Here is a 72,089-nt window from a genome sequence, read left to right as displayed (position 1 = left end):
GGGTAGACTCCTCAAAATTACCAAGGACATGGCAGATGTCTGCCAACCAGGCCCACTCTTCTGAAAGGAATTGAGGAGGCTGACTCCCACTGCGCCGCCCATGTTGGAGTTGGTATTCGACTATAGCTCTACGCTGTTCATAGAGCCTGGCCAACATGTGGAGCGTAGAGTTCCACCGTGTGGGCACGTCGCACAGCAGTCGGTGCACTGGCAGCTTAAAGTGATGTTGCAGGGTGCGCAGGGTGGCAGCGTCCGTGTGGGACTTGCGGAAATGTGCGCAGAGCCGGCGCGCCTTTACGAGCAGGTCTGACAAGCGTGGGTAGCTTTTCAGAAAGCGCTGAACCACCAAATTAAAGACGTGGGCCAGGCATGGCACGTGCGTGAGGCTGCCGAGCTGCAGAGCCGCCACCAGGTTACGGCCGTTGTCACACATGACCATGCCCGGTTGGAGGCTCAGCGGCGCAAGCCAGCGGTCGGTCTGCTGTGTCAGACCCTGCAGCAGTTCGTGGGCCGTGTGCCTCTTATCGCCTAAGCTGAGTAGTTTCAGCACGGCCTGCTGACGCTTGCCCACCGCTGTGCTGCCACACCGCGCGACACCGACTGCTGGCGACATGCTGCTGCTAACACATCTTGATTGCGAGAAAGAGGAGGAGGAGGAGGAGGAGGAGGAGGAGGAGGGTGCTTTAGTGGAGGAAGCATACACCTCCGCAGATACCACCACCGAGCTGGGGCCCGCAATTCTGGGGGTGGGTAGGACGTGAGCGGTCCCAGGCTCTGACTCTGTCCCAGCCTCCACTAAATTCACCCAATGTGCCATCAGGGAGATGTAGTGGCCCTGCCCGCCTGTGCTTGTCCACGTGTCCGTTGTTAACCCCTTAATGACATGGCCTATTTTGAGCTTAAGGACCAAGCCTTATTTTTCAAATCTGACATCTGTCACTTTCTGTGCTAATAACTTTTGAATGCTTTTACTTATCAAGGTGATTCTGAGATTGTTTTTTCGTGACATATTGTACTTTATGTTAGTGTAAAAATTTCATCAATAAATTTTGTCCTTATTTGGAAAAAAAATCCAAATTTACTGAAAATTTGGAAAAATTCACAATTTTCAAACTTTGAATTGTTTTCTTTGTAAGATAGAAAGTCAAACACCACAACATAGTTATTAATTAACATTTCCCATAGGCCTACTTTACACAGCAATCATTTTTTAAGTGTTATTTTACTTTTTGCAGACTCCACAAAGTATATAAATTTAGCAGTAATTTTTCACATTTACTAGCAAATTTCAAAATCTAAATTTTTTAAGGACCAATGCAGTTCAGACATAATTTTGCCGAGCCTGTATATCAGAATCCCCCATGAATTGCCCCATTTTAAAATCAGCACCCTTCAAAGTATTCAAAATGGCATTTAGAAAGTTTATTAACCCTTTAGATGTTTTACAGGAATTAAAGGAAAGTGCATCAAAAATTAGAACAGTTCCTTTTTTCTACTGATTTTCAATATAAAACCTTTTTTTTAATATAAAACAGTAGGAGTTAGCAAAGAAACAAAACTTGGAATGTATGACCCAGATTCCGCAGTTTTTAGAAATGCCCCATATGTGGACGTAGCCTGTTGTATGGGCACATGGTAGGTCTCAGAAGGAAAGGAGCGCTTCTTGTCTTTTTGAATGCAGATTTGGCAGGAATAATTTTCAGACCCCATGTAGTGTTTGCAGTGCCCCTGAGGTAGCAGTACATTTGAAACCCCCAATAACTGACCCCATTTTGGAAACTACACCCCTCAGGGAATTTATTAAGGGGTGTAGTGAGCGGTTTGAACCCACAGGTATTTGAGGAATTTTTTTAACAGTTTGAGTTCAATACAAAAAAATCACATTTTTCACATAATGTTCAGCTTTAGGCCCAGATTTATATTTTTTACCAGTGGCAGAAGGAAAAAACGTACCCCATGATGCGTTACCCAGTTGCTCTCGAACACGGAAATGCCCCATATGTGGACGTAGCCTGTTGTATGGGCACATGGCAGGACTCAGAAGGATAGGAGCGCTTCTTGGCTTTTTGAATGCAGATTTTGCTGGAATAATTTTCAGACACCGTGTAGTGTTTGCAGTGCCCCTGAGGTACCAGTGCATTTGAAACCCCCAACAACTGACCCCATTTTGGAAACTACACCCCTCAGGGAATTTTTTAAGGGGTGTAGTGAGCGGTTTGAACCCACAGGTATTTGAGGAATTTTTTTAACAGTTTGAGTTCAATACAAAAAAATCACATTTTTCACATAATGTTCAGCTTTAGGCCCAGATTTATATTTTTTACCAGTGGCAGAAGGAAAAAACGTACCCCATGATGCGTTACCCAGTTGCTCTCGAACACGGAAATGCCCCATATGTGGACGTAGCCTGTTGTATGGGCACATGGCAGGACTCAGAAGGATAGGAGCGCTTCTTGGCTTTTTGAATGCAGATTTTGCTGGAATAATTTTCAGACCCCATGTAGTGTTTGCAGTGCCCCTGAGGTACCAGTGCGTTTGAAACCCCCAACAACTGACCCCATTTTGGAAACTACACCCCTCAGGGAATTTTTTAAGGGGTGTAGTGAGCGGTTTGAACCCACAGGTATTTGAGGAATTTTTTTAACAGTTTGAGTTGAGAACGAAAAATTCACATTTTTCCAATAATGTTCAGCTTTAGGCCCAGATTTTCATTTTTCACCAGGGGCAGAAGGAGAAAACATAGTCCATAATGCATTACCCAATTACTCTCGAGCACGGAAATGCCCCATATGTGGATGTAAACTGTTGTTTGGGCACATGGCAGGGCTCAGAAAGAAAGGAGCGCTTTTTTTGAATGCAGATTTTGCTGGAATAATTTTCAGACACCGTGTAGTGTTTGCAGTGCCCCTGAGGTACCAGTACATTTGAGACCCCCAACAACTGACCCCATTTTGGAAACTACACCCCTCAGGGAATTGTTTAAGGGGTGTAGTGAGCGGTTTGAACCCACAGGTATTTGAGGAATTTTTTTTAACAGTTTGAGTTGAGAACGAAAAATTCACATTTTTCCAATAATGCTCAGTTTAGGCCCAGATTTTTATTTTTTACCAGGGGCAGAAGGAAAAAACGTAACCCATGATGTTACCCAACAGGGAAATGCCCCATATGTGAATCTAAACTGTTTTTAGGGCGCAGGGCTCAGAAGGGAAGGACTTAGCATGTGGCTTTATGTACAAGCTGTGCGAAGTACATCAGGGTAAAACGTCAGGGCAATAAAAAAATTAAAATTTCAGGGACGTGTGGTAGATCTTAAAACACTCATTTATACAGAGGCCGGGTTGTGTGGGGCACGTTTCACACTGGTATCTGGTGTCTTTTCTTATCCCCTGTTTGTAGCACACTCTGCACCTCTTTTGGGGCCTTCCCTTCGTCGCAGTGGAGGGAATTTCACTGAGAAAATGCTGCCCTGGTACAATTCTTGTGGCCTCGCTTCCAGAAGTACTGGGCCTCTCCCCCACCTCCTGGTCCCCAAATATTAGGTCCTTGATAACTTCCTCTTGAAATTCAAGGAATGTCCCCCTGTGGCCTGCACCTCGGAACAGCACGTAGGCATTATACAGTGCCATCTGTACGAGGTGCACGGCCAGTTTTTTGTACCACACCCGTGTTTTCCGCATGGCTCTATAGGGCTCCAGTACCTGGTCTGATAGATCGACCCCTCCCATGTACTTATTATAGTCGAGGACGCAGTCTGGTTTGGGGGTCTCTGCACTGGTACCTCGTACTGGGCAGGGGGTACTGCTGTGGCCGTGTATTGTCGTCAACATAAGGACATCCCTCTTGTCCTTATATTTAACGCACAATACATTGTCGCTGCATTGGGCCCGGCTCTCACCCCTTCTGAGCAGTTGCCCAAGCAGCGTCTTAGGGAGGCTTTTTTGATTTTTCCGAACAGTGCCACATGCCACTGTTCCTCTGGAAGCGAGGCACTGAAACAGGGGGACACTTGTATAAAAGTTATCCAGGTACAGATGGTAACCCTGGTCTAATAGTGGGTGCACCAGTTCCCACACTATTTTCCCTGTTACTCCCAGCACGGGGGGGCATTCTGGGGGCTCAATTTTAGTGTCCTTCCCCTCGTAAATACGGAACTTGTGGGTGTACCCTGATGTACTTTCGCACAGCTTGTACAACTTCACACCATACCGTGCCCGCTTACTGGGCAGGTACTGGCGGAATTTTAGCCTCCCCTTGAAGTGTACCAGGGACTCGTCTACTGCAATGTTTATCTGTGGGGCATACGCCTGGGCAAACTTGGCGTTAAAATGGTCTATTACGGGCCTGATCTTATACAACCGATCGTAATTGGGGTGATCGCTGGGGGGGCACAGCTGGTTGTCATTGTAGTGCAGAAATTTTAAAATACACTCAAAGCGCGTCCTCGACATCGCCATGCGGAACATTGGGGTGTGGTACAAAATATCGGTAGACCAGTACGCCCTGATTGTTGGCTTCTTTATTAGCCCCATGGTTAGTATAAGCCCCCAAATTTTTTGTATCTCTGGTGCATCCACAGGGGTCCACTTATCGGGTCTGGCATAGCTGGAGGTGGGATTTTGTTGAATAAAATTCTGGGCGTACAAATTAGTCTGGGTAACAATGTGGGCAATGAACTCTTCTGAAAAAAAAAACTTGAAGAAGTCCTTCCCTCTGAGCCCTTCCGGATCAAATTGAATCCCTGGGTTCCCAATAAAATCAGGGATCTGGGGTCTGTAATCTTCCGGGGTACTCCAGTGAGCATCTGATGCATTGGGGTCAGTGGCGGTCCTTGGACGCCTTCTCGGGGGTGCAGGGAGCTCAGACTCGCTGGATGAGGATGAGGATGAGGAGTCGGAGAATGCCAAAAAAGTGGGGTCGTCATCACCACTACCTGAGTCCGAGTCTGATGCAATGATTGCATACAGTTCCTCTGAAGTGTACCTCCTGCGGGCCATATTTATATAAAATGGGGCACACGGGGAAAAAGTTTTATTAGATGGGACACTGCGGGATGGGGTGACCATGGGACGGGGGTCGGAAAGAACGCGGAAACTTATGTGGTGTATTCACGTAAGTGTTTTGTTTTTTTTCTTTTTTTTTTTTTTTACACAGACGAATACACTGACACAACACGGACTAACGACACGCTACACACTAGACGGACTAACGACACGCTACACTAACTAATGACGGGTGACGGGACAGGTAACGAAATGGGAACAACAGGAACTTTTTTTGTTTTTTTGGTTTTTTTTTTACACAGACGAATACACTGACAGTACACGGACTAACGACACGCTACACACTAGCGGACTAACTAAACGCTACACTAACTAATAACGGGTGACGAGACAAGTAACGAAATGGGAACAACAGGAACTTTTTTTGTTTTTTTGGTTTTTTTTTTACACAGACGAATACACTGACACAACACGGACTAACGACACACTACACACTAGACGGACTAACTAAACACTACACTAACTAATAACGGGTGACGGGACAGGTAACGAAATGGGAACAACAGGAACTTTTTTTGTTTTTTTGGTTTTTTTTTTACATAGACGAATACACTGACAGTACACGGACTAACGACACACTACACACTAGACGGACTAACTAAACGCTACACTAACTAATAACGGGTGACGGGACAGGTAACGAAATGGGAACAACAGGAACTTTTTTTTTTTTTTTACACCAAGGGATACACTGACTACACGCTGCGCTACACTACACTGCTGATCGCACGCTACAGCTCACTCACTACACTTCTGATCACACACTACAGATCCCTCACTCACTACACTACACTGCACTTCTGATCACTCACTCCACTCTGCTACACTACACTGCCTGATCAATCACTCACTACACTCACTATACTACACTGCCTGATCAATCACTCACTACACTCACTACACTACACCACACTGATCACTAACACTCACTCCACTACACCACACTGATGACTAACTCCTCTTCACTACACTGATCACTAACTCCACTCTGCTACACTACACTCCACTACACTACACTACACTCCACTCCACTCCACTCCACTACACTACACTACACTACACTCACTCCCTGCCTAATCTACACTCTAATCGCACTTTATATTCAGAAAAAACACAGTAGGTGCTCTCTGTACAAGCACCGGAGACACACTGCGGTGCTTGCACATGGAGCCCCTACTGTAAACAGCGCGAAGTCCGCTGCTGCGCTGTGATTGGTCAGGGAGTTTTTCCCTGACCAATCACAGCGATCGTGGGGGAGGGACCGCTCTGATTGGTCCCCAGCCCGGATGCCTCACTTGTCTGCCGACGATATCAGCCAGGATCGCTGCTGTGTCGCCGCGATTGCCACCGCGGCGACACTTTAATGGCATGACGTACCAGGTACGTCATGTTGCGGGAAGTATCCCGCTACCATGACGTACCAGGTACGTCCAGGAGCGGGAAGGGGTTAAGTGGACCGTGGCAGTAACCGCGTTGGTGAGGGCGCGTACAATGTTGCGGGAGACGTGGTCGTGCAGGGCTGGGACGGCACATCGGGAAAAGTAGTGGCGACTGGGAACTGAGTAGCGCGGGGCCGCCGCCTCCATGATACTTTTGAAGGACTCAGTTTCCACAACCCTATACGGTAGCATCTCAAGGCTGATGAATTTTGCTATGCGGACGGTTAACGTTTGAGCGTGCGGGTGCGTGGCGGCGTACTTGCGCTTGCGCTCCAACAGTTGCGCAAGCGACGGCTGGACGGTGCGCTGAACTACACTGCTGGATGGGGCCGAGGACAGCGGAGATGAGGGTGTGGGTGCAGGCCATGAGGTGGTAGTGCCCGTGTCCTGAGAGGGGGGTTGGATCTCAGTGGCAGGTTGGGGCACAGGGGGAGAGGCAGGGGTGCAAACCGGAGGCGCTGAACGGCCTTCGTCCCACCTTGTGGGGTGCTTGGTCATCATATGTCTGCGCATGGTGGTGGTGGTGAGGCTGTTGGTGTTGGCTCCCCGGCTGAGCTTTGCGCGACAAAGGTTGCACACCACTGTTCGTCGGTCGTCAGGCGTCTCTGTGAAAAACTGCCAGACCTTAGAGCACCTCGGCCTCTGCAGGGTGGCATGGCGCGAGGGGGCGCTTTGGGAAACACTTGGTGGATTATTCGGTCTGGCCCTGCCTCTACCCCTGGCCACCGCACTGCCTCTTGCAACCTGCCCTGCTGATGCCCTTGACTCCCCCTCTGAAGACCTGTCCTCCTGAGTAAGCGTTGCACACCAGGTGGGGTCAGTCACCTCATCGTCCTGCTGCTCTTCCTCCGAATCCTCTGTGCGCTGCTCCCTCGGACTTACTGCCCTTACTACTACCTCACTGCAAGACAACTGTGTCTGATCGTCATCGTCCTCCTCACCCACAGAAAGTTGTTGAGACAGTTGGCGGAAGTCCCCAGCCTCTTCCCCCGGACCCCGGGAACTTTCGAATGGTTGGGCATCAGTGACGATAAACTCCTCTGGTGGGAGAGGAACCGCTGCTGCCCAATCTAAGCAGGGGCCCGAGAACAGTTCCTGGGAGTGTTCCCGCTCCTGAGCAGGTGTCATTGTAGTGGAGTGAGGAGGCTGGGAGGAAGGAGGAGCAGCAGACAGAGGATTCGGATTTGCAGCAGTGGACGGCGCAGAAATGCGGGTTGACGATAGGTTGCTCGAAGCACTTTCTGCCATCCAGGACAGGACCTGCTCACACTGCTCATTTTCTAATAACCGTCTCCCGCGTGGACCCATTAATTGGGCGATGAATGTGGGGACGCCAGAAACGTGCCTCTCTCCTAATCGCGCAGCAGTCGGCTGCGACACACCTGGATCAGGAGCTCGGCCTGTGCCCACACCCTGACTTGGCCCTCCGCGTCCTCGGCCACGTCCTCTAGGCCTACCCCTACCCCTCAGCATGCTGTATTACCAGTGATTTGATTTCACAGGCAGGAAATAAATTGGCGCAAGACTGCAGGCCAAATATAATTTTTTCCCTTTTTTGAAAACGAAAGGCCCCACTGCCTCTAGTGAATGAATAATCTAAGTTTAATAACTGTGCTGTGGCCCTGCTAATGTGTCACAGAACGTGAGGGTAGCAGAGTTATTATAACTCTGGCAGAGCAGGTATTTTTTTTCCCAATTAAGGAAAGCAAATGGCGAAGCCAGCAGTAAACCGTAGCTGGGTGTGTCTGATTTTTAAACGTTGCACACGCAGCCGACACGTGTCCACCGCCCTTAGGACGGACAGAGGCAGGACAAATAGAATTATTTTCAGTTTTTTTCCACCAAAAGGCAGCACTGCGTATATTCAATGAACATGAGAAGTTTAATTTCTGTGCTGTGGCCCTGCTAATGTGTCACAGAACGTGAGGGTAGCAGAGTTATTATAACTCTGGCAGAGCAGGTATTTTTTTTCCCAATTAAGGAAAGCAAATGGCGAAGCCAGCAGTAAACCGTAGCTGGGTGCGTCTGATTTTTAAACGTTGCACACGCAGCCGACACGTGTCCACCGCCCTTAGGACGGACAGAGGCAGGACAAATAGAATTATTTTCACTTGTTTTACAAGCAAAAGGCCGCACTGCGTATATTCAATGAATAATAACTGTGTTGTGGCCCTGCCTACACAATTCTTTCCCTGCAGTATCAATGGAGGGTGCAATGCTCTGCACAGACGATTTTGAGAAGAAAAAAAAAATGCAGCACAGCTAACAGCAGCCAGCACAGTACTGCACAGGTTAAATATGGCCCTAGAAAGGACCGTTGAGGTTCTTGAAGGCTACACTCACTCCTAACACTCTCCCTGCCTATGCAGCACTTCTGTCCCTAATGCCGGGTGCAACGCTCTGCAGAGCCGATTTTGAGAGAAAAAAAATTGCCACTGCTAACAGCAGCCAACACACAGCTATCAGTGGCCCTAATAAGGACCTTTGGGGGTCTTGAAGCCTACACTAACTACCAATTCTTTCCCTACAGCAGCTCCGGTACAAACAGCACTGTCCCTCATCTAACTCACACGGCATCTGAGGCGAGCCGCGGGAGGGGCCGACTTTTATATTAGGCGGACACCTGATCTCCCCAGCCACTCACTGCAGATGGGTGGTATAGGGCTTGAACGACGCAGGGGGAAGTTGTAATGCCTTCCCTGTCTTTCAATTGGCCAGAAAAGCGTGCTAACGTCTCAGGGAAGGAAATGAAAGTAACCCAAACAACGCATGGTGTTCGTTACGAATAACGAACATCCCGAACACCCTAATATCCGCACGGATATCAAGCTCGGACGAACACGTTCGCTCATCTCTACCCTTAACCTCACTTACTGGGACAACGTCCTCAAGAATAAGTACAGACCATAAATGAGGAGTTTTAAAAGCATTTTAAATACTCGCTGTGGTGAGCAGTTCATACTTTAGAGGAAATAAAAGGGTTTGTAATAAGAGAAAACTAATGTGGCTCAATAAGCATGTAAAGCCGGTAATAAACAACAAAAAGAAAGCTTTAACCATTTCCTGCCAAATCTTGCTTTTTTTCCCCCCCTTTAGTTTTTCATCTTCACTTTCAAAAAATCATAAGTTTATTTCTCCAGTAACACAGCTGCATGAGGGCTTGTTTTTTGTGGCACAAGCCAATTGTAACGATAGGTCATCAATAGTATTTGCCAAAGATAAATCCCTTTGGGGCTCATGCCCACGGCCGTGACGGGCTCCACAAGTGGAATACCGCAGTGGAGTCCGTCACGGTGCCTTCCACCCCAAAGACCCCATACTCGCCTCCGGATCTGCTGCGTAGCTCCCGCAATGCACGCCGGCGCGCATGCGCAGTACAGCGCATGATCCGGTGGTCGGGGCGCGTATTCACGCTACAGCAGAAGTATAGCGTGATGGCCGGCTTCCATTGATGACAATGGAAGCTGTCCACACGTATTCCCGCGGCAAATAGGACACGCCGCTGGTTATTTCACGCTGCGGAATTCCGCAGTGGAATTCTGCAGTGTGAGCATTAAGCTATTAAGTTTTAATAGAACCTAGAAGCTGCGGTGAAATGCCATGGATTTCTGCCACGTTTCACGCGGCAAAATCCGGCCGTGTGCATTAGTCCTTAATCGTATTTACTGTGACCTAAAAAATAGTTACAATCACATTTACAAGTTTACAGACATAATATTTTTTTGCAACGGACTTTATAGATGGCTGACAATCCTGGCCATACATGCATTGTTGCACGTCCGGAAGGGGTTAAACTAATCAAACTGGAAGGCAGCGATGAAGTACTAAAGGCTATAAGGAAAACATAAATTATGTAAAAAGCAATTAAAAGCAGCAAATATGGAGACAGGGAGACTCATTGCTAAAGAGAGCAAAATTAACCCTAAACTGTTCAATTAAATAGTAAACCGATTAAAGCTGAAAAAAGGCATTAGGGAAATATTGTGGAGGTTAATGAGGAGAAAGCAAATCTACTAATTTTTTTTCCTCCATCGTATTCACAGAGGAAAATTAAATGTCAGGCGAAATGCAGAGTGGTAAAGTAAACTCTCTGTTAAAGGCTATGTACACCTTTGCACTTATTTTTAATCAATGTGCTTTTGAAAATGAAGAGTTTTTTGTTATTGGTTTTCATTTAAAAAAATTCTGATTGTTGGATTTCTATGCTTCTATTGTTAACAAATTCTGTCAGTCAGAGTAAACTGTGGCAGTGGATTCCAATGCATCAAATCACATTGCCGTATTCCCACAGCGTAAAAGCGCCAGCCTGGCCAATATAGCGCTCTACGCTTTCACGTTAGGCCAAAAAGATAGTCCTGGAACTATCTTTCTGGCTGGAATATGTCAGCCGCTGCATAGGCTCCTATGGGAGCCAATGACAGCGTCCGGAGAAGGGAGCTGGGAGAGAGTTTAGCAGCATGACAGCAAAACTCCCTCCCTCATCTCTCCTCCCCTGCGGCTTTTTGCAATGGGAGGGGCGGGGCTAAGCTCCACCCCCTCCCATTGCTGTCTGCGGGGAACAGGTGGGTTCTTAGCTCCGCCCCCATCCCACCCACTCCCATTGCAAACAGCCAGAGGGAAGCAGAGAGGAGGTGAGCCAGCAAGGGCGAGCGAAGGGGGGAGCAATGGCATTGGCGCACTTAAAAACGACTACAGCCATGTGAAAGAGGCCTCTAAGAGATTAAAATAGAACCCGAAGGTGTATGTGATCAGGACCCAGCAAATTATCTAAGGAAATTGAGTAATGTGAATGACCAATAATGCCTCATGTCCATGGTCGGATTTTTGCTGCGAAATCCAGAGCAGGCATTCGCCTCTGAGTTCTGCAGCAATAACCCTCCATAGCATGCTATGGAAAAATGATTATTTATGTACATGAGCGGAAACCAATTACGGCGACCAGCATATCCGCAGTACAGAAGAAAGAAGACACGAACATGTAGGCAGGGTCGCTGGGCCGCGGGCACAGGCGGATTCCGTGAAGGATCCCCATACGGAATCCAGGCGTGCTCATGGACACGAGTCCTTAAGGACTCCATAGTGACGGAGTCTGTTCCGTGTGAGTGGCGCATAGCAAATGTGCTTCCAATATTCAAAAAGAGTCAAAAAGTGAACCTGGAAACTATAGGCTGGTAAGTTTAACATGTATTGTGGCTTTCCAAGAGAGGCTATCCTGGAGTACCTCAATGAAAATATCTGTATAACTCCATATCAGCATGGGTTTATGAAGAACTGATTCTGTCAAACTAATCTGATCAGCTTCTATGAGGCGGTAAGTTCTAGACTGGACCGGGGAGAGTCATTGGATCTTGATTTTTTCCAATGCGTCTGATACTGCGTGGCATAAAAGGTCTATATATAAAATGTGAATGCTTGGTCTGGGCGAGCATGTGCGTAAGTAACTGGCTCAGTGATAGAAAGCTGAGGGGTGTTATTAATGGTATATACTCAGATTGGGTTACGGTTACTAGTGGGCTACCACAGGGGTCAATATTGGGCCCTACTGTTTTTTAAATATATTTATTATTGTCATTATGGAGGCATTTTACAATAAGATTTCACTATTTATCAATGGTACAAAACTATATAAAGTAATTAACCCAAGACAGAGTGTGGTTGCAAATGGATCTGCATAAGTGGGAGGCTTGAACAGAAAAGTAGCAAATGAGGTTTAACACTGATAAATGTAATGTACATACACGGGCAGAGGAAATACATGTCACCATTATGCGCTAAATGGGAAACCACTGGGCAAAGCGTACAGTGCAATCGACTTGGGGATTTTAGTTAACTATGAACCCAAAGGGGTTTCCTAGGCAGCACCTGCCGGGATAGACTGGGGTTTGTGCGGACGCCGCTGCTCCCTCCCCTGTGGAATAGACGGTGCTTGTAATTACAGGCTGGGGTCCCATTAATTTCTCAGAGAAGTTATCAAACTTGGGGTTATTTACTTTTAGATAAAAGATGGCTGAGGGGCGACCTAATAACTCTGTATAAGGCCAAATGCACACGGCTGGGTCAGATTCCGCATGCGGGATCCCGCAGCCGAATCCGACCCGGTGCCCGGCCAGAGACACCTGCTTACCTGTCCAGATCTGTGCAGCGGATTGTGCTGTGCCGTCGCTAGGTGATGACGTGGATCAAATGGCTTTCACTGACTTCAATGGAAGCTATCCGCGTGGAATTCGCACTCAAATAGAGCATTCTGTGATTTTCCAGCAACGAGTGGAAAATCGAAATTGACTTCCACTCGTGAACATGGAAAAACAATTTTAAATAGCATGCTATGGGCAGTATTTGCTGTGAAATCCAGAGGCGGACGCCAGCTCAGGATTCTGCAATGCAAATACGCCCGTGTGAATTAGGGCTAAATATATCAGGGGACAGTGTAGGGATCTCTCCCATTATCTGTTTATACCTAGGACTGTGACTGTAACAAGGGGGTGCCCTCTAGAAGTGGGTTCTTTACTGTAAGAGCAGTCAGACTATGGAACTCTCTGCCTGAGGAACTGGTGATGGAAAACTCACTAAAATCTTTTCTTCAGTGTAACAATATTATATGTTAGGGCTCCTGCTCATCGGCGTATGTGTAAAATGCTGTGTTTTACCAATTTTGCTGTGATTTATTTCTTTTGTGTATTGATACGCAGTGTCTGCACGCCGGTGTGCATGGATCACTGAAAGTCCATCTACTTTCATTGACTCCATTTACCATGTGTCTGTGCAACGCACACATAATACGTGGTGAAAACACGGTCATGAACATGAGCCCTTATAGTCACTGTTAACTTCAGAAGACTTGTTGATCCAGGGATTATTTTGATTGCCAGATTGGAGTCAGGAAAGATTTTTTCCCCTTATATGAGAAAAATTGGCTTCTACCCTATTGTTTTTCTTTGCCTTCCTCTGGATCAACATTGGGGCTGTGGGGGGGGGGGGGTAATAAGCTGAACTGGATGAACATATGTCTTTTTTCAGTCTAACATACTATGTTACTATGACTGTAACAATGGGGCATCCTCTAAGTCTAGAGGCAAGAAGGTTTCTACACCAACATTAGAAGGGGGTTCTTTACTGTAAGACCAGTGAGACTATTGAACTCTCTGCCTGATGATGGGGTAATAGTGAACTCCCTCAAAGAGTACCAGAGGCGCCTAGACACCTTTCTTGAGTGTAACAATATTACATGTTATAGTCACCGATTGCTCTAGAAGGGTTGTTGATCCAGAGATTATTCTAATTGCCAGATTTGGATTCGGTAAAATAATTTTTTTGGCTTCTACCTCTTTGGGTCGTTTTTTGACTTCCTCTGTATCAACACTGCAGGCTGACCTAGATGGACAATAGAGCCCAACAGTTGGTTTTAGAAAGTATATGTGTGAGAGGAATGGGTTAATCTTGGAATCATTTACTTCAAATACCTATGTATATACCATGTTTCCCTGAAAATAAGACCTACACTGAAAATAAGCCCTACCATGATTTTTGGGGATTTTCAGAAGGCTTGAAATATAAGCCATACCCTGAAAATAAGCCCAGTCTGCATTATATAAAAAGGAAAAAGGAATACATTACCTAGCAGGATCGGTAATGCCACAGCTCAGCCAAAAATCCCCCCTCTATAGCGCGATGGCTCTGATTGGTTCATCAAGCGCTGCATTGACTGGCTTAGCAGCAGTTGAAGAACCAATCAGAGCAATCACTTCCTGGACTCGAGATTTATGACCGTAACCAAAAAGTGATCTTCTGTGGGTGGCCGAGGACTGCAAGAAGCACATCCGGGTCCGGAGAGCAGCTGGAGGGACCTGGACCGAGCCTGCTAGGTAAGTATAAGACATTCCCCGAAAATAAGAGCCTCAAATAGTGCCTCTTTTGGGGCAGATAGTAATAGAAGACAGGGTCTTATTTTCAGGGAAGGAAGGAAGGGCTCAAGAAATCCCCTGCTGCTACAGTATAAGTGAGTGGGGATTTAACAAGCTCCATTTACTTACAATGGAAAATACTTGTGCTGTGAATTTAGCCATAGCTAAAGACTCGTGGGCCCAGATGCAAAAGTTCAGCATGGGGGCCCTCCCACAACTTTCCTTTGCATCACTAGGTCTCTTAAGATGCCCATCAATGCAACACTAGCAGGCAGGGGCATTGCTAGAATTTTAAAATTTAGGAGGAGGCTAAATATAGGGGCCCCCAACCATCCATGTGCCATTTATAGTACTGCTGTTTCTTTATATGATAGAGGGGCTTTTGGGCCCCCCAAGGCTCTAGGTCCCAGTAGTGACTGCTTCCCTATAGCTACGCCCCTGATTTCCGTCACATGAGAAGGCAGCCTTAGTGTGTATCGGTAGTCCAAGACTCTACATGCTGCTCATCTCAGCAGCATTGGCCAATCAAAGCTGTATGTCGTCCTGCACAGAGTTCATCAGTAGTCAGAGAAGTGTGTGGCCATTTTTGTTTCAGGATCGGAGGGTCACTTTAAAGCTGTTAAGAATAACCGCTCCACTCTTGTCCAATGTGTCTGATATTGCAGCTCTTGCCCATTTAAATAGATGCGGTACTACCGGGCACAGGCTATAGAAGAAGTGCTGTTTTTTTTGGAATCTCATGAGTTGTCAAATGCTACAGGCACATACACAGTAAAAATCAGTCCATTTGCAGTTTTTTGGGGTATTTTTTATTGTTATTTATTTTTGTAAATCACAGAAAATGGCAGGAAAACACAAGATAAAAAAAAAATTGACAACCTGACAAAAACTAATGCAAGAGGGGGGTGGAGACACATAACAGACACAAACTGCAAACAATCCTCCACTTATCAGAGGTACCAGGATCCCTCTTGTCACCCTTGCCGCATGGTTTTGGACCTCCCCACCCTCATTTCCCTATCACCCGGCTGACTTCCACCTCTTATTGCCTACTGGATCTTCAGTGCTACCCTCTCTAACTTTATCTGATCGTCTCCATAGCGGTTTGCTATATACGCCCATTTCCCGGACACTATGTGGCTGCGCTGATACTTTCCCCATAACTCAGTTACTGACCAACAACTTATTATCTCCTTACCCAATATATATTGTTCATCTATTGACCAGTGTTACTGCTGTAACGTTTTACTGTCTACTTATTTCGTGCCCCCCTGGTCCTCTTGTCTGCAGCCTTTATCATATTACACATGAAGAATAGGGACAAATACTGTATCTCTCGCACCCTTCAAATACAAGAACATCAGGACATACATTCATCACTCCTTCCTAATACACAGACATCAGGACATGTACCTATCACCCCCTTCTAATACACAGACACCTGGACACGTACCTCTCACCCCCTCCTAATACACAGACAGATACATGTACCTCTCACTCTCATATAGACCGAGTACATCAGATATGGAGGAATAGTAAGTGGGTGGTTGAGTGAAGGGGGTATTATTACACAAATAAGACTTCGATATGAGAGATGCTCTGCAGGTCTCTCTGGAAGTCTTAAGGGGTTAACAGGGACCTAGTAATGCCCCTTAAAACCCTACGGCTGTTCACCAGCCACATCATGAAAATTCATGTGACCACAGTACTGTTGCCCTCGCAAATCCCCAGATTAACCCCAGAGCTGATGAACCAGCACATTACTAGTATACGCAGAGCTGTGTCCGTACGCCTTTGGCAGCATAGAGGTTAATAGGAAGAGAGTTCTATTGCAGCCCCCCCTGTAAAGTTTAATCTCTCTCCCCCCTTCTCTTCCCAAATCACTCTTTGCACTCCTTCAGCACTAGAATAGCCAGCAGTGAAGGGGTTAGCATTGATCGTCATCACCATTTACCTAACCCTCACTTATTTGATACGTTCCCCTCTCGTTCACTTTCTCTGTTACAATCCTCTCTCTCCCCCTCCTTTATAATAGAACATTAAAAAGTAAATAATAAAAAGGAACAAAAAAAAAAAAAAAGAAAAACTGGTTCTATTTATATTTATATATAATATATATATATTTATAATTTTACAGAAAAAAGGGGGGAGAGAAATGAGTTGAAAAAGAACCAAAGTGGAATCTGGAACAGAAGGCTGGGAGGTGGGTTTCACAGCGGACGTTGCATTTCTTGAAATCCTGTGGTGGTGGTTGCTGTTTTTGTTCTTTTTTGGGAGGTTCATTTTGTTTTGTTTTTAAGTTGTTTTTTTTTTCTTTTGTAGGGGGGAGGGGGATTCAGAGGTTGGAAAGGGTCCAGGTCTGGGAGATGCATCTGGGAATTTAATAATAAGACTCTTTTTCTACCCAACCTGTAAAACAAAAATGAATAAAGACACATTAGTATTTACTAAAAGTTAGTGTTCATTTAAATATTTAAAACCCTCCGACAGCCTATGTGTGTATCATCAATCCTGTAATATAGTTGCATTATTTTATTTTTCACGTTTTAAGTAGCTGATAATAGGGGTCTCCCTTCCAGCAATTTTGAAATCCACTGCCTGTGGTTGGGCATTTGGCTTCTCTAGTAATAGGGACATGGGTACACTGCTAGTTACTGCAGACAACAGGATGGGCATTCAGATGCTGCCTTGTGGCTTATTGAAGTTGGGCTATGTAAAGATACCTTTACACGGTACAACTGTCTGGCACATTAGCACCCGACAGCCGTACCAGTGACTATCACTCCTGTGCTTTACAAAAGGAGCAATAGAAAACAGGCATAAATCACTATATAATTAATCCCCCTATGTTTTACTATATACTCGCCTGCCTGTACAACTATGGACCAGTCACACTTATCCCTCTGTATGCTGTCTACACCACGGACAACACACAAGTAAGCTGTGTACATTAAATATACTCAAAATAGCAATGGGGCATAACCCACACCACATAATGATATATATCATAAAGGGTCACCATAGGAGTAATAATAAAGGCTGCACTCAGATACATATACCAAACCCATAAAAAAAGTGCAAAAAGTTCCAATAATAAAAAAAAATTGAATATAATTGTATGGTAAATATTAATATCATAAAATATAATCTCACATAGCAAAAAGAGACACAACGTTCGCTGATAGATGCATTCAACCATTGGCTTTCTTATATCATAGCCTTTTGGGTGTCTCTTTGTACTGTGTGAGATTGTCTATTATGATATTATTTACTATATAATAAAGTTATGTATCATTTTTTGATTACTGGTGTTTATTGCACATTTTTATGGTTTGGGTAAGCTGTGTACATTGTATATAATTTGTCCATAGCGTTGTGAACAAGCACGTCTGTAGCAAAATATATGCTGCCAACGCCAATCAGGTTTAGGGCTCTTTCACATGGGCGCTGTTTGCCCGCAGTGCAGCTGCATGCATGACTCGCGGCTACACTACTCTAAGGATCGTATGGATGGGCTAATTCAAGCTACTTGAAGTAGCCTGTTCACACGATCCGTGGTTTCCAGCTCCCATAGGAGTCTATAGAAAGCACACAGTAAAGATAGGACAGGTCCTATCTTTGCGCGCTCCTCGGAGCTAACATGCGAGTTTGCACTCGCTTGTCCTATCTTTGTTAGATGCGCTGATTCCGTGCGTCTAACAATCGTCCATGTGAAAGCTTCTATAGGGACCCATTGGTTCCTATAAAAGCGTGTTCTGTGGGCACCTCTCATGCAAGAGGACCGCGGCCGTGTGAAAGAGGCCTTAGATGGTGAAAAATTCAATAACACTATACCGTCTTCATTTATATGCTTATATTCCCTGACCCCACACTGCCCACTTACCTCCTGGGTGTCTCCTAAGGATAAGTTTTCGGATCTCATCATATATAAAGATGAGGAAGCTGTATGGGAAGGCACAGAACCACCAGCTGGGTCTATATAAAAAAAAATATATATAGGTGTTCAGTTCATGAGATCTCCAAGTAACTGCAATATTCAATGATATTTTGTGCTTCAGCTACTTTGCTCCTAGACATACATGGTGGGCAAAATGGGAAAGTAAAGTCATTTCCTCTTTAGTTTTGGAGTCACTTCAATCAGACCACCATTGATGAAACATTTATGACACATCCAGGCCACATATCACATACATTTCTAATTAGCGGTCCCCTTTAATTTGTCCTTAACCATTACTGGTGATGGCTACCATACTGACTGCTGCTTCCTGAAACATATTTAACAATGCAGTGAGACTATGCACCTAGAAATCGATCTCAGGCGCCTGCGTTTTGTATTGAGTACTATGACAGTTCCTATCGCGGTGCCACTAGAAAAGCAACCGGACTCCTGGATTGGATTATGTCCATCGCTGCTGTAAGATGTTCCTACTCTCCTGCTTAGGCATTAGAGGACGTCCATCAGATTGCTCTATAACTTACTTTAAAGGGTACATTCTCAGTGCGATGTCCATCCCAGGGCAATAGGACAAGAATGCTGCAAGAGCTGTTTCTTCAAATAGACCAAAAATAAGGATCTTATTCCTAGATTGTTAAGGAGATACAAAGAATACAGCAGCTTTTAGACTTTGGGATTGAATGAGTCTTCATGTCAGCAGTATACGCAGACTAGCCTCTTTATAGGGAAATGAATCATGTTCCCATACATATGTGACAGGATATGTGTGATATCTGAATATTGGACCACCACTGACTTCCATAATGAGAAGGCGCTATAAGGCTGCGAGATGTATTTAGCTGGAGATGTGATAGCATTCTAGATTGATCTGCATGGACCTGAGCTTCAATCTTGAGAATGGGGGTCCCATTTCATTCATTTGAATATTGGTTTGCCTACTTTTGCATTGGGTCACTTACTTCATGCCCTGCTGGAACACAGAGTTTCTTCTGGTTTTGCAGATGATGACATCAGCCCACTGTACAACCACAATACTGACAAAAAAGGCCGTGTGACACGTGAACTCCACAATCTTACGCTGTTCGTATGTCTGAAGTAGAAAGAGAGAATAGAGGTCAATGAAGGCAGAGGCACATGCTTTTTTTTTTTACTGTTTTGGGGGCAAATCACCCCCCTTTTCCCCTGCCAATCCTGCTTTATAAATTACTGTCTGTTATATGTGAGGCATGCTACATTTAACGTGTCTTCAACCACATCTCAAGTGTGATGAGCCAAAGTAGCTGAGACAAGTCTATGCTTCATCAATATCAGTAACATAGTGTTAGGTTGTGCTACTGGTGTTTGTTGTTCTACAGGGTTCCAGGAGCACACCTGCACAGGTAAGGGTTAATTGAGCTGGCTAGGTATGGTTGTTCAGGTGAGCCAATCCCCTGGGTCTGGGGGTAGATATATACCTCAGCCCCTCTGCAATTAGGAAGCTGTATTTCCTCAGTCTTGTCTGCTGTGTGAGTAGTGTTTGGTCAGCTTGCTGTGTGAGTAGTGTCTGGTTAGCTTGCAGCTTGCTGTGTGTGTAGTGTTCTGTGCTGCCTGTTTAGTGTCTTGCTAGAGTAGGGACTGCAAGACACAAGGAGCCTTGTCGGGGCCTTGCAGCTTAAGTTCATTAGCCAATGTACGAACTAATCCTTCACGTTTATATTCTGGTTTACCATCTGCTTTAGTGTGTGAGGTTGAGTGCTAAGTGAGTTTCGGCATTTAATGTGTCAGTTCCGCCTGGTTGCAAGTATCACCCTTTCAGGAAGTGCAGGGCCGAGGTTCCAGCGTGGAGCCGCCTTTATTGAGGCGATCGCTCTGCTTGTAGATAGGGCCAAGTGATCTTCCCTGCAGCACAGTTTCTCCTAACCCGTGTCTTCGGGTCATGTTCGTGTGGGCCCGGTGCTTAGTTGCCCACACGAACGTAACATAATGCTGTGTAGGTGTGCTCCTGGAACCCTGTAGAACAACAAACTCCAGCAGCACAACCTAACACATAGTATGTAAAGTCAAAAAGTCCCTCCAGTTCAGCCTAATACCCCCCCAATGTTGATCCACAGCAATAGGTAGAAAGATAGTGAACAGCACAGTATCTACAGATGATGGTTTTAGAGTTCCGTCATGAAGAAAATGTTTCCCGCTCACCCATTGTTGGCCATAACTGTCTTCCAAGTCATTACATGTTCTATCATCCCAATTTAACCGAATGCCAACCAAGTGTGATGGCAAGAAGCCATTTTCTGCCAGGATGACAAAGTATGAGAAGAAGCCGCCAAGAGCCTGGATCATACCTGAAATGTGAAAGAAATGTGAGAAACATAATAAGGGACTAATAAAAGACAAATTAGGAACATGGAAAACTGGAACCTCGCAGTACATTTGGTTTATTATTTTTATGTCGTTCATGTTCCTGAATAGTTGAGTGACACATGTAATGAGCCGCCAACGATCAGCTGAAATCTGTAGGGAAACCAAGCAGTAAGGCCGCTCTCACAAAGGCGTTTTTACCGTGATTTACACGCGTTTTTCATGCATTACACTGCCCATTGAAATTAATGGAAATCATGAGGAAAGAAGTAAAAACATGGTACAATGCAGAGGGAAAAACAACACAGGAGGTTGTCAGCAGGTCCTTCTCACACAATTTATAGTGCTGACGAAGCAAAGCATAGCTCCAATAAATATATGCTGACATCATCGGCTTGCTTGTCTGTATTTTTACTGCGTGAAAAACACAGTAAAAATGCAGGAGACCGTGCACAAAAGCGCAGCTCTAAACACAATGAAATGTTGCTTTAAAAACAGAACGTTTTTACAAATGCCTGTGTGAGAATAGCCTAAGTGTTCTATTTCCCTACAGTGCCACCACAGGAAAAATTGGGCATTACACAGTGCCCATTCACATCAGTGGGATGTCTGTGTAACAGAACAGGATGGGTCCTCCAGGGTGACAGACGCTCTTTACAACATCGCGCCACTTTGTCCAAGAGAAAAGGATCTTAAAAAGACAACCCCCCCCCCCCCCCCCCCCAATTACCTCACAATCATGAGGTGTTTGTCTAATTTCCAAAAAACATTATGAAATACCATATCACCGAATTGCTAGTATTAGTAAAGTGGAGTCCCCTGTTTAGGACCCTCATTTATTAAACAATGTTGAGAACAGCTACAAAAAGCATCTCCTACTCTAGAGAACCCAACTTGTCCATGCAATACATGGGCGGCCCATTGATTTAAATGGCAATGTTTGATTTTCCACTTTTCCCTTGTGGTTGTGCTGTAAATTCAAACACTTGTGCACATTACAGTTGATCAATGTGGGTCTCTTTAACAGGAGACCCTGTATCCAGTTTTTCATTGATAGTCTAACAAAAAGCGACTATTTCAAATAGGACTACCCTTTTGACAAATCAATGATTGTCCTAGCTGACGTTTTGCAATAATTTTAAATATACCGGATGCGCCTACCAAGATACGGACTAATATTTGCCACGTGCAGTTATATATATGGTTACTATACATATAATCCTGTGGACTCACCAATTTGCCCATACGCCATGCTGATTAATCGTTCATTCACCAGTTTGTCTGTACGGGGATTTCTTGGCTGTCTCTTCATAATGTCACTCTCAGCTGCTTCATAGGCCAGAGAAATGGCGGGAACCTGGAAAATAGTTTTTTTTAAGATATTATAGTCATAGTGAAGGTTCTTTGCCTATTCTATGTTTAGAATGAATCTTTAAAAGTCATACCTGACATTTATTATAATTATTAATATTTGATTAATATGTCACAAACTGCTTATTATCTCATTTTCTGACTTTTAGATTGCTTACTCACCATGTCAGTGCCCAGATCAATGCACAGAATGGTGATGGTGCCCAAAGGCAGAGGGATGTTGGCCATAATAAAGAGCAGGAAAGGGGTGATCTCAGGAATGTTACTGGTCAGGGTGTAGGCAATTGACTTCTTCAGGTTGTCAAAGATAAGGCGACCTGTGGATAGAAAATGTTTCATATATCTCCGAATATCAGTGCTCTAAACGTTGTATGCTGCAACATAATCCCTTTTTACCTTCCTCCACACCAGTGACAATAGAAGCAAAATTATCATCCAGCAAGATCATATCAGCTGCTTGTTTAGAGACATCAGAACCTGCAATTCCCATTGCCACCCCAATATCAGCCTTCTTCAGAGCAGGAGAGTCGTTTACACCATCGCCGGTTACAGCCACAATAGCACCCTGGGAAAAGAACAGAGATGAACCAAGACTAAGTTATTTTGGTTGACCCAGTGCATTTTTGACTGTCACCTGGTTCCAGTTAATTATCCAAATGACTATAATGCTCCTATTCTATAGTAGATGAGGGGTCTTGTGGGTCCTGTAATGGGTTATTGATGAACCCTAGTTCATATGTTGTGTTCCCATGATGTAGATCCATAGGTTTTATACAATGGTCTTCAAAGAGGATGGCATCCCCATAGTAAAAATTAAAATGAGCCCCCCTCCTGGTGCTTGTTCACCTAAGTATATCGACCCCCTTCCCAAAACCTTTCCACTTTCTCATCCCTTGTTCCTTCCCCTCCATTTAGCAATGTGGTACTTGTGTGAAGAAGGGGATGCTTTATTTTCCTGTTCTTCTCTTATCATATTCTCTCCCGTACTCTGGTTAAACTTAGTGGCCATGTCTTCTTTTAGCCACATCATGTCGCTTAATCCTGCCTTTTATGTAGGGGTTTGGGGCCAATCTGAATAGTATAGTCCATATAGCATATAAAATTGGCTGCTTATATGTACCGTATGCACACCATTGGTTTATATCTAGTTGTAGACTCCTTCTGATGTCTTCACAAGGAGTTCTCACATAGCAACAATTTTGGCACTGCAGATGAATTACTACCAACTAAAGTCAATATACAGACTGTTATTTTTCCGTCCCTTAATGTACACTAGGTGGCGCTCACATCAAATTGTTCATAGCCTGCAAGTATTTAATTGTCCATATAGTTTCAATGTGATCTGTGCAATAGCCGGTATGCCAAATACGTTGAATACTGAGCACTAGGCATGATCATTTGTAGCATAAACATTTGCTATGTCCTCACCTGGCGCTGGCAGCCTTCCACGATGATGAGTTTCTGTTGTGGAGATGTGCGGGCAAAGACAATCTCTGTATGGTTCTGCAGGATTTCATCTATCTGTTCACTGCCCATGTCTTTGAGATCTGTACCATGAATGACACAGGCCTTAGCATCCCTATTGAGGCAAAAATTTGCAAGTTAAAAGGACATTAAGGCAACTACTGGTTTCCTATCAAAGTCTACTTACATATTATGTCTTTGGATGCCTTCATCCAAAACATGAAAATTCGGACTTAAACAGAGTTAATAATCTTCCATTGCTCTCAGGAAGGGCAGATCTAAATTGCTGTGAGGGTGGCTATGTGCCTTACATGAAGGTGTACATTTATTTTACTAGCAAAATATTGGTTCAACATGGCTCATTCAGAAAAACTATAAACCTCACTCTGTGTTGGCAGATCTTTAGTATAAGGATACAACAGCAGTATAGATCTCAGCTTCCTGGACCTTCCTTGTAGGATGTTATCCATATACTACAATGTCACATTGGTTTCTTCCTGACCTGGAGTTTAGCTTTACCTGGGATTAACCTGGGAGACAGGGATGTTGAGTCGGGCTGCAATATCTTCCACAGTCTCATTACCCTCTGAGATGATGCCCACACCTTTGGCAATAGCTTTGGCTGTGATTGGATGATCACCAGTCACCATGATTACCTAGAAATAAAAAGAATCTTATTATAACCCAAAGGTAACAAATCAAAGAGCTGGTTATCTTTTTCTTTGATGGAAACCACTCAATAGTGACCTCCTGATACATCATGGAGTTCTGTCAGAAGATCATGTTGATGGAGTCCTCGTATTTCCAAAAACCCTATACCGAATCCAATACCTTTGACAATGCTTAGAAAGTCTAGTCCTATCACTGGAAGTCACAGACAGAAGTATCCAGGGACATAACTAAAGGTTCAGGGGCCCTGGTGCAAAGGTTCAGCTGGGGCCCCCCTCCATCTGTACCTGTACCCATACCCATACCATGCTTCACAGAGGCGTACTTTGAAGCTTCTGGGTCCCAATGCAAAATCTGTAAATATAATGCTTTATTCATAGTACTGAGCTTCCTATATGGAAAAGAGAGGCCTTATGGGCTCCCTAATGCTCCTGGGCCCGGGTGCAACCGCATCCTCTGTATCCCCTATAGTTACGCCCCTGGAACAATCTATATAAGGGCCAATTAAATTGATAGGTTTTTGCATGGTATGCTTTGAACGATACATTCAGAAATGGAAATGTCTAAGCAGTGCCTAAAAGAGTGGTATCCAACTAGAAACTCTCGAGCAGGAAGTTGCTGTTTCACAACAGCTGGAAAGTCATATTTTGGAGACTCTGGTCTAAGGTGTTTAGGCAATTGAGTATTGCAGCCTTTTTGTTCTGGAAACTGGAGGTGATCCACAACTCATGGACTCCATCAATTCTGTAACCGATCATTTTTGGCAAGATTTCATTTTTAATAAGCCCATCTCACCTTGATACCTGCACTTCTGCATTTGCCTACTGCATCTGGTACAGCTGCTCTGGGTGGGTCAATCATGGACATAAGTCCTACAAAGCAAAGGTTCTCAGTACTGAAATTAATGTCCTCTGTATCAAAAGCAAAGCCCTTGGGATGCAGTTCTTCTGGGAAATTGTAATGGCAGAATCCTGGAGAGAGAAATACAATACAAGTACATTACTATATAGGTACTGCATACTGGACAACAGACGACCACAAAGCACTAGATACAATGAAGTGAACGTTGTCATCTGAATATCTCATTAGTGCAGCCTCAGGTCTCAGGCTTGTAACTTGAGGCAGTTATATCTCAGCATATACACAATATGTATGTATATGCTGTTTTCACATTCTAATGCACATTAAAGGGTCTTTATAATGTCTCTGATAGGTCATCTTTAAGCTTGTCATCTGTGTGTATTTATGATTATGCATAATTCTGTAATTATTGTGTTCTCTAACCTCAAACACAGACAACCATTCTTCTCCAAGATGTAAAGCAGGCCAATAATTTATATTTAAGAAGATGTGCTAAATTATTCTCTCTGTACCGTGTTCATCATTTTTGTTTTTGCCTACCCAATACTCTCTCTCCGAGTCCTCCCAACTCTAAGTATGCATTCTGGAAAGCCTCTTTCAGCTCCTCATCCAATGGTTGCTCTTTGCCTTGGATTAAGATGGTGGAGCAGACGTCCAGAATCCTTTCTGGGGCTCCCTTCATTACAAGCAGGAAGCGGTTATCATTAGGGTCTTCGGTCTCATGGATGGACAGCTGAAGAGAAGAACAGGGTGTAAAGAAGGTCAGTTGAGCGCTCCACCTCATTATTTTTTGAGATTCTTATGATAAGTCTTGCTAAATTGCTGCAGACCATTGTATGTCCATCAGTTGCCTAAAATTTATGAGTTACTAATGAACTGAAATTGGGTATGCAGTGAACCACCTGTAGTGGTGGCTGCAGATAGCTGCTATGACAATGTCACAGTAAGCAAGAGAAACTGTTTTATGTACGAGCCCCATAGCAGTCATGTATTATCATTGCTCATGGGCATGGGAACCCATTGGTGTATCCTCCAATTTTCACTTATACTGTTGAGTGTTTTGATAAATCTCGCTTAAGCAAGAAGAGAAGCAATGATAGGTCTATCTCAATGCCATAATGCCTGCACACTATATTTATAGCACGTGCCTTCCTTTCTATGTCCTGCCAATGAGTAGAGATTAGGTTAATGTTGGCACGCAATTTACAATCAGACGTAGCAAGCCAGAGAGGTAGAGTTAAAAAGCTTTTATGTTATTATGAAATGAATGTTAAGAAGGATCAGGATGGGATCCTGCAGCAGCTGGGACTAATCTCTAGAGAGAGGATGACAAAGGTGGCAGAGGAGGGTGCGGGGCACAAAGGAGGCACACGGACAGTCATGGGACTGAGGTATGAGAGAACTGTTTGTGAGCTGTGTTAAAGAGGAATTTCAGTCCAAGTGATCTTGTGATAGGTCATAGATACATGTGAGATGATCATGTTGGGGGTTTAAAGGGGCCTTTTCTCTCAAAACAGTGCCAATCTGTCCATCAGTTGTATTGAAGTGAATGTAGCTGAGCTGCAATACCACACAGAACCTGTGGACAGGTGTGGCACTTTTTTAAAAAGAAATTAGCCATGTTTTTCTAATCCTGGAGAACTAATTGAAGCACTCAGTAAGTCATTTCATTGTAGAAATCAATGGTAGCCTGAGATCCTAGACTCCACCAATGTGATCTTCTCATGTGCATCTAGGACAGACGATTATTCTGATTTCTCCTTTAAAGAGCTATTTTAGGTGTTTTCAAATAATGCAGCCAGAAGTCAGAGTGCGCACAGAAGTCAACGAGTCTCAGAACAATAATCAAAATGGTGTCTCCCACCACATGCCTACATTGGAAACATTGCGTGTACGGGTCTTTTCTTCCTCTCCCTTGAAAGAAAGGTGGTTAATGTGACTATTAGGTCTGTCCCACTGAAGCCCCCACTAAGCCCAAGGTAGCCTCAGCAGCCCTCTCCCAATTTCACTGGAATGATAGTAAAGCAACCAGTCTGTCTATACGGTACATGCACCCTCCGATGCAGTATTGCCTTCTGATAACATGATCACATAAAGTACATTTTAGCTTCTAGGTTTTACTGCATTATTACGTACCAAAGAAGTTGGGAATACAGAATTACAATAGTTCCCTTTTTTTCTTATTAGGTTGCCAATTAATCATTAACAACTGACCTGATATTTGTTTGTGGAGTTGAAAGGAATCTCAGCTACTTTCTTATTCTTCTCCCTCATAGCCTTGACTGAGCCACAAGACAACTCAATGCACTTCAAGAGAGCAGACTCAGAGGCATCACCTGCCACGTCCCTCTATGAAGAAGACAATTATAAGGTTATGTACCAGAAAAACCAACACAGGCTTTTACATTAGCAGACAATGAGCCTGGTATACAGAGACACATACACAGTTACTGAGGCATATGTAAAGACGAGCATCCACACATTGACACAATGATACACAGCTCCAGCCGAGTCACTAAGGTCACACACCTTCAGTACGGGAATGTTGTCATTTCCTGCTTTGAAGACAGCTCGGTTACACAGGGAAGCAATGCGAGCCAAAGCCACCCAGGTGGGAGAACTCTTGTCAAATGAAGCACCTAAGAGAAGGCACAAGTGAAGAAGGAGGAGAAGGTGCTGGTGAGACGATAGCAAGAAGACATGTTGGTGAAAGCTTCTGTATTTGCTTTGCACATGACTCCCACACCTGACTGGTCCTCTGTGGTGTCGGCCTCATGAATCTGGTTGTCAAACCACATATGTGCCACAGTCATACGGTTCTGGGTAAGGGTTCCAGTCTTGTCTGAGCAAATGGTTGATGTAGATCCCAGAGTCTCCACAGCTTCCAAATTCTTCACCAGGCAGTTCTTTCGAGCCATACGCTTGGCGGTCAGAGTTAGACATACCTGCCAACGCAAGACCATGAGTTGAAGTTCATTCATTTTAAATTGATGGCATACTAATTGGAGGGGGTCTAATTAACAGGATCCCAACCAATGCACAGCCTGTTTGGCTTCTTTTTTTTGCAAAAGTTCATAAGCATATATGCTGAAAGTAGGAGGTCTCCATTACTTACAGTGACAGTGGCCAGAAGTCCCTCTGGTACATTAGCCACAATGATTCCGATGAGGAAGATGACAGCCTCTAGCCAGCTGTATCCCAGAATGAGAGAGAGGATGAAGAAGCTAATTCCCAGGAACACTGCCACGCCAGTAATCAGATGGATAAAATGCTCAATTTCCTTGGCAATTGGGGTCTTTCCAACTTCTAGACCAGACGCCAATGTGGCAATACGACCCATCACTGTCCTGTCTCCTGTGGCAATGACTACTCCACGGGCTGTACCTGTAAATTAAGTTAACAATGAGCTTTCATAGGCTTCCCTTCCATTTCCGATGTTGAAGATATTACATATATTGCATCTTCTGATATCCCCATGGTAGGTATTTTACAAAGTGTGCTCAGGGATAATTTGTCCTCTGGGATTCTATCTGATCTTGAGAAAGAGAAGATCCTGTTCCACATTCCCAACATATAGTTGGTCATGTTTATGGTCTAAAATCAATGAATAAGAGTTATGAAATGACAGATAAGAGATAGATCCCTTGTATCAGTAAAGGAAGTCTCTTAATCATGTACTTTTGGTGGCCCATGATCAAACTTAAATGAGGAACATTTTTCGAGAACCTTTTTATGGTTCTTTAACTCCTATTCATTTTTATGGTTGCATAGAGTGATTGGACAGGGACATGTAAGATCTCCATGTACTGTATCATATTGAGTATTTAGTCTCTTATACATAGTAACAAAGTATATTAGACTGAAGGGAGTCAATGTCCATCTAGTTCAGCCTGTTTCCACCCCCCCTTGTTAATCCAGAGAAAGGCAAAAAAAAACAACAATTAGGCAGAAGCCAATTTATCCCATGTGGGAAAAAATTCCTTCCTGACTCCATAATGGCAGTGAGAATAATCCCTGGATCAATGTTTGGAAAGTTCCTACCCGACTCCAACAAGCCCGCTGGTTATTTAATGTCTATATTCTGTAATATCATATCGCTCTATAAAGGCATCTAGTCCCCTCTGAAATTCCTCTATTGATTTTTGCCATCACCATGTCCTCAGGCAGAGAGTTCCACAGTCTGACTACTCTTACAGTAAAGAACCCCCTTCTATGTTGGTGATGAAACCTGCTTTCTTCTAGACGTAGCGGATGCCCTCTTGTTACCGTCGCAGTCCTGGGTATAAACAGATCATGGGAGAGATCCTTGTATTGTCCCCTCATGTATTTATACATAGTTATTTGATCACCCCTTAGCCGTATTTTTTCCAGGGTGAATAATCCCAATTTGGATAGCCTCTCTGGGTATTCCAGTCCTCCCATTCCATTTATTAATTTAGTTGCCCTTCTTTGAACCCCCTCAAGCACTGCAACATCTTTTTGAGCACCGGTGACCAGAACTGTACACAGTATTCCATGTGAGGCCTGACAAGTGCCTTATATAGTGGGAGGATAATGTTCTCGTCCCTCGCCCCTATACCTCTTTTAATATACCACAAAACTTTATGTGCTTTTGCAGCCGCTGACTGGCTACATCCAACCCAAGCCTTCCCCAATTATATAAATTATTTTCTTCTGAGCAAAGTAATATTACCTTCTACACAGTTGGTGGAGAAGAAAGTGACATTACGTGTCTCAAGAGGGTTATCGTGAGTGCAGTCGGGTGACCTAGTCTGGGGCTCAGATTCACCTGTCAGGGAAGAGTTATCTACCTGAAAGAATACAAAGGTGGGAGGAATACAGGAAAAGAAAAGACAAGGAGAAAGGAGGATTGAATAAGGAGTGAAGAAGAAATAGCCATACAAAAACATTGAAAAGTTCATATTTTGGAAAGAGGACTATAGACAACCCAATAACATCTCTTCACAATCACCTCTATTGATGGGTTATAAGATGATTCTATTTGGATCCACTTCTAAAGTATACTTTTATGTATAGAAGATGTGGACTATTGGATTTACCATAAAATAGTGAGTATTTTTGTTGATCACTGTTCTACTACAGTAACTAAAACAAAGATTTCATATCTGTTCCTCAATGTAGTCTGCAGAGGAATGGATACAACCAATGTAAATGGAATTGAAACAAAGAGATTCTCTACAGGGACTATTTTTATTGAAAAGGCATTCTATTACTGTTGATCATTATGTACTGTAACTCACTTTGCAACCGTGGGCAGAAATGATCCTAAGATCAGCTGGTACTCTGTCTCCACCTTTGATCTCCACCAGGTCACCAACCACAACCTCCTCAGCATTCAGCTGCATCTTTTCACCTTCTCTGATAACTAAAGCTTGCTAGGAGAAGAATGCAAATAGACAGTAATCAGCTGCCTAGGTGAGAATGATAAGGAAATCAATGCAGAACAGAAGAAGTAGGGAAGGTTTTGGCAGACATGAGTGGAACACATAGAGATCTGTTTAACTTATGGAACATGATTAAGAATTGAAGAAGTATTGTAGGGAGGTAGTAAGGGAATTGAAGAGCTGAAGAATGACTGAAACCATACTTAGACCCCCATACCCACCTGAGGCACCATGTTCTTGAAGGACTCCATGATCTTTGAACTTTTAGCCTCTTGGTAGTAAGAGAAGCAGCCAGTGATGATCACCACTGCAGCCAATACGATACCTAGGTACAACTAAGAGAAGAGCAAAAACATCTACAGTCAAGAAAGGCATGGTTCATTTTATAAGGCACTTTCACCTAAATTAGGTTATTGTATCACCAACAGAACTCATAAATAATCTCTCTAGGGTTTCAAGTAAGTCTACATAGATGTTCATATTCCAAATTTTCCAACTTAATCCATAGTTTTACCAATAAGCCTCCATTCTTTGATCATCATTGAGTTTGCAGAACCTTGCACTCTAACTCTTTATTTCAGACTCACCATCAGATGTATATGCAACATATATGAAATAGGGTTCTCATCTAACATACATAATAATGTGGATGTCTTATGTGACACAGGGGCCCTCTCTTCTGGTGCTGGTGTAGACCACCAAACCTTTATTCATCTGAAACAGTTTAACCCGTATCTTCTAATGTAGTAGAGCCTCTGGAGAGAGAATCTCTGTACAGAGTTGCACCATCGATTAAAATAAAGAATGAAGCCAAACTGAGTTGACCCACCCCCCTCTCTCCAGTAGCCACATAAGCTGCCATTCTGGTATACCCTCATCAGGGAGACATATCAATGCTACAGTGGTAGGGATAACTGGTCTGCTCACATTGTCACCTGCGGGATCATCCTCCGTAGCCGCTTGGATCCCGTACGCCAGAAAGCAGAGAATAGCTCCAATCCACAGCAGGATGGAGAATCCACCAAATAGCTGACGGCAAAACTTGATCCACTCAGGTGTGGTAGGTGGCGGAGTGAGTGCGTTGGGACCATCCCTGGCCAGGATCTCAGCTGCTTTACTGAGTGTTAACCCCTACAGAAACAAAAGGGAAGCAGTCAATTTAATGAATGTCACAGCTTAAAATTTTTGGTTAAGGCCAGGCTCAAGCGAACGGGTCGGATTCCGTGTGCGGATATCCATAGTGGAAGACCTGTGAATGATCGCGGAAACAAATTGTGTATGGTCATGTATGTGTGCGGTTTTTCGCATGGACGTACAGCGTATTGTCTGTGCTGAAAAAAGATCACAGACAGCGAATGACATCAGAAAGTTGCCCAACCCCCTGGAAACACCATTCAACCGCTCAGGCGACATTCTCTTGTGCTGTCATGGTGAGAGATGCTCTGATAACCTTCAGAACGGGATACTGCTCTTTAGGTTCTGCTGGTTTATACTACTTATTTTGGAAGTAGTATAAACTACTTAAAAAAATTATTCTTGTGGAGGAAAAGCCCAGAAGAACAAGCGGAGGTTGCGGACAGCAGGCTGGATGGGTTGTTGCTCCCCAGACTCTGTCCTATCAGAATATCCTACTTTCACATTCAGATGTGGACGTAATTTACGTGACAGACTAGTAAAAAGCCACCTCCAACCAACACTCCCAGACACGATGTGGCTAGGGCGACATAACTTCATCGGTACGTATCCATACTCTAACTGCATGGCTTGCCCTTTTATACTCAAGAGCTCCTCCTTTAAATGTGTATCAACATCCAAAATATACACAAACTGTGAATTTATCAATTGTAGGAGCACAAACGTTGTATATTTGGCAACCTGCAGTTGCCCACTAAACTACGTCGGCAAGACGGTACAACAATTCCGCCGACGTATTTTGGGGCATATTGGCACGATACGGAGGAAGGAAAATACTCCGGTCGCCAATCACATGTGGGATAAACACCAGGGAGACGAGACTCAACTCAAATTTCAAGGAATTGAAACTATTCGCACCTTTGGTCGTAAAGGTAATATTGATAGACGACTTTTTCAAAAAGGAGCGAGCTGGATTTACAGATTTAATTCAACTCACCCGACTGGACTTAATGAAAACCTGTCATTTAATTGTTTTATTTGAGGAGACCATTCGTAAGGGACCGTCCTTTCCCCAATATAACTTGGGTATCAACTACACTATCGTCATAAACTTGATTTGATACACTACTGTTCTATCTTTGTGGATCATCATGTTTCCATATATAAGCCTCATCTATTATGCTCCATTCTTATATACCACTGATTACAGCATAAGTGAGGGGAAACGGGATGTATTACATGTACTTTTACTAATAGAGCATTAAGAACTGATAGTGCATTACCACCGATGTATACTGCGTGGGTTTTATGCGCCATTGATACTTGGGGTAGCACTATATCTACATCTCTACAGATGCTTGTGTCCTGGTCGGGTTGATCCGCGATCTATCATGCATGCCCAAGGAAGTGCCGTTCACATTAGAACGTAATGACGCAGTGACGTTGGGAACGTCACGTTGCATCTTAAAACTTACACCAGTACGCCTGCGTAGGGAGATATCCTTCTATGGATCGAATCGGCTCTAGAGCGCATGCGCAGGCATGTCGATGACGCTGACTAATGTGAGGACGCAGCGGCGACACGCAGGACCGACGCTGCGTTCCAGACTAACATATCAGTGCGCCTGCGTGGACACCGGCAGACAGAATAACGCTGCATCCTAGTGATGTCATCACGTAGGGGCGGGACGGAACGCGTCATTGGTGACGTCCCCCTTGGGGGCGGCTGCCTTGCTTCGGCTCTATTGAACAAGCGGATCTATTATGCACATAGTTTCTAATATGATGCAATCGGATGAGGTATAATTTAGCAATACACCCTTTGATTAATGGAATGATTGATCCACTTCTATTCAGTCACGTTTGTTGTGACTGAATCATCAGCGTAAGATAGCATTGTAGGTTGCCTTGGTAACATTTCCTATAGTAATCAAGCTCTGCACCCTGATTGGAGTTTGGAGACACACACCCTCTCCTAGGCGGGCACTTTAGCTTCTATTTAAGAGAGCTCCTTTGACTTTGCTCATTGATACCAATCACTCACCATCAGGGTGGTTGGCTTGCTGTTGCTCTATCCTTTTTTATTTTATTGACCTACCTGCTACTTAGTGCGATACTTTAGGATATTTATCTTGCAATCAGAAATCCATTAGGAATATGCACTAATAGAATCTAACTAGCTGAGGTAGATAGCAGATAGAAAATGTCCAGTGTGTGACCTAAAAACTATTAGGCAACATCTTTACCACTGGAAGACAGGAATTAGTAATTATATATAGGGACCAGCAAGCTATCAAGGTAGATGCAAGGAATGGGTGTGTAAATTCCATGTAGTATTGTCTCATTTACCATACGAGACTACGATACATGGCCAACTATGAATTGTTCAGAACCTTCTGCCCCACCAAGAGGTATTATATATTTCATCGCAGATAACATCTGATCTGCAAAATATATATTTACCTGTGATTAACTTAATACTTACCATCTTGTTATCAAGCACTTAAGGTTATACTCTGAGAGGCATATGTTAATATTTACTAGAGGTCCCTGAGGAGCTCAAGTTGAGCGAAACGCGTCGGACCAAGGACCAGATATTGATTGAGTTTTTTTTTTTTGGTGATAATACCAAGCACAAATAGCCTCTGTCTTGGGTACTATCAGTTCCCCTTGACAATAGATACCCTGTTGGGGGGTGTACCACCATCCTAAAACGGTCATTTGCTGCCTCTAATAGATATCAGTTGGGTATCACACTATATCTAGAAAGCACGATAATGGCATCTACATATTCAAAAACTCTCTAAGATATAATTCCAGAGTTATTAGCATTTTTTTCTTTATGTATTATGTGTGTCAGTCTTTGTGAGTACTATTTTAAATTTTAATTGTTTTATTAAAGGTTATGTTTTAAAGTCCCAACAGTGAAGACCAGACTCTGTCCTGCATTGTCTGCACACATTTCCTACTTTCTTAATACTATTTGTATTTGGTCTCCTAGCAACATGCGTATGAATCCACATCTATATGCAATGTTAATGGTGTATACCCTGTGGATCAAATGCATCCATAGAGATCAATAGGGCTCATATGTGCGGAATCCATGGTAAAATAGAGCATGCTGTGATTTTTCTTCTGCATTCCCTACCGGCAAGTGTGAGCAAACCGTCGAAAGTCCATGCATTTCAGTGCCTACATATTACCATGTATCATACGTGTGGATGGCGATCGCGAAATCCGCAATTCAAACCTGCTTGTGTGGGACCCCCCTTAACTCTGTATATGTCTTTGTAATATCACGTTTTCTTTGTATGACCTAAAGAAGTAATCTACAGGAATGTATCAAGCTGTTGGACCACTGACCTGTACACAGTCTGTATTATATTTCCGGCACACTTCTTCCACTGACATTTTGTGCTCTGTCTGTAAACATAGAGAAAGTTAGTGAAGGGCTTTACTATGTACACAATACCAGGGGCCAGACTAAGAGTGCCACAGGCTCGGACTAGTGAATTTATCATGGACATCACTAATTGCAGTTCTGACTGAGTAATGTGCGCCACTCATGGGGCCACTCCCAAACTGATTTTACTACTACGGGCAGCATTGGGCCTGTGAGGTCCCTCAGCCACCACACCCCCAGCCAATGCCCACTGGCTCTACCACTCAGTCCACTCCAATAAGACATGACGATGATATCATCAACTCAGGAGAGTTCCAGTGGACCTCAAGTATATGACAGGTCTTTGGCATTTACTATTTCACCTACGTTTAGGCCAACAATACTTTTATAACATCCCATTTTATTGTGTCTGACCTAAATTTCATTTGATTTTTTTTTTGCAGATCTGAAGTGAACATGGTCTACAAACATCAAGGCAAGCTTTCCAAAGGAATCTAATTTCTTCCAGACAATGCTGCTCCTCGCATATGCACCGAGAAATTGGCAGATCTTCACTTTGAAGTTCTGAAACACATGGCCTACTCACCTGATCTGCCAATTTCTGGGTTCCGATTGATTCCTTTCGGAAGCTTGCCTTGATGTTTGGAGACCATATTTCACTTCAGGTCTGCAAAAAAAAAAATTAAATAATCAGGCTACAAGTATGAAGTTTAGGTCAAACACAACAAATAAACTTGGATGTCATAAAAGTCTTATTAGTCTAAAAGAAGGTGAAATAGTAACAGCCAAAGACTTATCAGCCCACCTTGTGTTATAGATGATGGGACAGTGCTCTGACTACTGAAAAAGTACTTAGCCAAAATTACAGATCTCAAAAACTTTGACTTGACATTTATAGTGTTACATGCCATGATGCAGCAAATTGTAAAGTGATATTTAACACATCACATACCATTAAAAATGTCAAGTTTGATGCATCATAATATGTAAGGTTAGAGTTTGCTACATCTGTACCTTATTACTCGGCACTCAACATCCTACAATAATATATAGTGTATAGCACGACTCACCATGGCCACTTCTTTCTTGAGATCATCCATTTCTTTCTTGGATACCTTACCCTTCTGAGGAGATTCACCATCATCTTTATTGTCCTGCGTGGTGGCCACGCGGTAACTATCTGACCGGCCGTACTATAAAAAAACAAACAAAAATAAAGATCTTACGAAATCGATTGATGCAAGAATGGGCATTTTTAAAACAGAATTCTCAAGCCTTCACAGCCATGGATTATATTTGCTAGAAACAAGTAGATTAATTAATATGCACCCAACAATATTATAGACTGTCACCTAGACTGGGGATATTCTCTCTGCACCAAAACACATGGCCATACGCGCTACTATGGAGCATAGTTGCGCATGATCAGGGTTTTTTCTTCTTCTTCTCTGACAACGGGGAGATAGATCCTGCCCTATCTTTCCTGTATGTAGTATTAACTACGTGTGAGAAAGATAGGGCAAGTCTTATCTTTTCTCATTCGGACTATTATTGGAGCAAGAATACCGCTGATGAAAACAAAACCATTTAAATCAATGGCTTCATTTCGTCCGGTTATGTGGCCGTGATTATCGCGGCCGCATAACGGGACTAAATCACGCTCATGTAAAGAAGCCCTAAAATAAACCAGTGATATTTTTATATTCTAAGCCAATACAATGAACATCGATCATAGAAAAGAGTATACCTTCCAGTCTGTGATCATTACCGGTGATTTGGCTGGCCGGATATTTTAGCTGTAGCAGTGCCAGAGTTTTCTGATCAATAGAAACTATTGATAACATAACCTAATTCGAGTTTATTATTTCTCTTGGAAGAAAAACCCCACAGCGGCAGACTGCCGGCCATGACTTCACTGGACTAAACAAAAGTACAGTGTATCACATCACTTTGTGGTTCCCGAAAACTTCAAGCCCACCATCACATACCTCTGGAGTCTCTAAAGGGATCATGCTGCCTTGCCGAATTGGTAATGTCCATAGATCGCGCTAGGATGACACAATTTACTATACGCACCCGTGTAAGGGTGAGCTGATGTCCCAACACTGTTCTCATACACACCTATATATAGTACGGGGCCGAGCCTATGACAGAAAACCAATGAAATAACCCAAATGTCTCTTAGCTGGAACATTTAGCACGTAAACAGGATGTCAGTAATGGTTAAACTAGAAAACATCACTGAAGAGGAGAGAATAAACTACCATATGTGCAGGGAATTAGCTATAGGATAGCAGTTGCATCTGGGCCCTGGTATCTGAGGATTCCCAAAGGCTCCTCTGCCACGTAAGAAGACACCAGTATTGCATATGGTGGCACTAGAGCCCAGAAAACTGAAGTTATGTCTCGGCACGTCTGTACAGTCCCCACAGTGAGGATCATAAATGTCCATGTAGAGTATTACTATATGGTTACAACTTACCATTATCAGCCTATGTTGGGCTTTGCTGATTCAGGTTTTAGATTCATCTTCTATAACAGTGATGGGAACCTTTTAGAGACCGAGTGCCCAAACTGCAGCCCAAAACCTACTTATTTATCGCAAAGTACCAACATGTCAGGGGCGGGGCTTATCACCACGTATGATTTCATCTCTGTCTTTATATAAGGACAAGGCTTTTTCAAAATAGACAGGGTGCAGATTTTGACTGCTTTTTGAAAGCGGAAATGCTGCGGAAATTTACGCTGAGGACATTCTGCAGCATTTTCACCACATGTAAACATACCCCAGCAGTAGTAGTGACCCCCACAGTGCCCCCAGCAGTAATAGTGACCCCCACAGTGCCCCCAGCAGTAATAGTGACCCCCACAGTGGCCTTAGCACTAATAGTGACCCCCCACAGTGGCCTCAGAAGTAATAGTGACCCCTGCAGTGGCTTTAGCAGTATTAGTGACCCCCACACCAGCTTCAGCAGTAATAGTGACCCCCACAGCGGCTACAGTAGTAATAGTGAACTCCACAGTTGCCCCAGTAGTAATAATGACTCCCACAGTGGCATCAGAAGTAATAGTGAACCCCACAGTGGCCTCAGTAGTTATAGTGACACCCACAGTGGCTTCAGCAGTAACAGTGACCCCCACAGTGGCTTCAGTAGTAATAGTGACCGCCACAGTGGCCTCAGTAGTAATACTATTACTACTGGGGCCGATATAGGGGACACTATTACTAATAATATCTCCTATATTAGCTCCAGTAGTAACAGCACCCCCTTGAGACCCATATACTTACCCAATCCTCCTCGTCAAAGCGTCGCTGCTCCTCTGCTCAGCGCTGCTGCTGGCGCTGATCCCAGATGCACACTGTGATGTCAGTGTGTGCATCTGGACGCCTCCTCCCTTCTGCTTTTGTGGAACCAAGGAGGGGATGTCAGGGGGGAGGAGGATCCTGACAGTGTAAACCTGGGATTAGCGCCACTGAGTGTATACTGGCAGGGATGCCGCGGCACCCTGGCCGGTATTCACTACCGGGATAAGTGGCCACCGGCGCTTGTGCCAGCAGGGAGGGCTCTGCGTGATGCCACCGGCACACGTGCCATAGGTTCGCCGCCACTGTGCTATAACATGTCACCCATAATGAGGACGCATGACATAGCCCAGTGCCACCCTTGGGTTAGATGGCACGCTATGCAGAATTTCCTTTGGAGCCCTCCCCATCATAAGAACAAAAAAACATATGTATTGCACCAATAGACCGTTTGTCTGTATTCTGCAGAAAGCAACAAGATAGTAGCATACTCACACCAGAAAAGCTCAGTGAATAAACACGGTACCAGAACCAAGCTCATAACCCAGAATCAAGCTCATAACAAATATAGCACCAACAAATACGGCATGCAGTAGCCTCAGTACATATACAGAATACCAGAACGAAGCTCATAACATAAACACAGCACCAGAACCAAGCTTGGTACATAAATACAACATGAAGTAATCAGAACCAAGCTTATAAAATAAATACAGCCCCAGACTCAGCTTATAACATACAGTGAAATAGGAGAGCGCTCAGGCTAAAACGTCTGACAATAAAGAAAGATATTACACCCTGGGTTCTATCCACTGAAACGTGGAGGGCTGCAGGTTCCAAAAAAACACCGGACACAAAGACTGCCCAGGACACGTAATCTCTATATGGTCAGCCTCAAGGATATGAGGGTAAGCCAGGAAAAAAACAAATTGGTACCTGCGCTGCTGGAACCCTATAGGTGTATATGATGGATGCAACAGAAAGAAATGCTTACTTGAGGAGGGATTCCCCTGTCGGGAGACCCCTCATAGCTGTAGCCATAGATATATTATTTTCTGGAGATCTATCCAATTGGATCCTCCAAGTGATCTTTGGTGTTTATTAATACAAGCAGGACAAACAGAGACAAACCAAGGCTGAACATAGCTGCCAGTATCAGTGCGGATAGATCTGGCCAGCTGCTACAACGCGCTTCGGCCTGCTGTGAGGCCCTTTTCAAGATCACTTGGAGGATCCAATTGGGTAGAAGATCTCCAGGAAACAATATATCTACGGGGTTATCTACAGCTATGAGGGGTCTCCTGGCAGGGGGATCCCTCCTCAACTAAGCATTTCTTTCTGTTGCACCCATCATATACACCTATAGGGTTCCAGCAGCGCACGTCCCAATTAGTTTTTTCCTGGGTCACCCTCATATCCTTGGGGCTAACCATATACAGATACAGCTTATAACATAGATACAGTAGCAAAACTAAGTGATCATGTTGTAGGGGTGCCAATGAATGGCAAGCAGCATCCTGGAACATCAGAAGGGAGGGCACAGAGCCAGGAGGAGGAGGATTCATATAGTTCCACAAGATGCTGCCTCATGGAGGAAGAAGGTCATATGGCTTGGTGGACCTAGGGAGCATGAACATGTCCAGCCTACATCCACCTTTGCCCTCCACAAGCTGGTGGCCAATGCCCTGTGTGCCCACACGGGTTGCACGTAGTTAATGCCAGTCATGATGTATCCATACGAAACTTAAGTTCTGGTGAAAGTAACTGGATAGCAAAGTCACATGATCTCACTATGGACCATATGCCATCATACCAAAAGTGTCATGGTTTTGCTTCATGCAGAGAATATTCAGAGATTTTCAAAAGATGTGTTCCCACCCAAACAATGTAAATCCTTAATGGGTTTATTGGCCCCCTGATTTAAATGCTGGTTGGCCCCTTCAAGAAAAAATCATATTTATTATTGGGTTCTTTCTCTGGTAATGAAGCTAATTACAGAGAGCCTGTAGCAGAACTCCCTCTATTAGGAGCTGCGCCAAAGGAAAAGGGGTTCCCCCAAATTGTTTTCCAATGATAAAGTTACCCTTTGTGGGTTATACATTAAAACAGCACGCCCTCATAAACCATGGAGTAAAATAACCAAATGTAAAATATACCATAATGGTAGCTTTCCACGGCACCCGCTTCAACAAATTACATTAGTTGGTATGAGCAAAAAGTCCAATTTTGATTAACAAAGCCGTTTTTTTTTGTTGGGGGGGGGGGGGGGGGGGAGACGGAGAATACTAAAGCTTTTACTATAATTTTCTAAGTACAATGTAAAAAAAGTTCAAGGTAGTATGCAAAAGCGATTGTCTATGTCTTAATATTGATCACACGAGGATTTACCAATATACTGTGTAATGATGCCCCCTGTTGGTCACTGGGATGTTCATTCCTACTTTGCTCTACAAATATGGGAAGGAGTATGGATAGTGGAGTGTCTATAGGGGGTACAGATAGTGGAGCAGCTAGTTGAGTATCTATAGGGATTTCGATAGTGGAGCTGCTATAGGGGGTGCAAAGATTGTAGCCACACCTGGGTGCTAGATGGGGCCAACAGCCTCTCAGCCACATGAGAGGCCCCAGAACAAAAAAAGGCCCATGGTAGTTTTTGGGGCCATGGAACAAATATTGCATTGCAAACCATTAGCTTCATATTATTCCTCCTGTAATTAGAGCCCCAATATACGCTCGTAGCGAGAAGCACAGGTTGGAAGCAGAATATCTGGGATGCTGCCAGCTTAGCCACCTGGCAAAATCCCCTCATTTTAAGCCTCATGTTGCTCCAACAGATTGTCACTGCCACTCGTGTATGAAGCCTGAGATACACGGTTTCCAGAATTCCCAATTATGGTCCTCTGTTTTCACATATGTAACCTGCACAGAAAAAACTATCACAAAAATATTTCCAGGTACTCCAGGTGCTGCTTTGGGCTTACTCACATGGACAAATCTGCATTTGCGCACAAAAAATATGTGCGCACAATATGCAGAGAATAGAACCCATTGATTTCTATAGGTTCATGCAAAAAAATATGCAGCGTGCTCTCTTTTCCTGCGTATTTGTGCACGAATAGAGCATATATTAAACTAATTAACTTAGTTACCCATTTTAATGAATGGGAGCATAGTTGCTTCTTTTTGGGGGCAAAAAGTACAGCAAAACACGCACTTGAACATCCATTCCGCAAAAACACAGCACAAATGTGCACGTAAATACACATACGCTGGGGGAAATCCGGCATTATTCTCCAGAAAGCAGAAAAATAAAGATCTGACATTTTGCTTCATGCTAAAATCTATAATGAATATCATAGATGTTGTCTGCAATAGCAATGAGCCGAGCAGACCTGCAATACCACTTATAGCCACCAGATGGAAATGGGAGAGATTGAGAACAGACAGCGCTGCTTGAAAAACGGATCCACTTTTGATGGTTATTGGAAGTAATGAGGGGGTGGGGCATGGATCCTTGTGACATGTACCACCCCAGAGATGATAAAGAAATATTATAGGGAAAATGTATACACTGTAAGACCTTTGCGCGTGCAATATGCAGTCAATATTAAGCGCCTCTTGCAAAATAATAATAATAATCTTTATTTATATAGCACCAACATATTCCGCAGCACTTACAATACAGGGGAAATAAAAACAAAACCACAGTTACATGTACTAGTCAATTGATGGAAATAGTAGGGGTGAGAGGCCTGCTCCATTGAGCTTACATACTACAAATAAGGGCTCTTTCACATGAGCGTACATCGGCCTCCGTTTTCACGGCCGGCCGATATACGCTACGATCTGATGCATTGGATTCCAATGCATCAGATCACAAAGGCGTATTCCTGCGGCGTAAAAGCGCCTGTCCGGGCCAATGTAGCGCCGGTCACTTTTGCGTCGGGTTGAAAAGAGAGTGCTGGAACTATCTTTCCGTCTGGAATACGGTGACCGCTGCATGGTCTCCTATGGGAGCCAATGACAGCGGACGGAGAAGGGAGGTGGGAGGGAGTTTAGCAGCTTGGCTCTCTCTTCCAGCTGTTGGCAATGGGAGGGAGCGGGACAGGGGCGGAGCTAAGCTCTGCCCCACTCCGCTTCCTCCTGTTGCTGGCTGCGGACAAGGGGCGGATGCTTAGCTCTACCCCCTTCCTGCCCACTCCCATTGCAAACAGCCGGAGGGAAGGAAAGAGGAAGTGAGCCAGCGAGGAGGAGGGAAGGGGAGGCAACGGCATTGTGGCCTCAGCGTATATGCGTCGGGGCCCATGCCGTCTGAACGGGTGCACAAACATTAGATTTGTATGCCTGTTCACACGTTTTTACGGCGCTGGTGGGCAGATGTAAAACCGCTTACGGCCGTGTGAAAGAGGCCTAATGGGGTGATACAGAAGGTAAAGGGGCTGGAGATGTGCACGGTATGGTGAGGTGGAGAGTGAGAGATGCTATACACAGACAATGGTCAGACATTTAGCCATGTGACGGCAGAATCGGTATGACTGTAGGGGGCAGTTAATTGCTGCTAGCAGGAACTGCAGTCAGTAGGTCAGGGAGCGTGTTATCAGGCAGAGTACAGAGGGGTTTGGTTTAGGGCAGTGTTTTTCAACTCCAGTCCTCAGGACCCCCCAACAGGTCATGTTTTCAGGATCTCCTATAGTAAGAACACCTGTGGCAATGTCTGAGGCACTGACAATAATTACATCACCTGTGCAATACTGAGGAAATCCTGAAAACCTGACCTGTTGGGGGGTCCTGAGGACTGGAGTTGAGAAACACTGCTTTAGGGGATATGGTATGCCTCTCTGAAGAGGTAAGTGAAAAAAACAAAAACGAAGCATAATCTATTTTTCCGTACATGTGCACACCCAAATTCCCCATGGAAGTCAATGAAGACAGGTTAGAAAAACATGGGTGCTTTCATCCAAACTCAGCACATAAGGTTGTGTGTGGTATTGCAGCTTAGCTCCATTGAAGTGAATGGGAGCTGAACTGCAATACCAGACACAACCCACGGACAAGGGTGGCGCTGTGTTTGGAAGAAAGCAACCGTGTTTTTCTAACCCTGGAAACCTATTTAGGGATTTTCGAAAAAATACAGAGGCGCTATTTCAAAGCATCATTTAAAGCTCCAAAGTTTTACTAAACTTAATCCCGGCACATCCCAGCACTTCCTGGCCTCTAGCAGAGTAGCATTGTCACAAGGCACCTTGGAGCTTGCATGGAAGACAAGGCCTCAGCCGGATGGTGCATGCTCCTGTAACCCAGCTATGTAGTATGTAGACATGCAAGTGATGAATCCTTCACAGGTTGCTGCCTGAAACAGTGTAGATCTCCATAATGCTGGATGAGATCTCAGGATGGAGGGGAAGGAGTGCAGCTCAACTCCACAAACCATAACTGCATTACCATTTACTTTATACGAGTTAGAATAAACCCTCTATCGAGACATCTGATATAGTGGCCAACAAAGCTCCTATATGGGGCTGTCACTCATCTTTTCCGGACTCCTGAATGGCAGCATGACACTAGTAAAGAAGCACCGGGTCATCATTACATAACTAAACAGATGTGCTATTCAAGGGTCTAGTGTGTGTCAATGCCTATGGAACACGAAAGGGCGACCATGTTGCTTGTCAACCAGATTTCCCGTTTATAACTAAGAACTTCCGGAATATAAGAGAATGACCCAAAGAAGTGGGTAAAGGAAGTTCCAGCACTTCAGAAGTAAAAAAAATGACTTTATTTCACATCCATAGTCAGAGTAAAGCTTTGCATAGAATATAACAGGACTACATGTTTTGACTGAAGTTCTTAAAGGGTTTTCCAGACACAATACAATACATAGTGATCGGAGAGGCAGCCACTACTCCGACCCCTGTATAGTGGCCGGCGCTTGTAACTGCAGGTCCAACTTCAATTAATTTTAATGAGAGCTATATCTGCAGTTACAAGCTCCGGCCACTACACAGGGTCAGAGTAGCCGCTTACACTCCGATTCCTCTATATCATGGCACTGATATCGAGTGCCCAATCAGCTGATCTGGCGGGGTCCTGATCAACGGACTCTGGACGATCAACTATTGATGACTTATCCTCAGGAAAGGTCATCAATAATATTTTGCTCGAAAACTTCTTTAATCTTGGCATGCCTTAAGGAAGTGGTCAAAATCCTAAATTATGATTGATTCCCTAGGTTATTAAACTATTTGCATGTTTCCAACTTGCATAGTAAAGTCTGTATAATAAGTATTAGGTCTGTACAGCCTCTTGATGTAAACTAACACACCCCCATTCACTGCCAGAAAGCAGAGCTACGGAAAATAAGGATTATTTAACATAAAACTCCAGTAATATTAATAAATAAACAATATTGTACACATACTAAAATTTAATTGGAAGTCACTGTATACCTACAAAGAGGCCACCTATGCCACTGCTTTGGGACTTTCCACTTACTGGCACACGCTTCATTACACACATGTAAGTAATCCTTCTCTGTCCAGTTCTCAGAGTTTTTTGGGAAACAAAAGCATAGCCTCCATGGGCCATTGTAGTGACCCAGAGTTAACGGGGCCCCTCCATAATGTTATATCTGTACTGGTAGAGAGTTGGAGAGAGAGAAAGAGTCGCCAGGATCGGGTTCAGACAGATAACTGGGATTGTGGATCGTCCGGATTGCCCCGAGTATCCTCCCTTTCACACCACCTCCTTCTGTTGTATCTGTGCCAATCTACTGTTGAACCGTTATCAAGTTGCAGTAAACGGGCATTACCGACCGTTCCTGGTTTGCCCAGAAAGTTATCCCTGTGTGTGGACTAAGTTATTTCTTACAATGAGTTTCACTGCAGAATACGGAACGGTGGCGTCACGAGTGACAAGAAGATTCAAGGTAACATCCGGTTGCACTTTCCCTGTGCCTTCCCAAGCAGTAAATTTGACAGGTCCCGGGCTACCCTCAGGAAAGGAGATGGTACTGCCACCGTGACATAATTATTCCTTATCTAGCCCGCTCTTCGGACGCTGCACCATCACCCAGCTCTCCCAGACTCCTGACTAGCAAACTGCCGAGCATTAATTAGACATTTTACATGTAGTACCCCCTCTATCACCCGGGCCGCTCATAGAATAGGGAGCAAAGGTGACCCACAATGCAGAGGGGGGAATGTAGTTAGGCTGATATGGGTGGGTGCTGGTCTCTCACCATGAAAAACCGTCAGGAACTACTATAATGTGCGGATCACTGAAGGGAGAAATTCCAGCAACGTAATTCTTATCCCTGAACACGCTCCCACTCCCTTGCAGTACATAGCTAATGATATTGTGCTGATGAGATGTCCGGGAGTCCTGCTGTACTCTTCCTCAGAGTGGAAGAGTCTGGGGTGTGCATTACAATATGGACATTGGATAATTTACCAGCGCAAGCCCCTTTTTACACTGAATTGTTTAAATGAGCGAAAATGAATGATCATTCAGTGCAAATACAGCCAAAGACAGAATAATGCATGATAATTCATTTGCTTTATTGTTCATTTCCTGCAGTCATAAAAATCATCGGTGGCTCGTCCGCTAATTATTTGGTTTAAATACAGATCGTTCAGTCGTTCTCATTCACTTATACAGCGAATAAACGATTTAGCAAGCGAATGAGTCAATGATGTATCTGCCTGTATAAGCAGGCTGCACAAGCGAACAGTGCAGGGGTAAGAGCACCTTCCCTGCAAGGGAAAGAAAGTGAGTTCATAGATAAGAATTACATTTCTAGAATCTCCAGATAAGGAAGATGGAACAATACCTCCAGCGCCACCTATTGGAAGGCAACATTCCTGCAACTCAATATCTGAACCTTTATACAGGTCTATGTAACACTGAGTGGCAATTCTACGTCTAGAAGAAAGCAGGTTTCATCACCAACACAAAAGGGGGTTCTTTACTGTAAGAGCAGTGAGACTGTGGAACTCTCTGCCTGAGGACGTGGTGATGCAAAATCGATATAGGAGTTTAAGAGGATATTTTAGGATATTAGACATTAGGTGACCAGTGGGGTTGTTGATCCGGGTCTTGGAGTCAGGTAGGAACTCAAACGTTGATCCAGGGATTATTCTGACTGTCATTGCAGTGACCGAGAAGCAAGGCCCTAGCTGAGGAGCTGGCGGGGTAGACATGGCATTTGTCACGGTGGCTCTACCAGACTCTTCCCCGGAGTGACGCATGCAACCTCAGCCAAGGCACTGCTGGGCCTCTTCCAGGCAACATATATGTGTAATGGACTGAAGAAGTTGTCACTCGTGACGCCACCGTTCCTTCACACCATTGATTCTCCAGCAGTAGAAATAATAAAATCGACACACTATTAATGTTGAAAACTCAATCAATGGGAACAGGCAGTGACTGGAAACTTTACTTTACTAGTTTGCAAGATACAGCTTTACATGCCAGTGCAGGAAAGGCAGTTTAGAAGATGGTCAGGGAGGAGGACACGGGGTGAAACTGGGCCTACAATTGCTCTCTGTATGACTCTGCTCCTGGACACACACACACTCCGGGATGCAGGATAATACCGGAGGGGGACACAACACTCCGCAGACACACACTTGATAATTAGTAGTTCCATCTTCCCTATTTGCATATATTTCCCAGAGGAGCATGCATGGCCTTATAAGTCTCCTCACTCACCTACTAGGTACTCTCCTTAAGGAGTGACGATACCCCTCTGACTAGAATCTCCAGGATACATGGAACTATGACTGGTGTTTTATTTTTTTAGATAAATGCGGCTGGAGTTAAGGTCCTTTTACACAGCAAATTAAATGTAAACAAGCATGCAACCAACGGTGAAGTAGCCATCGTATATCGTCCGCTGGGCATGTATTTACACTGAATAATAATTGGGTAGTTTCGATCATTTATTTATACATAACTTTCCTCTAGTCCCCGCTCTGCTGCTGCTTTCTATTTGGCACATACGGTGACTGTTTATACTGAACGATTTGGCTGTTTTTCATGGTAACATTCTCTGTAACCCCTTGATGACCTGTGTCATAACTATAAATCATAGGTTGCGAAAAAGAGGGGAACAAGGTAGGGCACAGGCTTGGGAGCAGAGCCCAAACCATACTGGGTGGGTACTAACTGTAAAACAGCTAGCATTCCCCCTACAATATCTAAGCCACGAGCTGGGAGGAGGCACCTTCAATCGCCCCATCAATATGCCCACGATGCAACCACAGGCGGGTTGCCATAGCCTCCTGAGGTCTAGTGAAGGGTCCTAAGCTTACCACGCATTCAAGCCTATTGGAAGGTAACCTGTGCAGCATTAAGGTAGTGATATGCAGGCTTATTGTAGCTGTATGTCTGTTATATGTATCTGTGAAGTGGTTTGTCAATAAATTACATTTTATCAGTAGCAGCACACAGAGAGGACTAAGGAAGTAGTCCTCCATATTCATGAGTGCAAGCTAGCTCCACCCACCCCACTCTCCTGCCACTGACAGCTGTCTCCATATGCACAGTAATAGACAGCAGTCAATCAGTGGCTATAGGGTAGGTTAGGCATGGCTAGGTGTGGCTAATGAATCAAGGACTACTTCCTGTAGTCTATGTGTGTGCTGCTACTGATGAAATGTAAGTTTCTGACAAACTACGGCACGGATACATAAAAGGCACAGATACATAAAAGACGTATCCCTGTAATCAAGAGTGCCTGTCACTATCTTATGCCACCCTCAGATAGAAGAGCATAAAGGTGTTGACAGCAGCTTCAAGCACTGCCCGGTTAGGGCTTTATTAGGCGACAAAAAAAGGAATAACTTACAGCAATACAATGCTATATAGACCTATTTAAAAAAAAATAAGGTTCAAAGATCTCTATTTTTCAGTTTAGATTTTTTTAATGGGAGAAATTGAAAAAGAGGAGATCTTTGTACTTATAATTTATTTAAATAGGTCTATTTAAAAAATGTTTTATTGAACTTATTTTTTTTTTTGTACCACTAGGGGATCACCTGATCAATATACTGCAATACTACTGTATTGCAGTATATTATTAATTGTCGTCATAATTGGCATAACACCATTGGTATTACCGCATCCATAAAAGTTGAAACTTCCACATAGTGAACACAGTAAAAGGGAAGAAGAATTAAAGGAACACCACTGTGTAGTTTTTTGGGCCTCTCACCTCCCAAAAATGCTTGGACAAAAAGTGATTAAAAGTTGTATATATTCCAAAATGGTACCAATAAAGACTGCAAAATGCAAACCCTCACACATCCCCATAAGGTTACATGCACACAAGTGTGAACCTTGCACGAATTTTGTGTGTTACAAGAATATGAACTCCATTCTTGTTAATGGAGATATTCCCATGAATGATTTTTCCCTCACAGCGATGCTGCCGGGTTAAAGTCCTTGCATGTCCTATCTTTCGGCGTTCTCCTTGCCAATTATTTTCAATGGGACCTTTAAAGACATTGCATGACACTCACAGGCCGTGCGATCTGCATGCGAGTACAATGTGATGTTTGCCATTGAAATCAATGGAAAACGCTTGTGATCCTCTGACGCGCGTGAAACACGTACCTGAGGATCGCGAATTCACAGAAGTGATGTGAGGCGTTTTTGAATGGAAAATTCCTCACATCCACGTGTGAAATGCACAAGGCAAGAGCGATAACTGGCCAAGTTTCTCAACCCGATATCGTCCTTGCCCTTTAGAATGTAACCTCAATGGAAAAATACAACTTATTAGTCTCAAAATGTGGCGACGAAAACTTAGATTTTTTTTAAAATTCTGAGAACTTTATTGGATTTTTTAAAATAAGGGTTCCAAAAGTCTTATAAAGAAAACGGGTTTATGACCCTACGTCTTATATACCAGCGGATAGTAACGATACAGAGTCTGCAGATGGAAAAATCAAGTACAAATCTAGATTGGCAAAATAGTTTGCCAATGGAGCGAAATCAAAGTAAAAAAGACCCTAAACAAAGAAGTTCTAACAGTTAAACCAGCCAGCAAAAAAGACTCATCAAACAAAAAAATCCCATAATCTGGTATCTCTATAATCACACTGAGCGGCAGAAAAGGGTGGACATGTCTATTTTACTGCATCATGACTGCCGTTATAGAACAAAACTCAAAATACATTGTTGCAATTGCTTTTTTGCCTCCATTAAGCCCCACTTAGAAATGTTTAAATGTCTTTCAAAACCTTATATGGCACACTAAATGGTACCATTAAAAAAATACAACTTTTTTTTTTTTTTTTTTTAAAGCCCCGGTACATCTATGTGCATGGCAAAATAAAAAAATATCATTCTTGAAAAGTGAGGATGGAAAAACGAAAACAGAAAATGGCTGGACATGAAGGGGTTAAGAAGCTCCAAGAGGGTTCCTCATTTTTTATTTTGACCTAGCACTCTGCCAATGCAGAACCACCATCCAGGATAGAAATCCCCCAAGAGAATTTGTTCTAGAAGAACCAAATATCCCAAAAAAGGAATATCCCAAAAATGTAATCACTACTAGTTCGCACTTTATATCTGTCGTATAAGGAGTGGGTGCGTATCTTTACCTGATGCCTTTTTTGTGGTACCCTGTTGGGTATCTGACATTGCCCAGTGGTGCCCGCATTCTACATGCATGTCCTAGTCTGCGATGCATATCAGGCCTGAACTGGTTAATATCTGTGAATGAGCCAAAGAGGAGGCAATGGAATCAACATCCTAAAATGGCGCTGGAAGAAAATCCCAGCCACGGACGGATGGACAGCAGAGACGCAGTCAGCTCCCCTCCCTCCTACCCCACCTTTGCATCTCCCGTCATGCCTCTGCACAGCTAATAGTCATTTTTCTATGCTCTGCCTCTCAGGCGATACACTAATTATCATCCCTCACCCTCTAGTTGTCTATTTGCGCTGGCAGCAACCTCTAGCCGCCAACTAACCCTAAAAACACTGTCTCCTTAACCCTTTGCAGTAAATGTGAGGAATGAAGTTGCCCGATGGCCTTGTGTGTGCCAACATGCCGTGTGGTGCCAGCATGTCCCTGCTTCTGTATGCCAACACATTGCATGTAACCTTGGTCCTTATAATCCATCATTGACCTTGTCTCTGCAGCACTGCGGGAAAGGCAGCACCGCCGATAAAGCCCAGAGAATGGGAAAGTCCTTTGGCGCAGAGCCAACACTGCAGCAATTGCAGCATCCGCGTATGTTCAGCCGTCACTGGCAAGAGGAGACCGAGGGAACCCCGACGAAAAGAAGATTTCTCTCATCTTCTTTAAATGACGAGACTATTTTATTGGGACTTTTATGTTATGGCTGTACTACTACCATAGATGGGGGGACCACAAGATGATGGATGCAACCATAGAAATCATGAACCAAAACCCAAGCAGAAGATGTGGGCTATTCCATTGGTTGCAAGGAGTCGCTACTAAGGGTGCTATTAGACAGGACGATCTGTTGGGTAACAGATGCCCGACAGATAGTCCGAGTGATAATCGTTCCACAGTAAGGAGCATCGCTAGTGAATAGAGGCAGAGTGGCCAGGGATCGTTCCTGCCACCCGCCTCCATTCACAGCAAACAGGCAGTCATTCATGAATGAACGACTGCCTGTTTACATGGAACAATCATGCAGAAACAGAACGACAAATGGGAAGTCAATGACTTCTCATCCGTCGATAAGTGGGGGTGTGCCTTTACACTGAACGATAGTCATTCAGATTCTGGCTGGATCGGCAGAACGATAATCATAAAAGCAGCTTAGTACTAGGAGGCTGGTGACAATACAGCTTTACATAGAGGCTCAGTATACATCTAGTGGCCATACCCCATATAGACCGGCTATGTGACTCTTTAGCCACAGATGGTTTTTTTGTTTAGCTTAACTCTTTTTGCGATGTGCTATCACGGTGTGACGCGCTATCAGGCCTCTTACACACTAGCGTCATTTTGGCACTGAGTAGGTGCGTCAGATGGTCTCCTATAGGTTCTCCATCAAAAGTAAAGACATGTCCTAACTTTTGACGACACAGTGCTTGCGGCTTCCATAGGCTCCTATAGGTGCCGTCCGGCAAAGGGAGGAGACAGGGGGGAGGGTGGGTGGAGAGGGAGCGGCGTACTCACTAATAGCAGCCACAACGTTCTTACGGCTGCTATTTCTTCACCCAATTTAATGCTCAGAGAGACGCAATATTTTGGCGCAGCTATCTGACCGTTAAAACGACGCTCGTATGAAAAGCCCTCCGGGTGGTTTATTTACACTTTGCTTTAAAAGGGCTTTTGCTGTATGAATATAGGAGAAGAATAACTTTTTAACGTGTTGAGATAACTTTTTACGCTTACAATCAAAGTAAAATTTGCCCCATCTGTACATTATGAAACAACAGGTAATAGTAGATTGCATCGAGCCGCGCAGCAGATGCCTTTTAGGAATGTAATCAGCCATGTTTGATTTCACCACCTGATCTTTTGGTTTTCTTCAGCGATTGGCGATGCTGCCCCCGCATTCACATCCTGAGCGGAACATGAATATTAATGCTGGGATTGTTGATGGAAACTAACGGTGAAAACAGCTTTCAGCCTGAGGGGGTTTAATTTCCATATTTTAATCAGTACGATTAGTTCAGGGGAATTTTAAAATCCTCGCAATTACTGTTACATATATACACCAGGAGCTGAAGCATCGCAGTAGGGGTATATATGCCAGGAGCAGGGACATGCTATAGGTGGGTGGCTGCGGAGGCTCTGTAGTAGTCCCAGGAACATGAGGGGGCCCAAAGTCCTGTCTCCCAGATAAGACACCAATAGTTAAATGGAAAGTGGTAGTTGGACATCCTGTTACAAATTTCAATCTATTACCATGCATGGCACTCCAGTAGACACCAGGGCTATTTACACACATTAATGAGCTATTCACAGGATAGGTGATTAGTCTGATCTTGGGGGGGGGGGGGGGGTCTCACAGCTTTGACCCGACTAATCCCATGTGGCCCCATGTCCCCCTCACTGCAGATTTTCTACTCAAATTCTCAGTTTGTGGGGTGCTGTTACATAGATCTACCACAGAAAGTGCAATGAGGACAGAATCTCCTGTCACAGTTACTGATGATCGCACAGTTCCTGTCACACAGATATAATAGAGGAGATCACAGCTCTTTCCTCTGACTGGATACTTATGGGCTGTAGCTTATTTAGGTGAATATAGAAAGTAATGATAATTAAAATGGCCCAGCAAGCAAAAATGGCATAGCATCAGCTACCAGAAAAAATTCTAAGTGGAGTGAAATTTAAAAAAAAAATGGCATTCCGCCATATTCCAGTGTGTCTTGTTTCTACAGCGCACAAACTGCAACAAAAATGACATGATAGCTTTATTCTATGGGTCAGGAGCATTACTACTAGAGATGAGCGAACGTGTCCGTTACGGACACATCCGCACCCGGACACCGGCTTTAGCGAACACTGCAGTGTTCGCGCGTAAGTGTCCGGGTGCCGCCGGGGGGCGGGGAGATGCGCGGCGGCGCGGGCGGCAGTAGCGGGGAACAGGGGGGAGCCCTCTCTCTCTCCCTCTCCCCCCCACTCCCCGCCGCACCCCCCCGCGCTGCCACGGCGGCCCCCGAACTTTTTCGCCCGAACACCGAGGTGTTCGCAAAGTTCGGTGTTCGGGCGAAAAAGGGGCGGGGCCGAACGTGTTCGCTCATCTCTAATTACTACCATACCAAACTTGTATAGTTTTTTTATGCTGTACTACTTTTATTTTTTTTCAAAGACATTTAATTTTTAAAAATTATTTTCTGCCACCATTTTCTGCGCGCAATAACTTTTTTTATTTTTCCATCGACGTAGTTGTGCGAGGGCTTATTTTTTGAGGGACGTCCTGTAGTTTACATTGCCACTATTTCAGAATACATCCGAGTTTTTGATCCCTTTTTATTGCACTTTTTCTGGGAGACAGGGTGACTGAAAAGGTGCATTTCTGGCGTTCTTTATTTTTCTTTTTGGACAATGTTCACCGTTGGGGGCAAATAATGCACTACTTTAAAAGATCGGACTTTTATGGGTGCAGCGATACCAAATATGTATTCTTGTTTTATGATTTAGATTTTTTTTTATTATAGATATGCCAAAAGGGGGGTGATATAAACTTTTAATACTTTTTTTTTTACAATTTCTGCCATGACACCTGCACAGCTCCCTGCAATCTTATGCAGGGGGGTCGTACAGGACCCCCAAACATCGTTCAGGGGATTTAAATGCCGATGTCAGAACTGACAGCAGCATTTAAAGGGTTAATAGCCGCGATTGAGCGCGCAGCGGATTGCAGCTGGTGCCTGTGGGTGTCAGCTGTAATAAACAGCTGACGTCCGTGCTGTATAATGAGAGGTCGCCCCGCGATCGCTCTTCATACATACCCTGATGCTGCATGATGTGAATGTACATCATATAGCGGGTTAATAATTAAGTCAGTCACCTTCTCTTCATTGGCCGTGACAGAGAAGAAAACTGGTTTAGTTATTGCAACGAGCCTCCCTAGATACCCTTTAACTCTGTCCTTACAGGGAATTTGGAGTTTTGTATCAGATAGACAAATCTATGACTGTTATAAAAGATACTAGTACCAGTGTTTCTGGTGGTGCAATGCGCCATTTACTTTTATAATATAGTGAAAGGGATTGGAGTTGGTGCACATCACATGCAGCTCTGCTACATGCACGTCACTTGCACACACAGCTCTGCTACATGCATGTGACGCACGTGACTGATCACATGACAGTGAAATTATTACAGGTCCTGTAAGCACACGGCTGCTGTCACGCTCTGCTTATTTTAGGACCTGTGATGACATCACCATCATGCAATCATGGGCGGAGCTCAGAGCCCCAGTGACTGATAACATGACGGTGACATCATTGCATGTAACTCACACAGTCACTCATCACTCGCACACAGGTGGTCATTTGTATTTTGATATTAAATTGATCAGAATTTTAGATCAATGTAGAAAAAATAAAATACAAGGTTTTCATGAACGGAGGTTAACTTTAAAATCCAGGATAAAATCTAGGGACAGTTCTTGCCCAATATGAAGACCTAGCATAGGGACAACTTACACAGCTGCTACCGAGCCCATGAGAAGGGAAAGCCAATTTTAGTTAGCCCCTTCCTCCATTTCTCACATATGGCTTCCCCAGCATGATGGAAGTTGAGTTCTGCAATGACTGAAGAGTTATTGATTGGAGACTACTTCTGCCTCGTACTTATGAGAATGACCACAAAGCTCTCCCTCTGTTCAGTCATAAGAATGGTCTCAAATAAGTGGTAAGAGAAACACTTAATGGGGAATGAAAGCCCTCTCATGTACAAAAGAATAGAAAGGGGCAACAACAGCTGGGCCTTCTAATGGAGCAGAGTGATGACATGATTTTCATTTTACTAGGAACACCTCTGTTTTCTTACATTAGGGGGCACAATTGTGCAAAAGACACATGCTATCACAACAGATGAACATACTGTGTCCAATGTGTGCCCAAACTTAACTCAATACAGTTTTATGGCAGCTGTTATGGGGTTTTACTTTATAGCCCTGTGTTGCCAAAACAGCAGACTGTGTCATAGTGGCACAGAGAATGATGTATTAGCATGCAGAAGATGATCCCACATTACATTTATAGGGGCACTAATCAGAGGCGTAATTTGAAGCTCCTGGCCCCGATGCAAAATCAGTAACAGGGCCATCAACTATAATGCTTTACTCATAGTACTGGGTTCTCTATACGGAGAAGAGAGGCCTTATGGGCCCCCTAAGGTTCCTGGGCCCGGGTGCAACCGCATCCCCGGCATCCTCTATAGTTACGCCCCTGGCACTAATGTTTCAGACAACCTATGCCCATGTAATAGCCTGAGTGTCTCATCAATCTTGTAATACACTTTTACTAAAAATGTGGTTGTTTTATCAGTGTAAATCAAAGGCAGACAGATCTGCAGGCATTGTATAAACAATCTCCACACTTTCAGCCCTTCCTATTGTTACATGAGCATGTGTCTACATTATATTGGCTTTATTAACCATTTGGCCAGAATGTCTCTAAATACCTGAATTGTCTTGGTAAAATCTGAGGGGTGGGCATTCAAATATTGTCTGATTGGACCAGAGACAGAGCAGTGCAGCATGGAAAGTGAGGGAAAGGAAGTACAGGACAGTGAACTACTGGCAGAATGTAGGAACTCTGCCCACCTGCAAGTGGATTGCAAATAGCAGGACAGCAGAAAAATGGGGAAGACCACCTAAAAATCAGAACTTAAAAACTTGAAACAGTTCAAACAACAGCAAATGATAATATAAGGAGAACCTGTTGTCTTTTAGAAAACGTGTTGAAAGTAATAAAAAATGAAAATGATAAAGCCCTGAAAAAAAATTACAACAACTGCGACTTAGTTTAAAATAAATTTTCTTGCGCAAAGATTACATTAAAAAACGTATACTTATTAGGTATCCACATAGTCACAATAGCATGAAAATTAACAGGTCAGCTAGTGCTTAAACATAAAAGGTATACTTGTTTAAACTATGCCATAATTCGCTTTTTTCTATACGTGCACACTCATTATCACTGAAAGATTTACTACATGATCCTTTTACCGTCCTCACTCTGACCAGAGCAGCAGCCTAGGTCCTGCTCTAAAGTTTGGAGAGTCCCTGTAAAATGAGTTTCCCATGGGTTGTTCCCTACAGGGGAAATGAACAATTACACTATACTCATTGACATCAATGGGCTGTGCATTTAATGCACAGATACGTTGTGTCCTCCAAAGAGGGAGATGTTCCTGGTACCCGATTCCACTCTGGCATATTAATGGCGTTTATGAATAAAGCCCCCCCCCCCCCCCGCACCCCACACACACACACCACCACCTATTAACTTAGAATGTCCTAATAGGATATCCAAAAATTGTTTTTCTAACTAGACAATCCTTTTACAACTGAATCCATAACAAAATTCCAGGTTTTATGAGAGAGAGTCATTATCTGATCGAAAACCTGAAACTCTTGGGCTCCAATGCAAAGTCTGTAAGAGCCCCACCTACCATATGTCATTAGTAAGACCAGTGTCTTATATGGAGGACAGACCTTTGGGCCCCCTCAGGCACCAAAGCCTCTGTGCAACTGTTATCTCAGCACCCTTCTAGCTAGGTGACTCAATCCTAAATTCATCGGTGCAGTCTAATATATTTACTTGTGTAAGAGTTGCAGGAGGGTATGTAATGGTCAAGACACTCCATAAAGAATTATTAAACAACTCAAAAAGCCAATACATTACTTGAGGATAATATTTATTCCACTAACACCAATGTATTAAAGGTGTTTTCCAGACAAAGCTTAGGTCATCCATAGCTCATCCCTCGGGTCTGCTGCTCAGGACTCCAACCAATCAGCTATTTAGGCATCTGCTGTCACCAGCATAACATATAGGGTAGGAGCAGAAGCTCCAATCCCTATGTAGTGGCTAGTGCTAGTAATTGCAGGCGCAGCTCTCATTGATTGTTTTACCAGGAACCACACAGGGGTTAGAATGATCTTCTTCTGCCCCCTACCCTATGTGTTTTCCCGGTGACAGTGGGCGCTGGAACAGTTGATTTGTTGAAGTCCTAAGCATCAGACCCCCCGATCAGCCATTGATAACCTATCATAAGGATGGATCATCAATAAAAATTGCCTGGGAAAATCCTTCAAGCAACATACACCACACCTAAAGTCTACTGTTTATACATTTGTTGTTCAACTCAATACAATCTATTGATCCCTGTTATTAACCATTTATAAAAACATGATATAGGCAGCTCATATAATGCTCCTGCACCTTTACAGTATAGGCTGCCAACATAAAGGGCTGTTCTGGGGTTGTATAGAGTGGATAACACTTAGGCCGCCTGCAGACGGCCAGGTCGGATCCCGCTGCACCCGAGCACCTGCAGGGACCAGTGCTGCACTCACCTCTCCCGTGGCTCCAGCTCTTTGATGTGCCGGCTGACGGGCAGCCGGCGCATGCGCATACCGGAGCCCGCGTCCGGGAAGTGACATGAAGAAATAGAAGATGCCGCGTTTTCTTTTCTGCACGTGATTTCGCGTGGACAAATCGCGGCCGTCTGCCTAGGATTGCGTTTTCTAACGCAATCCTATGGCAGCTTCCACGGGCAGAAATTGTGTGGGAAATCCCGCCCGTGTGCAGGGGGCCTTAGTCATGGCCTAGGAAATAATTTTGCAACTTTCTAATACACTTCCCGTGCACTTTTCAAGTGATCTGCTTGCTGTCAGCAAGTGGAATTATCCTTTAAATCCACAGGCAGAAAACCTGTTCTGATCAGGTCCCACTGACACAGGTGTTCTATACCCCAACGGATCACATAGAAATTACCACAGTAGAATACTGAAATGTATGAATAATGCATTGTCCTGACTGCACCATAAAAGTAACAATGTGTCAAAGACTCAATAAGTAACATATCTAATGTGCTACAGAAAATGAGAAAATACATAGCTTATACAGTAAAGAGACACTCTGGTGATTTTTTTTTTAAATCATTCATTATGTAGCTATTCCCCAGTACTGTATATATAAGTGAGTTAGTGTTACCTTGGTTAGTTATTATTTTCTATCTGAATCTCCCAGCCTCTTTCTCCTTAAGTGGTCCCGTGATCTCAATTCTGACCTGCTCAGATTCACTTAGAGCTATGTTTCTAGTCAACCTCACAGTCTGTGGCATACTATGACATGCTCTCTACCACAGGAACTGCCTAAAGGGGACACAGGCACTCCTGTCACAGTTACTGTTGATGATCAGACAGCTCCTGTCACACAGTTATAATAGAGGAGATCACAGCTCATCATCCTGACTGTATACCTATGGTTTGCAGTTAATTTAGGTGAATTCAGTAGATGAATATAGAAGGTAATGATAATTATACTGTCCACCTAGCAGGCAGAAATGGTATACTCTCTAGCTAATGTTGTGTTGATACATTATGGGATTGATGTGAAAGGTAAAGCAAAAATCTCGCCATCAGCATGATGCCTGATAAGTATCAGACAGTAGGCTGCACTGCACGGAAGTGACTGCAATATACATAGGAGATATCCAGAGTGCAATGGGCAATCAGGTGAGGGGGCAAGGATGGAAAATGTGTTTTCAATAGACTGGCCCTTTAAAAACATGCTACTAAATTGGTTAAAGGGGCTCATAGATGTTACATAGTTACTGGCAGATCCTTATGTGATCCATGTAAATATTCCATGCACATTTAGCCAATAATGTATGGGCAAATCCATGGGGTGAAGATCTATATACAGATGTATAAATGTTACAATAAGGAATAGGATGTGTTAAGCATAATAGTACATAAGTGAGTATATTGAAGTATATTCAGCTATTTGACTCCTAAATAAAGTAATTGCATGGCCTTCCAAGGCATGTGAAGGATCACTCCTACAGGACAACATTGGTCATCATGTGTAGTCAGACAGCTTTTAATAGGAAGTACGGTGATCACCCAATTGATTTGCACTGGATTATAGATTTCTATATTGGAAAGAAGGCCCCATAAGAAAAAGAGAAAAAAAAGATGTCCCCTGGTTCTTGCTACTACACCATTTTTAATACCCCTTCCTCAAGAAAGGGATGGCATTGGCCTTCAAGCTGGTTCCCCTTCTCTTGTTTATTAACATTAGGTTGCTTACAGAAGGGAGCCCTGCCCATGAGGAAGGGGGATGTGACCAGCTGCTGCCATCTACATGAGCCCCTAAGGAGTTAAAAATGCGTCTATGATACAAATATACTGAATTGCTATAGAATATGGGGATATGACAAGATTATGCATGGAGAAAAATCTGAAGATCATGAAATATTTCTACCTGACCATGCTGGAAAGATAAGTTGCTGAGTTGTTCCTTTGTATGACGTTCACAACCTATTTCAGGGATCGTAGTCTCCCACATGGCAAACAGGTGCAAGCTAACAACCAATGAAGACTTGTGTAGGGTCATTGAGTTCTTCATATCAATATATATACAGTATATGATTTCAAAATAATTCGTTGGCATGAGCCGCTGGTGACCTACTTGATCACCCCTGGAATTACCAAGTGTGCCATCAGTAGTGCTGGTGGGCCATATTATATACCACTGCTCATCTAGGGTCACAAGCTACATAAACTACAAGAATCTAATACATCATCCATTATTGTTCTGTCTGATGAAGGGGTTTTTACATTGAAACACGTTAGGTGCCAGGTAGTTATAAAGCCTTTTCTCCATTTCTATTAGTTTCCCCCCCCCCCCCTTTTTTCAGCATCACGACTGGTCGCGTCAGACCCCCAGTGTTTTCCATTGCAGTTTGTCTCAATACTGAAAATCGGCAAGAAACCTTTATAGCCCAGTGTGTCACTGAATAACATTTTAGGGTGTAAATTAGTGTGACACGTGGACCTCCCTGCAGTTCACCAGAGCCCAACTTTGATCACTGCAGGGGTCTTGCAACCCTAAGTCACTAAGGCACTAAGTCATATTACACTTATGGGAAACCATCTTTACGCATTTTTTTTTTTTTGGTTTGGTCACCGATTATAATATTTTCCTCGAATTCCACCCAAAATAGAGAATTTCCCATATGACTTATTCAGTAAAATGCCTTTAAGTCAGCTTCTTACTAATAACCAATTATGAGACTCTCCGGAGTATAAAATAAAGTGGTAGGAGGAGGTCTTCTGTTACTTTGAGACATCAAGATTTTCTACCTTTACAAGTAAATTGCAGAAACATCTATGGTTGTTCTATAATCAAGAATATTTGATAATCCAGCACCTGGGAGGCCCATTATAGCAGTTTTTCTATACTGTTAACAGCTATCATTTACCCATTACCTTCCCAAAGGAAAGTAAAAACACCACAATCCAGAATAGATTTCCTAATAAACAGCACCATTAAATTAAAGGGTCTAGCAGATAACCTAATAAAGATAAGCCTTTGGGATGCCGTTGCCCTCTTACCGAATGAGAATCAGCAAAAGGAATTTTAACATGTCTGGTCTCCTACCGATAGTTAAAGGGGTTGTACAGGATTAGAAAAACATGGCTGTCCATGGGTTGTGTCTAGTATGGAAGATCAATTCCATTGAAGGGGAATGAGCTGTGATACCATACTCAGCCTGTAGACAAGTGTGGTGCTGTTGTTTGGAAGAGAGTGTCCATGATCTTCTAATCCTGTACGATTTCTATAAACTTTCTGGACAATAAACAGGAAAAAAATTCAGCCCTATGGGGGTTTCAGTCTTATATTAGTTTATCTTTACTGAGATGTCCACTAATTTGATGGAGTTCATCCTAATGGCAGATTTCCACAATATATTCCTTGCCATGAAGACCTGGCTACCTTACTGGGCTGACACTGATTTATGTCCAAATGACATTGGAACCAATTTACCCTGAACTCGTCACCTAATGATATCATAGATCTCTTCTCTATATCTGTAAGTCTGAAGTGGATGAGCTCACTATCATTGGAGGGTTATCCAGTAGAATGACGCTATCCTAAGGATAGATGGTCTCTTCTACAGATTACGCTCTAGTGTAGGCCCTGACCATTCGAATGATATCTGATCATATGAAACACAATATATAGGACTGGTCATGAGTCTGCGTACCCACATTTAAAAGGAACACTAAACCTAATATCTATCTTTTTTCCATTTTCTATGGATCCATTATTCCCAGTTATTAGCCATTTGAGTATAGGTTGAGTATAGTGGTCTTCAATCAATAGAAGGGCTCATCCACAGCACACACCGTATTACTAAGGGTCAGCCCAGGATACAAAATTCACCTCTCTCCAAGAATCCACCAGAGAAACACACACAATATGAACACGCACAGGTATAAACAGTCCACCCATCAGCCAGGTAGAGAAACTTTCATCTTAAGGCGCACTCACACCTGCATCTGGGCTCCATTAGGACTTTCCATATCTGTGCTCTGTTATTGGCGCAGGGAAACTTAATTAATCTGGAAATAAATGGAACTGTTTCCTTCCCATTGATTTCAATGGGGTTTCAAAAAAACGGAAAGCAAATGGAAAGCTTTTTGTTCGCTTAAATTCCATTTGGTTTCCAATGGAAAAATAGCACTGCAAAGACAGAAAGCCCAAATGGAGGCCAGACGCAGGTGTGATTGGGCCCTTACGTATGCATAGAGGTCTTAACAATCAATATAAACCATATCACTCAATGTCCCAGTAAGGCTATAGTAGCATAGAATCAGAGAGAGGACTTTATCAAGACCCGCGTTTCAAACTTCAGGCTTAATATGATCTTCACAGGCACACGATGCAGCTAGTAAATGAAGTGGCTCACACCTCCTCACACATTAGCGCATCTTGGGCCATTCATGCATCTGAACCTACATCATCTATGAGCTGGAGTAGCTTTCTGGAATAATTTATGCCAGTTTCTGGCATAAATTATTCTTAAATAAATCAAGACGTGCCGGCCCTACCCCCTCCCGACAAACTATGCCCACTTCTCGCAATATCAGTGTCATCCGGCGTAAAGTTAAAAAGTCACTATTTTTTTGCACATGTAATGCATGCGCCAAAATCGGAATCTTTTTAGCATCAGAGATTTCCCCATTAATGAAGATTCAATACATTTTCCGACATTGAGTTCTCTACATTTAATGGTTACAATAGGTCTACCACAAAGTGACAACTATTTGTAACTACCCCTATTACGGCTCTCTGACTTCTGGGATGCGCTCACATGCGGCAGATTTGTTTTGGATTATCAGCAGTGGGAAGAAATATGCAAATATGCACTAAAATGTGTGCCACTTGGGTGGATTTCACCCCTTCAATTTAAGGGGTGAAATCGGTTGTGTATCTGCATTAAGCGTTGTGGATTTGCTGTGGATTTTTCTACTTCGCATTTTGGAATCCACAGTAAATTCATGTAAGGAGTGCCGTAGGATACACTTTATATGTAGTATATACAGCATGGGTTATCTTCCAAATTCGAATTTCAAATCAGCATATGGGGAATTCCGTACACAGATTTGCGTTATTGAAAAGGGCTAAATCCACAGGTATACATGTATACAGCCGCAAATCTTTACTGCAGTTCAGGGTGGCTTTACACGAGCCTACACACAAAAACACTCGCCGCAACATATTTGCGTATCAATGAGGTTTGAAGAGGTACCTATGCACACATCTCTGTGCATGGTACTGTACTTTTTGCACACACAAGGGCAGTTCACACGCTTGCGTGACACACCCTGCCGGTGGATTTAATGGCTATTTAAGTCTAACGAGGTGCAGATGTGTTCTTCTTCTGTATTTTGCGCCGTGTCACAGCCTTCCTCTTGCCTATTTGCACACCTCCTTTAGACTTCTATGGGAGTTTTGCTGCACAAAGCTCTGAGGGCTTAACCAAACAAACGTGATTTAGACCCGTTATACAGCCGAGATAATCACGGCCGCGTAACGGGACAAAACGAAACCACTGATTTCAATTGATTTCAGTGGTTTGGTTTTCACATCCGGTTTCCCACCCTATCTTTCCCGCACCTAGTTAATACCTATCTTCTCGCTATTGTTTTTCAAACTCCTGCGCACATTGAGAAAATTAAAAAAACCTTGTCTGTGCGCCACAACGCTCCATACCGCGAGTGTCGTTGCGCATACGGCCGTCTGAAACGACCGGAAAGATAGGGCATGCCCTACTTTTTTCTGCACGCGCTAAATACATGTGCAAAACGCGCTTATGAAAATGAACCCATTAAAATCTCTTGTGTTTAGCGCATGCAGATTTTGCATGTGCAAATACCTCCGTGCACACGGTCGTGTGAAGGCTTCATAGAGGCGGAAGCAGTTTTTATATCCACAGCAGAAACGTGCAGCGAGGCCATGTGTTTCCGCCACGGTTTGGACCTCCGCTGGCCACGGATCTGCATGTGTATTTAGCTGTTGTTATCCACATGGGATTCAGCACGGAATCCGGATCACTTTTTTATGTGTCTTATAGACTACGCCATGGATTCCCATAGGAAGTAATGGGACACGGATTTGCTGTGGATTCCATGTCAAACACAGGACGCTTGTGAGCATACTACATGGTGAGGTCAGATGTGGCAGACTGGTTGCTACTTTCCGCAACAGATAGGTTTTTAATTGAATTCTATAGATTTTTGATTTCTTTAGTGCGGATATTGAGTAAAATGATCTGCGTGGAGCAGAGCTCGCAGGGTGGAATTCAGAATCCGCAGCATGCTTATTATGTCATGGATTTGTCATGGATTTTCTGCATTGACTTCAAGGGAGGTCAAAGATCTGCAGTGAAATCCGCAGATGTCATTTGTGTTGTGGATTTGCTGCGGATTTCCTTACAGGAAAAGGATTTCAACTTCTCTTCAAAAATCCACATCCTAAAGGCTCCTACCCACTAGCGTTTTTTTTGTAAAGCTGCGACATCACTGCATTTTTTTAATGCAAGTGTCAATGGGACTTTCTAATCACATGGCACAAAAATCGCAGGTTTGCGCTTCTGCAATTTTTCCGCGATGCAATTTTAACATTAGGGAGTCCCATTGACATTTGCATTAAAAAGCTGCGATATCGCAGCGTTAAAAAAACGCCAGTCGGTAGAAGCCCTTTGGACAGCTTCAGATGACAATATGCGCAATTGAGCACGCTTAAGCGCAACATATTTGCATAGTACAGTAATTTTTGTGCACACAGGGGCTGTTCACATGTGCGCGCAATATACTCGCATCCTGATTTAAATGGCTATCGAGCCTAATGAGGTCCAGATGTGTTCCGTTTTTCACTGAAATATGCAGCATTTTGTGCAGGTTCCTGCATTTTTCTGCGCATTTGTGCATCTAGCATAGACTTCTATGGGGACCTTTGGCGCACAGATGCGCAGGAAAATACAGCATACAGGTTTTTTTTGTGTGCAATCGAAATGCGCAGAAAAAATTACACGGATGTGAACAAACCCATTGAAATCAATGCGTTCTATTCACTGTGTATGGAACCAACTCTACCTGCCACCTCGGGGATTGGGTCCACCTTCTATATAACTATCGTAACAGATGGCATTCCATTGATTGTAATAGATTAAAAAGGTATTCCCAAAATTAGCTTACCACCTATCCATAAAAATTTGATCGGTGGGAGTTACACAACTAAGAACCCACCAATTGCAAAAACTGGGGTCTCATGTTCTCCTCCTCCTCACTCCACCATCCACAATGAGGAGGAGATTGAATGGAGAGGTGGTCAAGCATGCGTAGTGCCGCTGCATTCACCTTGAAGCAGCAGAGTACAAGCTGTCAGATATCTCTGGTAGTCTCATTGAAGATGAGTGATGCCGCACTATGCCTGCTTGATCATCGCTCCATTCAATTTCCTCCTCACTGAGGGGGTGCAGTGAGAAGTAGAACGGCACATGGGACTTCCATTCTCCGAATCAGTGGGGGACTCAGTTCTCAGAGTCCCCTGGATTAGATCTTTATCACCTATCCTGTGTGAATAGGTGATAGTCAATTTGGGGAATGTCCGTTTTAGGTCTGATGCACACAGCTATAGTATGGTAGTATGAAGACATAATAAAGTAGGGCTGCCGTAGGGATGCAGGAGCCTTCTACTATACCTCTGCATTTCTCTGGTTTCAGATGGAGGTATACAATTGGCTGTTTTTGTCAGATGCCATTTAAATCTATAACAATTTGTGGCATGCTCCGTCAGACTCTGTTTGTGAGGCGTATTTACGCTACGTTAAAAACGGAGAGCTTTTTTAATGTAGTTTATCAGTATTTAGTGCTACGACAGGCAGCACCATTACTCACAGCAATCCTAATATTCTCCTCTGTACATTGTGTATCGGACCGCTACGCTCTTGTACTTTCGATTTGGAGGTTTTCTACCCTAGACTCATTTGTTAGAGCAGTAAATATGAATCCATTGTATATACATTTTCCATCTTGTATGTCTCTGTCATATAATTTTCATTAAACAAGAATTTTGCAGATATGCAATATCTATTCAAAAAGCCTTGATCGAACAGAATGTCCTATGCTGGGGAGATAAAGAATCCAGACGGGTGGTCTTGTGTCAGCACAACTTGTTCTGTGGGAAGAAGCTATATCTTACTGTTTATACATTTTTGTACATTTTGCTTTGAGAAATCTATTACACATAGTTCCAATCCACTTAAGAGAAGTCTGCCTGACAACTAAGATGTTTAATGTTTTTGTTTAGGTTTACTAACCAGTGATAATAAGTAAATTATAATGAATTATAATTCTTACAGGTGAGGCGTGTTCTAGCCTCATAGCAAATGTCTTTTGTACATATACTAATGTTTGTTAATGTTATAAACAGGAAAACTTCCTTTCACACCCAATGCGTGTGTGTTCTGCAAGTTACTTCGAGCTCGAATATAAACAATTCATTTGGAAACCTAAAGACATATATTTTAGCAATCATAATTGCTACACTAACACATTACTTCAAGGGGAAAATCTCTCTGCAGCCTCCAAGCACTGCTTTATACTATGGGCATTGCTATACAATTTTAAAATATTTCTATCATCACTATTTTTTATGCTTTTCATTACTCTATTTTGTGCTCAGCTATAGTAAAAGACAGTGTATGAATGATATTTGCAAGAGTGCATGGCCAGCGGCATGTACATGACATGGATGCTCTGGCGTTCTGGCATATGTGTTAGTTTCTATGATTAGTCGTAAGGTTATAAATGCTGTAGTTGGCAGCTACCGCCTCACATGTAGTGCTGAATAGCCCCTATCATTGGTAATATTTGAATAGAATATATAGCCATCGTGGGGTGCGGTTTCCTGCTATGGTCCAGAGTGAAGAGTTACTCTGGAGGACTCGGGGCTTTCAGTAGGCTCCAAGTAATTAAGCATTCCTCCTGTAGTCATAGCTTCCACCGGTGGGATAGATTAGATTGTCTTTGGCAGGAGATTGTCCTGAGGGTGCGAGCAATACTCCACGGCACATTTTAAAAGCCCAAAACTCAGCAAGATATAATATCACCTTCTGATGTCAAACATTGTGAAGAACAGCAGGTGATTCCCACTGCTGCTGTGTTCTGTAAAGCACCCATACCCCTTATGTCATGCACTGGAGGTCAACCATGACCAATCAAAGGGAAATCCCTTTCAATTCAAATATCAATTCCAGGAGGCCATTTATGCAGATGCAATTTTGGTCCGTGAAAAATGCACCGTTTTCGCTACATGTGTATAGGTGCATTTTTGGTGCTTTTTTATGTCCGTGTTGAATCCGTATTTTACTAAATACAATAACATGTAGCATCTGTTACCAACTTTTTTGTTTGTTTGTTATTTTACACTCTGATAAACTTTTTATACACAATTTTGTTCTGCAAATACAAACCCAAATAGAACATGCCAAGTATAAAATAATAGTACCATAATTCCACATAAAAAGCACAAATCTGAATATACCCATTTGATTTAATGTTAAATAAAAAATAGGGACTGAATATGGGCAGAAAATATAATTACTAATGGTCATCTTCTAGTCTTTTGTATTCTGCATCCAATGCCACGAACTGTAGCACTCCTCTGTCTGCACCTATATCTCTGTCCATCCTGGGCTTGCTGATTCATGATTGCACTTTAAGATACAGTGTCATTACAGGCTCTGGAATTGCTACTTTTTTGTGACTAAGTGGTCAAATCTGGGGGAAAAATGGCTATAAACAGGGAAAACACATCCCTTCAGCGTCTTATACGTTCAATATATAAGTTTGGCAAAACAATTTAATCTTTGACATACTTTTTATGCAACATTGATGTAACGAGCTGAGTTTGTCATGTGATGCCACTCATGATTAGATCACATTCAGTAATTTTCCATAGTACTGCAGACAAACCTACAGCACGATCTTAGATCAGGGAGGAGGCGTCGGGATGCAGCGTCAATGGAGTCAAGTGACAACTGAGATCTGCTTCATCAGTACAGTCCAGGGTTAGGCCCAAAAGCTGCTGAGCAAGCAATCCGGGTGATACAGTATTCACACATGCGAATGTGGCTGGAAGCAGCATTCATATCAACTATCACAGACTGGCAGTAAGAGGGACCTCTAGTGTCCGTCTTGGCACAGTGCAGGCGACACTTTTAGTTGCAAAGGGGTTAAGCTTAAATCCCAGTTAATACAAATGCAACAGAGCCTCGTTCAGGTAACAAGAAGCCATCTTGGGATTTTCTTATTTCAACTTATATTTAATAATAAAATCTCTTCAAGAAACAGCATCGCCTTACAGTGAAGGGACATCTACTAGAATCTACTGTACTGCTCACATCAGCCCCCGAGCCTTCAATTAATATGTAAAGTATATTTCCTGCTTATTTCTCCACTGCCTTTCCCTTTTTCTCCCCATTTCTCATCATATGGAATATCACACCCATGACTCATATCGCCCCATAGCATACTATATAATACACTATATAACCCCTTTATTCTAAACCATGCCCCTGCTTTATTATAGTATATAATGCACCATGCCTCCCTTCTACATAATATAACACTTCATATACACCTTCATCATACCCTATAATGCACCATACAGCTACCTTATCATAGTATATAATGCACCCTGTACTCCATCATAATATATGGTATCATACATCATACATCGCCTTCATCATACTCTATAATGCACCTCATCACCTTTATTATATTCTATAAGGCACCATGCACTCCCTTCTTCATAGTATAACACATCATATACACCATCATATTCTATAATGCACCATGCACGTCATCATAATATACATACACTGCCATCATACTCCATAGTGCATCTTACCGCCTTTATTACTATACGAGTATAATGCACCATATGATATTATATAATGCACTATTCCTTCCTTGATCATAGAATAGAATGCAAGTACCCAATTTAGTATATTATATAATGCACAATACACCCCATTATTATACCATATAATGCACTATTCGTCTTCATCGTCATACTATGCAATGCACTATAAATCCTAATATATTATACTATCTAATGCACTATATACTTCCCCTATTATATAATGCACCATTCATCCTGCTCTCATACCATATAATTCATCCCAACCATTCTATATAACACATCCTTCCCCATTTTCACATGCTATATAATGCGCCATACAGTTCCTTCATCACTAGACCTCACTGACGATCACCTGACCTATAGATTTCCCTATACTATAACTCTCTGATATCAAGGCTATATCAGATGTACAATATCCCTTTTTGATCTCTTGTTATATTACAAACACAGAATTGTATCCCCCCCTATTTGTTTCTAGTGGGGGATTATCTTCCCTCACATCTATGCCATATGTCACGCCACCCAGCCCCCATTCTCTGTGTCTCTGAATGTCAGACCATGCGCAGTACAAGGCAAAGCCTTACGTAAAGCCCCCACATCCTCACTGTCACAGATGGGTCACCTTCTTTACTCCAAAACGAGATTGTTCAGCATGTTCCGCATGATATATGCAGTATACTATGAATTCCCATATCTCACATATTGTGACATAGACTGAGTGTGATTGCATATTATATCTGCTTGCCCCTGTATCTTCTCATATCTGCTGTGCATGTGCTAGTGAGTGGGATGGCGAAGTGAAGCCTTTGTAAGAATTTGACCTTGATCAATGACATCAAGAACCAACGGGCCATAAGCCCCCAATTTCCAAGTATTCGGTCTTTGTAGTGAAACAATGCTAATGTTGCTGATACCAAGGTTGTATCCGATGCAGATGGACAGACTGAAGCACCATAGGAAATGTGCAGTGATAACATGTAATATTAGAGTTTTTAAGGGGATTACATATATGAAGCTCCCCCATTGCAGTTCCCCTTTAGATTTTAGCCATTTCCTCTTGTATCTAGCTCAGTCAATGTGGCCTGCAGGTCTGTTGCTATGCAGTAGGCAGCAGGCCGCGACTATCCTGAAGGTCATTATTTGTATTCCCAAGGGGCATCTATCATCACCAACCTCTGATTGACTATTGACTGATTGATCGGATGACTAAATAGTAATGCCCAGCCAATTATTGACATTGGAGATCACATTCATCTTGAGATCATAAAGGAGGCCTTTGGATAACCTTGAAAAAAATGACACAATTCTTCCTCCGATATGATGCATTGATATGGACCAATGAGGACTGATACCATGGAGGGTACAATCCATCTCCTGAGCTTGTGTACCACCATCTGACCTTCAAGTGCCCTTCTTCCATTTTAACAGATGACAACTTTAGGTCTTCTCTCTTTCCAAACCAAGTAACCCTTTAGCCATTCTACATGACAGACATCAAACTTTAACCAATTCACCACCAGAAAGCAAGTTAATTCAAACCTCCCCTCCCCCCAACTCATAAGACAGAAGATGTGATTTCCAAGCTCCTTAATCACCAACCACTCCTTTTATCAAATACCATTGTGCCTTCCTGTCTCAATCTCCCACCTGCCTCATCGTTCACCACCCCCCCTCTCTCACTTTGCCTTGCCACCATATTCTCCCCCTCGTCATGTCTCTCCTCTCTATGGCAAGTGACCTCATCTAATTTCCCAAGGCTTTTCTTTCTCTCCTTCTCTTGAGTGTTGACAGATGTACAGACACCGCATTGCGCTGTGCACACAATTATCCACAACCCAGTGCACAGTTGTGCCCGGTGTTAACCCTTCAGTGGCCAACATGACATCACCAGTAACCTAAAAGATATGTGTCACAGGGATCCCATTTGCATTTTAGACATGGTTCACCTAAAAAGGGTCTTCTTAAAAAAACACAGGTCAAATACAAAAGGGAGCATTTAGAAAGATGCCTATCTTGATTCATTTAGGACTACAGAAAATCAAGGGAATTGTTCAGAACCATGGACAGCTCTAGGAGATCCCGCTCAAGTCCATGGACAGCTCTAGGAGATTTGCTGAGCACCATGGACAGTTCTAAGAGATCTGCTCAGGTCCATGGACAGCTGTAGGAGATCTGCTGGGGACCATGGAAAGCTCTAGGAGATCTGCTGAGCACCATAGACAGTTCTAAGAGATCTGCTGGGGACCATGGACAGCTCTAGGAGATCTGCTGGGGACCATGGACAGCTCTAGGAGATTTGCACAGGTCCATGGACAGCTCCAAGTGATCTGTTCAGGACCACGAGCAGCACCAACTGTTCAGGACCATGGACAGTTCATGACCGTGAACAATCCGAGGACCATGGAGAGATCAAGATCTGTTCTTGACCATGAGCAGTTTAGGATGAGTGACTGCTACAGGTCCATGTTTAGGGCCATGGACAGTCCAGTTGAGCTGCTCAAGACCATGGAGAGATCCTGAATCCCTGTTCGTGATCCTGGACAGCTCCAGATCCCTGTCCAGGACCACAGAGAGCTCCAGAACATGGGGCAACACCTCACCATAGACAGCTCAGCACTACGAATCAATGCAATAGGTGATTGTCTGCAAAGGACATCTAGTCCTAACCATGAACAGAGGATGCAATGCTTCCCAGAAACCATCAGCAAGTATGTATACTCACCCCCATGTCTCTAGCTCAGGCAGGGAACAGATGTGGCCGGAATCCTCCGTAGGGGAAGGGGGGGACAGAGACTTGAGCCCCAGAGAGGAGGGAAGGAGACAGAGAGAGAGAGAGAAAAGAAAGAGGGGAAGAGAGGAGGAGAGGTAGAGGCAGCTGAGGATGAAGCGGACTCAGCTCTGTGCTCGGGGAGGCTGCTGCTCTCACATCCCTCCCGCTCCCTCTCTTCTCCCCCCTCTCACACAGTTGGTCCCTCATATGCTGCAGTCATATAGGCCACACCACCAGGAGGCTCTCCGCCAATCACAGCCCCGGATGCTTCCTCCCCACTTGTCACCCTGATGCTCCCTCCCCTTTTATTGCAGCTGTTACATTCTTGAAGGTGAGTGCAAGTGTGAAAGTGAGTGTTCGGGCGAGTGTGAGAGTGCCGGGGTGCGGGACGGCGGGACGGGGCTCGGCGGTGTGGGCGGCAGGGCTGTGCGTGTGGGCGGAGAGCAGGCACTGCGGGGGAGCAGGTGTGAGGGCTGAGATGTGCGCGTGTGACAGTAGGTGCGCTCATGTGTGCGCGTGTGACACCGACTCTAATCAGCTGCGCTTGTGTGACACCAGCTGTAGTCAGGTGTGAGGGCTGAGGTGTGCGCGTGTGACACCAGCTGTACTCATGTCTGCTTTTATGATACCAGCTGTACTCATGAGCGTTTGTATGACACCAGCTGTACTCATGTGTGCTTGTGTGACACTAGCTGTAGTCAGGTGTGAGGACTGATGTGTGCTTGTGTGACACCAGCTGTAGTCAGGTGTGCTTGTGTGACACTAGCTGTAGTCAGGTGTGAGGACTGATGTGTGCTTGTGTGACACCAGCTGTAGTCAGGTGTGCTTGTGTGACACTAGCTGTAGTCAGGTGTGCTTGTGTGACACTAGCTGTAGTCAGGTGTGCTTGTGTGACACTAGCTGTAGTCAGGTGTGCTTGTGTGACACTAGCTATAGTCAGGTGTGCTTGTGTGACACTAGCTGTAGTCAGGTGTGCTTGCATGACACCAGCTGTAATCATGTCTGCTTGTGTGACACCAGCTGTAGTCAGGTGTGAGGGCTGAGGTGTGTGCGTGT

The 72,089-nt window shown here is 43.7% G+C and overlaps 1 protein-coding gene across 1 annotated transcript; it reads right to left on the bottom strand.

Moving 5' to 3' along the window:
* Nucleotides 1–15,205: 15,205 nt before the first annotated feature.
* On the bottom strand, nt 15,206–71,205 carry ATP1A3 (ATPase Na+/K+ transporting subunit alpha 3). The gene is made up of 23 exons (XM_066607148.1): nt 70,986–71,205; nt 36,070–36,192; nt 34,960–35,019; nt 31,390–31,593; nt 30,684–30,797; nt 30,319–30,453; nt 29,751–29,868; nt 28,173–28,441; nt 27,804–28,002; nt 27,587–27,696; nt 27,272–27,406; nt 25,598–25,790; nt 24,992–25,167; nt 24,047–24,183; nt 23,492–23,642; nt 22,460–22,628; nt 22,226–22,380; nt 21,926–22,049; nt 20,531–20,676; nt 19,315–19,445; nt 18,880–18,981; nt 18,284–18,375; nt 15,206–16,809 (listed from the first exon to the last, which is right to left on the bottom strand). Exons 1-23 carry the CDS (start codon nt 70,989–70,991, stop codon nt 16,781–16,783), a joined length of 3,078 nt encoding a protein of 1,025 aa, XP_066463245.1. The 5' UTR covers nt 70,992–71,205; the 3' UTR covers nt 15,206–16,780.
* Between the last annotated feature and the right edge of the window lie 884 nt (nt 71,206–72,089).

The sequence above is a fragment of the Eleutherodactylus coqui genome, chromosome 6 (assembly GCF_035609145.1).
Source record: "Eleutherodactylus coqui strain aEleCoq1 chromosome 6, aEleCoq1.hap1, whole genome shotgun sequence".
In the NCBI taxonomy this organism is placed as follows: Eukaryota; Metazoa; Chordata; class Amphibia; order Anura; family Eleutherodactylidae; genus Eleutherodactylus; species Eleutherodactylus coqui.
Note: the sequence above shows the minus strand (reverse complement) of the source record. Positions and strands in the feature narration are given on the sequence as shown.

Bases quoted from the DNA above. Each gene is read 5' to 3' on its own strand.
- ATP1A3 (XM_066607148.1), bottom strand. The intron at 22,381-22,459 runs GTAAAAAGGGAT...TTCTATCCACAG, and splicing joins TGTCACTGGTGTGGAGGAAG to GTCGCCTTATCTTTGACAAC. The intron at 20,677-21,925 runs GTGAGTCCACAG...TTCACATTTCAG, and splicing joins CATGGCGTATGGGCAAATTG to GTATGATCCAGGCTCTTGGC.